At 36.0% G+C, this 72,089-nt stretch overlaps 1 non-coding gene across 1 annotated transcript; it reads right to left on the bottom strand.

Moving 5' to 3' along the window:
• Positions 1-49,784: 49,784 nt before the first annotated feature.
• Positions 49,785-49,891, bottom strand: LOC113599024 (U6 spliceosomal RNA). Its single transcript, XR_003419764.1, has one exon. It is a non-coding gene; the product is annotated as a U6 spliceosomal RNA (small nuclear RNA).
• Between the last annotated feature and the right edge of the window lie 22,198 nt (positions 49,892-72,089).

Here is a 72,089-nt window from a genome sequence, read left to right as displayed (position 1 = left end):
TTCTAGACATCACGTCATTAGATGACAACATTCAGAAAAAAAAATGAGATGGAGCCATTCAAACAGGGTTTCATTGTATGCCTATCTTTTTCTACTGGGAAATGAAATATTTCCCAGAAGAGTTTTTTTTCCATCTCATTGATCCAAAGTTTGCCATATGGCCAGCTCTTAGTTTCAAGGATACTGGAAAACTCTGTATCTAGCAAAGAGAAATGGGCTTAGGACAGTTTTCCCCAGAGTTGAACTGGTCAGTTCGAACAAAAAAATTTAATGTTTATTTATTTATTTTGAGAGAGAGAGAGAGAGCATGAGCAGAGGAGGGGGCAGAGAGAGAGGAAGAAAGAGAGAATCCCAAACAGCCTCCATGCTGTCAGTGCAGAGCCCCACACAGAGCTCGACCCCATGAACGAAGAGATCATGACTTGAGCCGAAATCCAGTTGTAACCTCATCGACTTAGCCACCCAGGTGCCCCTCAAACAAAGTTATTAAAGAAGAAAAGATGGACAGAAGACTTTGGAGAGGGCAATTATAACTTCTGCCATGTTGACTGTGGGGATGTGGGGAAATGAAGACACTCATGCACTAATAGTGAGGGGTATGGAAACTGGTACAGATATATTAGTACTCAGTGGAATTAAATCAGTGTATAACCTTGGAGCCAGCAATAGGCATAAAGCTGAGAAAAACTTTTAGAGGCTTCCATATGGTATCAGTCTTGACATAGGAAAGGAAAACAAAGTGAACTAGCAGGTGGAGATCGTGGTTCTAGGTAGCTTTTCTGATAACAGGGTGTCATTGAATGAAACTTCACCTCTCTAGGCTTTGTTCACTTCATTTGTAAAATGCAACAAATAGATTATATACAGTTTTCAAACTACACCCTTAAGGGACACCAGAGTTTTATGAACTGGTCTTGCTTTTCTTCTGGTAAAATCTAATATTTGTTGTTTTTTACCTGACACTTAAATATCTGAACTTTAAGTTTTCCTCCAATAAGTGTTTCTTTAATTTTGGCGAGTGCTACTATTTTCCAACTACTGTATGTTAGCAGATGGCAAATCAAACAAATTATACAAATAATGAAAAAATTATGATATAATTTAAAACAGCTTACCATATTAATGGAAACATGTGGCCTTGGTTGTGATATCATATTCTGGCATTCAATATGGACTTAATCTTTTGCTAGTGAAATTATCCTACATTTTAAACATCTAAGTCTTCTATGGTATTTCATAAATGACACTCCAAGCCTCAGGTGTCTCCCTCTGAACAAGTTGGAGGATGCACTATAGGACTCTTACAGTTATTTTTCCATTCATTAGTCTATCCTTTAAACACTATCCTAAGCAAATGATAATAACATATTTTTAGACCTTCCCTCAAGGTTGAACAAATAATGAGCACTTATTTTTTGGGTGGCAACATCCTAACTAAATTATTAGTATCGGATCTCACCTATACTCTTTGATAAAATTATAAAGGTTGGAAAATCCTTTTTGTAAATTATGACAAGTCTTTCTTACATTTTTAAAAAGCAAACTTTTTAGAACATGAGTGTACATAACTTTTATAGTGTGTAAATTTTACATAGCTTACCTGAACAATGTAGGAACTCCAACTAATAAGACAGTGAAGAAAAATAACATTTTTCTTGCAACCCCCGTCAAAAAAACAAAAAACAAAAAACAAACAAACAAAAAAAAAACAAACAAAAAACAGAGTGGCCCAATTCACACTCTAACACAATAGTGTTCAGATTTCAACATTGGGATCTCTTTTCTCTTCTCTCCAGGAACAATAATATGGGCAATATTGGCAACATTTGATTCTGAAAGTCAATGTAGGAGAGCTAATGTGTCTGCTTTATCAACTGGGGAACACTTTCTTGAAATGAAATGGTTTATAAAACACATGCAAACAAATGCATAGGGAGCTGCTGCTGGGGTCCCAAGGAGTGAATGCAGAGAAAGCAACCCTACCCACTTCCCCTTCCAGTGTTTTTCCCCTGGACCCTCCCATAGTAAGGAAAGAAAGAAATAAAATATAAATGATACAAGAATTGAGAAAATCGCTTTTCTTCCCAAAGGCGGGTTCTCCAAAATGGTTTTTTGGTGGAGATTATGAGGATGTCTCCCTCCTCTCAGGGCAAGGGCTGACATTATGGAGGCTGCTGAGTAAGAATGTGGGGACTTATTGGCCTTTACAGAAAGCCCAGAGCTTGGATTCAGAAAGATCCACATATATGGAGACAACTGCAGACTGGTTCTGCTTAATCCAATTAGTTGGAAACCTAAGAACTACCATTTTGAGGGTAAAGGAGAAACAAGGGAAGTTGAGGAAATATTGAAGGGACTCTGTTATTCATACATTAAAAAAGAAAGGTATGTCTTTTTCTATAAGAGCTAAGTAACTCTAAGACAAAGTATGTATTTTTTCACCTCCAAGATGGAATACTGTAAGGGAGCTTACAGAGTCTTTTTATTGGCTGAGAGTTTAGGTCCAAAAGTCCTCATAAGTTGTGGTAATAGTCTTTAAAATTCCCCTGGATCATTTGGACTTAAAATGTCACAACTATAAAACATTGATTACTTTTGAATATAGAAAAGACTCATTAAAGAATTCCAATAGATAGCCACATGTAGTCAGAGGAGGGAGAGAGGAGAAACTTTCGCAGAACCTCATGGTCAGGACCAGAAGTCTCAACGTGTCCATGACCAGGACAGAAGCTCATGGCAGTTATGGAAACCTGGGGCCAGATGGAGGCTTTCTTTCTGCTCCTCTGGCAGGTGGGGAGCCCGTTCTCCTCTGCCTTCCAGGGCACACTGTCCTGTGGAATTGCAGATGGAAAGGCGCTCTGTAGACAGTCACAGAATCGAGATGAATTTCTGCTAGAGTCTCAGCTTTGTTTTCTGATTCATTTTCCATCTCACAAAGGTAGCTATCTTAATTTGACAAGTGATAAAATCTCCCCTGCAAAACTCAATATTAAATTCTTCCCTCTTCACCATCTCGGGAGGATCGAGTTAGAAATAAATTGTTTACCTAATCTGAAGATACTATACCAGAGACAAAACTCCTCTTCTCTCAGATAGTATCCTGACAATGTGTTGTTATATGACAAATCATGCATCCACCTAGGTGACTTTAGCTAGCAAGTTGGATTTAAAAAGAAAATTTTTCATTTGTTGCTGTTGGCAAATTAGTGTAATGCATTTCTTCTGCTTATGTTATGATGAAGATTAGTACTTCTACCAAAGGCCATAAAAGGTGATTATTTGCTTTAAAATATTTTTGACAAACTTCAAATTAAACAATTACCTGTAATATATGAACCTAACTCATATATTGAGTAGAGATCACTTCATATGTGGTTGAACTTTCGCTCTTTTAATTATGAAAATGTGCTTCTTGGAGAGGTGGGAATGACCTTTTACTAACACTTCTAATTTATCCTCTGCCTGGAGGAGAGAAAAATACTTTAGATAAACCATCTGGAAAACTTCTAATTTGTTCTATGAAAAAATAAACATTCTGCTCAGCAGAAATAACCCAACTGGCAAGAGTCTTCTTTCCATTTGGGTTATTTCTTATCTAGCCTTTATTATTGCTGTAAATCGAAGGCTTACATCTGAACTCAGCACCACATAAAATAAAGAGGACAGCTTCCCTCTTCTCTTTCGTAATTTCTAGAGGTAGTATAAAACAACATAGATATCTATATGTATATGATCAAAACAAAGTGAAACTAATGAGAAATGTGTGAATTATGTGGCTGTTTGCTCTTTTGTGCTCGCAAGTTTTAATATGAAGGTCACCTTGTTTAAGTATCTATTAGCATAAGAAAGATTTTGGTGAGGAACACCTTGTGCTAAATGCAACTTAAATTCGAAAAATATTTAAAGAATGCCAAATTTGGCACACAATCAACTGATAACATTTATTGTATGTTTTCTTTGTTTCTGGTCATGCGGTAAGGGCCTTAAAGGGACTGATAGAGTGGATACTAGTGTCATCCCCATTTTACGGATAATAATACACAGGTACAGAGAGATAAACTAATTTGCTAAAGATCATGAGGCTAACAAGTTTTAGAGCTGCTAAATAGCAAAATTCAACCAAGTCAATTTGAAGATCTAATTGGCTTTATTAAATGATTCATGAATTGGTCAGCATCCCTTCTAGCAAATTGAGAGGTGCTCCAAGGAACTGTACAAAATGCAAGGTTTGTAGAGAGGGGGGCGGGCAGGAAAGTTATTAGCAAAAGAAGAGGATTGTTCCAGTGACAACAGTTTTCTAGGGGGAAAAGGTGTCCTATCATGCAGATGACTTCATCTTTCTTTGGGGAGTGGAGAAGACCCAGGTGGCAGATTCACTGGCTGAGACTAAAAAATCCCTGACTGACCAGTTAAGACTACATTTTTCAGGGAGGTTGAAACAGCAATTAGATTATGTATTAAGCACTAGTTTGGAAATTCAGTCCAAATGACATCACTTTGACCCCCCCCCCGCCTTTTTTTTTTTTTTTAACAGGGCTAGGTTTGTACCATGGAACTCTGTTCATTGAGACTATTTAACTCAAACGATATTCTGCTAGAAGCTTTTGTAGATACAACAGATTAGCTTTAGGGATAGAAGGGCACACTTTAGTCCACCTGTTCTGTTTTAAATTATACAATTTTAATTTGAAAATACTTTATTTCAGACTTTAGCTATGTTATATGGTCAATGGATATAATGTAAGTGTATGTAAAATGGCATGCGTATATGTGGGTGGTAACTTACCATTTTTAAGAGGTAGAAGTAAAATAAATTAAAATAAAATGTGATAGCAAATGAGCATAAATCCAGGGGCTGTTGGGACCAGTACAGGGGCATAGACTGGTTTAAATGGGGGGTAGTTTAGTGGTTGCATTATAGTCAGAATCTTGCCATAATGACCGAACTACTGAGGTTGAATGGACAGAGCTGGAGGGAAGACATCTGTCATTAAAAGACTCCCAGATGAATCCTCTCCATCTCCATTGTCAAGGCTGATTCTTGTGCTCTGTTATTTCTTTCTATGTTTAGGTCAAAAGTCTCCTGCTGGGCTCCCTTCCTCTGCTTTCTACATCTCCATCCCTTAATTCACCAATCCATTCTCCACACTACTGCTACAATGAGTTCTGTAAAATTCAGACCTGCTTCTCTCATTTTTCTATTTAAAATTCTTCAATTGCTTCCCATTGCCTTCAGGACAAAACCCAAACTCCTCAGTCTGACATAGAAGCCCTTTCATGTGTGATAGCCATAAATATCTAAGTTACAAACTCTGATGAGCAAAAATGTAACTTTCTCTATTTCAATAACTCAATTTTTTGACTCTTGGAACTCAGTCTGCATAATGACAGCTTAATCTAGACATTTTCCAGGTTGCTCTGTACAAATCATCCATTTTTCAGTCAATTCAGGTTTGAAATATAATCATAATCAGGTTGTCTCCTATATGTCTTCTTTCCTGACCACATCTCTCAATGGGATACTTGAGGGGTGCCAGGGTAAATGTTGCAGAAGGCACCCTATATATCAGTTCTGATCTGAACGGGCTCCAAACTGGCTTCCCTAGGGATACCAAAGCCATTTTCATCTTGGGTCCCTGCAACTGGTGGCCAAACCTCCCTCTGTCCCCGATGGAAATTAAGCACCCCATGATCTGCTGTGCCATGCCTTTATTTCAATGTCAGTGACCTTTGGTAAGTCCAGAGAATTTTATTTTCCATTAACCTTGTCATACTCGGGGGGTTTGGGGAAGTTCAATATCACTGCCCACGTATGTGGGAGGAGTTAGGGACTTTAGCAGGAATCCCTCTTGCCCTTTTTCCAGGACCCATCACCCCACTCTCTACCCTCCCTCAGCATGCCCTCCTGCCAAGGGGTGTATCAGTGTGGTAGAGTTGAGAAGTAAAGAAATACCACTCCCCACAATCAGCTCCTGACAAATTAACATGTAGGAGAAACTAGTAAATAACTCTATCATATGCCTCATGGCCCTAGGTTACCTTGGAGTGAGGCAAAAAGGATCCTGTAATACATCAGACTCCCCTCCTACTCTAGAAATATGCTCTCCTCCCAGGTGGTGGGACATTCCTGCTCTTGCTATGTGGATTAGAAAGTAATTTTTTTGATTTGATGGCAACTTCTTTCAAACCTGTTCCCTTTTTACATTCTTGTCACAATTCCTTGAGGTGGGAGGCTGAGAATTTGCTGCGTTTGTCCTCTGGGTTGAGCCGAACAATTCCTATCTGGGTGACCCCATCTTCATATTTTGAGTGGGAGATGCTGCTTGCACAGGGCTAGAAGAATCAGTGATAATCCAGGAGCAAATATCCTAACTTATTCTGTCACACACATTCACCTCCTGCTTACTTTTTACAGTTGGATCTATGTTTTATTATTCATCTTGCAACACACACACACACACACACACACACACACACACACGTTTCACCTAGCTAACTTTTAATGATATGTTAATATTCAGCAAAGGGATCATCATAAAACTTGTGAAATCTGAATGACTTCCCTGCCCACCTCACAACAGCCTGAGTTTGGTCTCCTTCCTACTGTTTCCTAGCAGCTTGTATTTATCTTCACCATGACACTAAAGTGTTAACATCATTTCGTGTTATTTCCTCACCAGACTGTGAACATTTTGATTTTAGGAACTCTCCTTTCATCTCTAGGTAACCCCACTCCCAAGCCCTAACATTTAACAATTACTGGCATTTACTAGTTCTTTGTATATGTTGATTGAATGAATGAACAAATGTCCAGTAAATTAAAATCTAAATAATTCAGAATACTGTAGGGAAGAGGTCCTTAAATAATTTTACTGTGTGTACTCACTCCCTGAAAGAATGTTGAAAGTTATTTACTCCTTGCAGATTTTTAAAGTTGATATTTAAAATTTTTTAAGCTTAGATAATTTTCAAGGGTGTAATTGTCAGATTGCACTAAATATTGAGGTTTTAAAATAAAACTGTTGCATTATTTTAAGTGCATTATATGGATAAAGATATCAGAATGATTTGATATCTTCCACTATTCATTTAACAATACATGAGCAAGTACTTCCTGAATAATTAGAGTTTTTATATCTTTTTTTCCCTTGAACTTATATTTCCATTCCAAATCCCTTTACAGACTTTTATCCTAAAGAAATACCATTTTTATGGTTACAAATTTTTATGGGTCATTTATTATTTGTCAATGCAGCCCCCCCCCCCAAAAAAAATGTGGATTGAAAATGTAATTGTTTTTATTAGCTTCCTGTGACCATTAACTCTAAGTGTTTTTTTTAAAGCTTTTGTTTGTATTATTATCACCATTTTTAGTGGTATATACTTGACCAAAGCATAACAATAAGAAGTTTGGATAATCAAATAAAAAGTAAATTTATTGGGAATGCATCTCTTAGTGAAAACTATTGGGGCATGCTTTTACGGTACTCCTATTAAAAGAGCTTCAGAATTATTCTTTTGTTTGGCGCTCTAGAAGTTTTTGCATGATAGTGTAGTGCCCGCTGAGGTGAGGGGTACACCTTTTGTTGAAAACAGGGAGAAATATGAAGTGGGGAAGAAGAAGTTGAGGACTGGCCATTTCTCAGGCAGATCAGTTTTTGGAAAGAGAGCATATGAATTTTGAGGATATGGAAATGGATCTTCTTAAATCAGTTTTGAGGCACCTAAGAGAAAATCTTTGTAGGTATATGTAAACCTGAGTTAAAGTCAGAACCCTGATCTCTAAGACACTGGTATTTTTCAGTAAATAGAAATCTATAGGAGAAGTTTTAATTGATGAAACATGTTTACTTTTAAATAATGTTAAATAAAAAATTAAGGTACACTTCCCTGTAAACATTTTGAATAATGGAGTTAATAATTCCAAAAGGATTATTTCATATCAGTATGTTGATGCATTCCACGCTAATATGTAACCATATACTGTACAATAATACTTTATTCTCTTGGATAAGGACATTTTCGGATAACCTATAGTTATTTCTTGTTGGCAATTTCCTTTGAAGAGATCATACTAAGATACACTTAAACCTAATTAAATAACAAAAACCTCAGGACTAGTGGAATTTAATAAATAAGATGCTTAAATTGTGGTTCAAATTATATATGTAAATATTGAATATTAAATAATTTTTTCATTAGAATCTTTTAAATAAGTTGAAAACAGTTTCTTCTATTTTCAACATCTTTTCCTACCTTGGGCAACATGATTTTATATGTATCTTTGTTATTTATTTCCACTAGCTACCACAAATAGGTGGACATGATGTCAATGCAACACTGGGTTGACTCTCAAGTATGTGAATGTGAAAATGTAATAAAATATACTCATGTGATATTATGCATATACTTTATTTATAAAACTTTTACATATTCCTATAACTGTAATTAAAAAAAATGTCCAGTTATAGTTGAGTGCTTTCTTTCATGTTACTGGGGCTTCTTCATTCTTATTCCCTTCCCTACCTTATCCCACTTAAGTCATCCCCAGTGCTTTTTGTTGTTGTTGTTTGTTTGTTTTATTGCCATTTTTTAATGCCAAGTCTTGTGGTGAAAAGTCTAGAATAATCTTAGCCCAATTATTTTTCCAATGCATGTAGACTTCTCTCAATCTATTATGTATCCCCATATCCCACCAGAGCAACACTGGACCTGGGCTTTAGCCTCAGAGGGTAAATGAGAAAGTGAAGGGTATGTGGTGTAGGAAAATTTCACCCCTCTTTGTTTCAGTAGTTTTGTACACTAAAGGGCTCTCTTATAAGTATTGTACCTTTGAATGCATTCATCTATAGGATAGAGCAGACAAATACTCTTGCTGCAAACAATATGTGGGTCAAATTTAAAGGGGATACCAATGAGCTAATAATCCCTAGGGATATCAGAAGGAAAGACGAAATGTGAATGAGAAGCCATTGAAAAATTTCCCCACAGGGGTGCCTGGGTGACTCAGTCAGTTAAGTGTCTGACTCTTGATTTTAGCTCAAGTTATGATCTCATGGTTCATGGGATCAAGGCCTACCTTGGGCTTGGTGCTGACAGTATGGAGACTGCTTGGGATTCTTTCTCTCCCTCTCTTTCTGCCTCTCCCCCTCTTGCGGGTTCCTACTCTCTCTCTCTCTCTCTCTCTCTCTCTCTCTCTCTCTCTCAAAATAAACAAGCATTAAAAAAAACAAACAAAAAAAAGAAACATTTCCCCACAATACTATCTTATCAGGAAATCCTGACCCACAGGGCCTAATCTATAATCTCCACCCTCAACCCTTCTACAGCTCACAGTCCAGATGGATCTCTAGCCAAAGCCAAGGAGACCCCAGCAGCTTACAATTGGTCCCTGTTCTCACAGTTAACAAGTAAGAACTTAGTAAGAGTAGTGAGCATTCCCAAATTCACATTTTGGGGAAGGGGGAGGAATGGAAGGAAAGGTATGGTTTTAAAATCTCTAGTGGAAGTTCATAAAAAATACATTTAGTTATAGTATTTCATATGATTGCCTTCACAAATACTAATGCCTTAGTCCTATATTAGTTTATTAAGCATTAAGAATGCTTTTTGGATGATAGTCTAGCAATTTTTCTTCCATTTTAAGTAATTTTGTTCCTAAAGAGAAATATTTTATATATTTTAAAGACTGGATTTTAAGATTAATCGTAGTGAGGAAAAACAATTTATATATTGGCTACTACATATATATATATATATATATATATGTATATATGTGTGTGTGTTTATGTATGTGAAAGTATACACAGGTACAAGTATACCCCCCCCACACACGCACATTTATAAATTTAAATTGAAGATGATTTATGAAGAAAATGAGGGACACTTGCATTCTCTTAGCATTGGTATTCTGCCTTCTAATTTTACATTTATTTTCTTCTATATTTTGTAGACAGACCTTTTGCGTCTATGTGTTGAGGGCTCTGTCCCTGCCATTAATCACATGATGATGACTTGGAATCACAAAAAGTAGATTCATAAATAATTAAGTCATCAAAAATTACAGATTAAGATATGGTCATGTCACAATTTGTCTGAGAAGAGAGGATACAATGTGAATGGGCGAGAGAGGAGACTTCTAGAAAGAACATCAGTGGGAAGGGGTGGCATTGGGTGCTGATTGTCCAGTCAAGTGTCTCTCTCTTCTTCCTGGGCACATAGCCAGTCAGCCTCCCCTAAGGCAAAGTTTGACCAATGAATGTGAAGGAAAGTGAGTTGCAACTTTTGGGTCACTTGCCTAAAAAGAAATCCCTTCCCTTGGACTTCTACATTTCTCTTGATTTAGAACAAGGAAGTGCCCACATCCAGTTTCCACTATGCAAGGTAAGGACAGGCCCAAGGGTGGGGCCACAGGATTGAAGAAATTTGAGTTATTATTATTTAAGGTAAGGCCACTGTATTTTTTGATCTCTTTGATGTCACTACATTATTAATATAAAGGGGTTCCAGATGAGTCTCTAGTAGAGAATAGAGTCTCAGGGTAATGTGATTCCATATGGTAGATATGCCAAAGAACTCAGATATTTCAGAAAAAATATAGAGAGAGGAAAAGACAGATAAGAATAGCCCATTAAAAAGGTAAAGTTTTTTAGAGAGATGTTGAGAGCTAAAAGAGCTTGTAAACAACTTTGTGCCAAAAGATGAGAGAAATTAATTGGAGGACCCAGAACAGTGCTTTTCTGTGAAGACACAGATGGATGGACCCCAATCCTGAGTCTCTGATTTCATAGGTCTAGGGTAGAACCTGAGAATTCATATTACTAACGAGATCTCTGGTGATTGATACTGTTAGTTGATTGGGACCACACTTTGAAAATCACTGCTATAGAGTCTAAGGAGACTTGGGACATTTTCCAGCATGGCTTGTGGGTAGTTTTTCAGAGAAGAATTGACCTACCACTCATCAAAGGAGTTGGCAGCCAGACTGGGAAGATAACTCGCATCATGCATTGGCAGCTGTATATGGGTTGAAAGGAAGCTCATGAGGCTGTGAAAGCCAAGTCTTCATGAACCTGTGCTAAAATGAGTTGAAATATGTGACAGACTATGTACCTGTTATCCATTAATACTGTTTAGAATTTGACCTTCAGTATCCTTTGCTTTTATAATAAAATAATCTTCTTTCCACATAATTACTAAGCATTCCGTCTTAGAGTAAAATCTGTAAAAGAAAAGGGAAATGGCTGTGGACATTTTTGGAGGAGAAATGACTACAAAATTAATTTAAGAATGAAAGGCATGGAGAAATTGAAGCAGGGGGAAGCCTTTTTATGGTGTGACTTTTATAAACTTTATTGTCTTTCTATCAAATAAAATTATTTAGGACCTGCCCACAACTAAAAACTTCCCACAACTAAAAATCATTGTTCATGCAGATTCTGAGCTGCTGACTTGTTTCATGGACTGTTTCTGCCAACAAGTCTGAAATTCATATTTTGGTATTCAGAAGATGACTTTCCCTGTGCGTTCTTGGTCTGACAGTCACATTGCGCATATTGGTCACCAGAGTGTGACATTGCTGCTCTTTGCTACTGTGATAATAACATTCTTTTAAAAGGTAATAATAAAAATAACCTTTTTAATGACCCCTGAACATATGTCCATGTGGAATATTGGAGGTACTTATTTATAAAATGCTTTCCAAATTCCATTAATTAATTGAAACTCATTTGTACTATAATTCAATATGGAGAGTAAAAGTAATAACACTGACAGGGAAATTTTGATGACACCAGCTAGTCACTGTTTTCTTTTATTTGCTTGTGTAGAACACACACTTGGACTCAGGCTCAGTATTGACTAAAGTTGCTATATCTGTCCTAGAGATTGCTTCCATAAATGCCTTTTTTTTTCAACCATGGAAACTCTTACTTATTTTTGGCACTTATCTTCCATTTTAATTATCTGAAAAAATTTATTGTCTCCTTCGCATTATGTAAATACTGTCCACCACCCCTAATAATAGACTGCTAGGAACTGTAACATCATGTATGTTACATTCATCATGGTATCCTCAGTGCCTTACAGAGTACATGGCTCGTAGGAGGTCAAACATTTGCTGAATTGAAGAAGAAATGAATAAAAGAGCTATAATTTGACTAATTTTATGCTATTTAATTAGCACATATATATTTTCGGGTGTGATTTATGTACATGTGTACACACACATATGCTACCTTGGACAGTACTGTTTCTTACTATAAAGTTTGCAGTGTTTCAATTAAAATTAGATATTTCCTTTCTGTATTAATGTATATGACTATTTGATAGTCTTCTAACAGTTCATACCTCCTCTGCCCAATTGCAGTTGCTAAGTGGTTCTATTTCTTTATATTCAGTCATATATTAAAAAGTTTATATAACCATTAGCTCTTTTAGACACACAAGCTTGGGGCACTTCTTTTATTTGCAGTGTTTTGCCCCAGCTGAAAGGTTTTTCTGTTTTCCTGTTGGTTTTTGTCCTTGGATGGAACTATTTGGAATATGTCCTTTTGCCTTTTAGTTTTTGGTTAAGCAAGAATCTATTCTTTTGTAGTTATTTTTCCTTTTTTTTGGGGGGGGGCTATAACAATGTTTCAGAAGCTTCTGTTCTTTTTCAAAAACCATTTGATCATGAGGGAATTGGAATGTTACATTTCAAAAATTGAACACCTCATCCTGAGAAATGAAAAGCTTTGAAATGGAGGTATCCGATGTCCTTGCATTTAGACCAGAGCTCAGAGTCTGGACTGACTTGAAAGCTGAGACATCAAAAGTATACAATTTAGCTGAGTTTCTCAACCTCATCTTTAAGACACCTAAAATGCAAGCTTTGCTCATCTGCCTCTTTTCAGTTCCAATATCTTGTTCAGTTTCTGAAACATAAGAATCAAGGCTCTATGGGAAATTATCAGTTAATTGAACCACAGTTATTGTAAGAATAAAGGGACAGAAAAATAATAACAAAAATCAATACAATTTGAACACTTTGCACCTAATTTCCATCATTTTTTAATTTAAATCTTCAATATACTTTTTCTCTGAATTATTACACAATGTTTTTACACAACACACACCAGACAGTCTGATGGCCTTCTCCTATAGTGTTAAGTAGCTATTTACACATCCAACTATTGTTATTACTTTAATTAACAGCAGAAAATTCATAAAGTTTTTGTTTAAAAAGTCTAATATACTATGTTTTTACATCTTAGCTATTTTTCTTTTGTTTTTGTTGTGAAGGTTTTCTAGTATCAACACATGGCTGCATGATCTTTTAAAAAAGAAAAAAATTTTTTTCATTATGTAAGTCATATGCATTCTTTGTAAAAATGTGCCTGAGAAACAATGTAAATATATTTCAACAAAAACATGTTCAAATCAATATCATGTTTTGCCTCTTTTCCAATCAGAATGGTCACCTTCATTTTTTTTAAATCAACTTTTACGATTTCACCTATAAACTTTTCTTTCTTCCTTTCTGAATATCAGAAATGTTTATTTTCTTTCCCATTACACTAAAGTTAAATCATGCCTGGAAATGACACTCAAGTCCCTGTTTTTATGGGAAACATCTTTAACCAACCACTTTCCTTTGATTTCAGATTGAATATATTGTTTATACCATACTTTGTCCACATTTTAAACAGCAGATATACTAAAGCAATTACTATCTTCTTCTGAAATTATATTCTCCTGTGATTCTTGTGACTTGCCAGCAAAATAGATATTCATAAAATTGCAAGAGCATGGAGTTTGTAAAATATAAAGCATTCAAATTGTATAAAAAATAAGGCATTAGAATCACACAAATGAACTACTTTCAGTGGCATAGAGGTAGAGAATAATGTAGATTAATATATTCAGTAATATTCATAGTATTTGGTGAGTGATTTTGGTGCAATGAGGTAGACTCCAAGCAGAGTGACCATTTTACTGAGATGTAAGTGGTACATATTGTAATGTAGGCTTGAAGGAGTGATAGGAATTTGCAGGGCAGGACACAAGGGGAATGAAAGCTTTGTGTAGGGGGTGGTGGTGGATATCTATGTGGATATTCACAAGTTCACTATAGCTTTCTGCCCAAGCACTGGGCTGAACGTGAACAGGAGGAGCTTCCTAGGCCTTAGCACAGAAAGTCTCCTGCAGGCATGAGGGCTGAACAGAACTACCACAGGCTGTTCAGGTTTGGGAGGTGCTGTCATGCTGGTGTAGCTGCAGTGGAGAAATTCACTAAAGACTCAGATGTCCGGTTGAGACTTCAAGATGGCCAAACCTTAGGGGTAAGGACCCTTGGTAGAGTAAGGGCTATAGTGTAAGAGGAAGAACCAAACTGAGCTACAACTGCCCTAACAAAAAAAATAAAACCAAATCATTCTTCCATCCTATGTCACTTTTGTCTTCAGCACTTGGCTCTCAGGGTCATCATGTTTGTTTGAATGAAGCATCTGGAAGAAGAAAAATATGAAGATTGAACAAGGGAGATTTCTGAGGAACAGGCATAAATGAAGTCCACATTATTTGTGTTTATATTCCATTACCTAGAACTCAGGCCCATGTTCCTACAAAACTCTGAGAAACTGGGAAGTGTGGTCCAACGAGGAGTCAATAAGAAATGAATTTGAGTTTGGTGTGGAATTAGACAATTTCTGAAACAATTACTTTGAATATTGAAGAGTGGAGGACGTGTTGGCAGCTGAGGGAGAGAGAGAGAGAGAGAGGCTGGAAGGCTTCCATGGCTGTGAAAACAGAATCTATTCCGGATCATTCATCTGCTTTCCTATCTAGGAGCAAGCACATCTCACTCAAGCATAGCTGCTCACCTCTTTCCTCTTTATCCTCAGAGAAAACATTTCCAAAATTGTATGTAATTTTTTGAGTGATCTCACTCTGGGCACCACTGTGCTGGCTCCAGAAAGTTCATTTTCCCTGAGCCAGTCTATCTGCTGCTTTGGCTTAAGTTTGCCGTAGGTCTATATAGATGGAACTAAAAGTACCTTTTGTAGGACTTCAGTCCCTGCTGTAAGCAAGAAGAGTCCCAGCATCTAAAACCTTTCCATGTCTGCGATTACAAGTATGTGCCTCAAGTCCTTGCCCATCCAAACACACAATAATTCATACACAGGTACTTTAGATACTTAGTGGTCAGATTCTTATGGTCACTTGAGAGTTTAGTCTGTGGACTAACATGAATGGTTCAGAATAAATGATATGCATATCTATGGCAGATGAATGTAAAGAAAATATTCCAGAAGGCATCTGTGCACAATGGATTCTTTTGACATTATCAGTTCAGTTTATTGCGAAGGAATCTGACATACCTTCTCTCTCGCTGGCGCGGGAGCAAGATGGGGGGATGGTAAGGAAGGGGAAGAAAGAATAAAAAAAGATCAATCAGATGGAAATTAAAACATAGAGCAAGCAGTATACAGGGCATAAATGGCCATTCCAGGTAAACTCAGGAAAATCTTCCTTTGTCTTTGTTGATGGCAATGATCCCATTTGTGTGGAACACTGGAGTTCATTTAGATTAAGTGTCCTCCAGCTTGGTTCCTAAGCTCTTGAGGATCCTAAGAACAGAGAACTGAATGATGCGGGGGAGCTTATCCTGAGCTTTGAAAAGATTATCCCCCAAGTTCGCCGGCAGGCCTGCAGAAGGTGACCTGCCTGTTATCTCAGAACACTCCACACAGCAGAGATCATCAACACCATTATGGCCCTTACTGCCCGTAAATGCCTTTAAGCAGCTTTAGATAGAAGATATATGGCATGGGCCTGGAGCAGAAAATTTCATCACCATGATTTCTCTGCTGGGCCCTTGTTTAGAAACATTGCTCACATCTTTTGGTTTGACAGGAAAACAGCAGCTGCTTTCTGATCATGCCGCCATCTGTTCTTTATTGCTTATATTATTAACATTTACAAGGGCTAATTGGTATTTTGAAGTGACTAAGATGATTGATCAAGAAATACCCAACTATGTTTATCATAATGCCTGCTCTAAAAATGCCAAAGGTGGCAGCAGTTACTTAATATTATCTCAATTTAAAGTATTACATGGTCCACCTGACTATATTCTCTCAGTTTTAATAATCAGGGAACAACATGAAAATATTTACTTTTTTTTTAAAGGTAAATCTAGTTAGCCAAATCTTACGAACACCCATCTCTCTGCACCATGTTGCAGGCTTACTAGTTTGCTGCCCTGTTATTCTTTAACCTGTGGAGCTTAAGAGCCATGCTCTCATTTTTCTGGAGTAACCACCAATTCTGACATGTAGTAGTTTTCAATAAATGTTTAGTGAAGACTTATAAAAAATTACAGAAACCACATTATTAATTGCTGATCATTTTCTGGCACTTGTAAGTATAAAGTGATTATCATATATACTGTCTCATTCAATCTTTACAATAAGACTTGTAGGTAGGAAGCACTATTTTGTTCTCCACTGTTTACTCCAGTTTATGCTTAGACCAAAGAAGGGTCTCAAAAAACATTTGTTGAATAAGCTTGCATAAGAATCTTCTAATATAAGGCACTATGAACATACTCAGTCCACTAGGACAACACTTAGGCCTAAGAAAAATAATTTGTTCAAGATGTGATGGTGCTAAATAGTAGACTGAAGATTTGGACCCAGGTTTGTCTGATTCCATAGCCCATGTGCTTTACTACTTTGATGTGCTGCATCTCTAGAGGAGGAAAATACTAGATTCTGAGTGAAATAAGGACACAAATATTAGGACCAAACAAGAATTATTCTAAAGCATCTATAATTTATATTATAAGACAGAATAATAGAATTCATACTCAAGTAAAAAGTAAACAAGTGGTGATCAGTCAGCAGTGAAATGCATCGTAAGTAAGGAAGTAATATAAGGAAGAACTAATGGAAAAGAAGGTATTAAATTGAACCTCAAAGAGGATCAAAAACATATAGATACAAGGGAAGCCATGCTCAGCTTTGGAATTACATAGGAAATGTCACAGATGCATACATTTTCCTCGTATGATCAGAATAGAGTGAGTGTGAGGAGAGTGGACTGGATGGGAAAATGAAGAACTTAGTATCAGGTGGATTCACAGAGCTGAGGAAATGCCTCAAATTCTAAGCTAAGGAGTTGGTCATTCTATCAATTATGAAGAGATTTTGAAAAGAAAGGACTAAAAGACATCTGGTCTCTGATTTACTAAGGATATGAGGGCTACATTGGAGGAAAAGAGATGAGAAGCAGACCAGTGCAAAATGTAGGTAACAAATTACAAAGACTCAACTAAATAAATAGCAGTCAGCATGAAAATAATGGAGTAGTTATAAGCCATATTGCAGATTACGAGTCCACAGGATTTTAGCAACAGAGGAGTATGGTGTTCAGGACAAGGAAGTGAGAGGAGAGGAAGGATAATGACTTCTGCAGTTTGTTGTGTCCGATAAAGCCTTGGGCTACCTCATTGGAATTTGTTTAGGACATAGCCTCTCATCAGAGAACCATACTGCAACCATAGTAATAATGTTCATTTATTATTGAAATGCATTTATATTACACCCGATTCCAAAGGTTATGTGATAATCCATACTAACAAGAATAGGCTTTGTGTTTTCAAAAAGTAAGACAATTATTCTTTTCCTATTAGAAAGGGCAGGCTCAATTTATGTATCTCTTTCTTCTTAAGGAAATTGGATTTCCTTTTTCCTTCTTTACTAATACCAGGTGCCTGATAGCTAACAAATAAAAACCTGGCATTCAGTAATCTCGAAACTACCAATATCCAACGGATAGACTGGGGAAACAAGAAGTTGGAAAGGAGGCTAAAGTCAGATGTTTCTGGTCAGATAATAGAGAGAGGAATCAAAGAAGAGATACAAGTGTGCTCTGGAATAATGTTTATCAAACTCGGGTTATGTGATTTTCATAAGTTTTAAATTGTCCACATTATCTCTCTAGGTAGCCCACAAACAGATGAAGTCTTAGCTTAAAAATAACTCTTCCTAAGGAGAAATAGGATGTGACTCTAAATTCCTTGATTTTTCTGTTTTCATTTTAATCTAAATTTATGTGTAATTGTTGCTAATTAATCATTTGAGTAAGATTTATGGTATAAGACAAATGATTTATTTTTCCTGAGATAGTTTGTTCTGATTTCAATAGGCCACCATATTCTAGGTATCTTATGCTGACTATAAACTCCTTACCGTCTGCTTCTTATTTTTACATCACAGTTTTTATTTTATTGTTATTATTATACTATGATATGTTATGCAATTTCATTATATGCACACATATGTGTATATATAACATATATAGTGTATAACATAACACTTACAATATGCATATATTACACATGCATATATGTATATAATATAGTTTGTATAGCATATATACAAATTCAATGAAATTCATTACTAGAATACTCCATGCCAGAAATTTGGCCTACTACTTAGTTGGTTCAACCACAATTTCTTCTCAGATCACTTAAGGCATTTAAGTGAATTTATGTGAAGAATGGTGCAAAGTATGTGCTTTTATTAATTTTATCTGGGTGTGGCTCAAAGTCAGATTCCTATTTTTGAATGTGTATAGCTTTAAAATAATATTTTTATATCAAGAGTTGAAAAACGCTTCCCCAAATTAAAAAAAAGTACCAAAGAAATCTCTACTTCAACCTTAGCATGGCTCATCTTGTGCATTTGTTAAAATTTTGTCAATCTAGTGTATTGACAGTTCTTCTGGTGGACTGACGGTTTAGTGGTTGTGGTGGTGTCAAAGAGTTATTATACTCACTGTAGCATCTGTAAACCTCGTACCCCAGAACTTAGACTAGTGTGAATATCGCACTAGAATTAGGGGACAAAGTCAACATCGGAGCTGCCAAAAGTCATATATGGAATACTATCTCACAACAAAGTATGAGGTTCTTTCTTGTTTCTGTGGAAACAGCTGTGACTAGCCTGTAAGCCAGTGTGCACATGTGCCTGCATGGAAACATGCATTTCTTCACCTTCCACCCTGATATGGAGGACCAGTTGATTGGGAGTTGAGTATTCATTGAAGAAGAGTATTCGTTGAAAGTCTTGAGGGTGTTACCTCTGAGAAGATTTATATACAGATATATTCACAGTTCTAAAGGTTTTTTTGAGTATCATGTTTACTCAACATTTTATTACTTTTGCAAAAATTTTTAAAAAAATATATGAAAATAGTTCAAAATTTGCGTGCATTTTCGCATACATATTATAATAGTAACCATTATGTTACTTTTGATCATCCCACATGGGATTGGGTTAGTGAGATAGGGGGAATGCAATGGTAATATTTTAGCCCTTGGACCTATTTGAAAAGCATTCTTAAGATCCCATATTTTTATTCTAATCATTTACACTGAATTATGAATTTTTTTATTTGTTGAAAATATATGTTTCAAGTGTAGCATTTAAATGGAGACAGTATGAAAACAGAAAATATAGCAGTAACTCTAAATTGAGGATGCTTTATGATGTGAAATGTAGAGATGAGATTGCTCATGTTCAGTTAAGCAAAGACAATGAGTGTAATCAGCAACATGTGCTGTGCTGAGCTACCTCTCAAAATAAACTAGAAGCATTTTTTCCATGTGTAATTACTGCTGATAATTAAGTTACATTCAGAGATTCTTCCTGAATTTTATATGGTTTTCAGTAAATAGTAACCATTCTAAAATTTAAATAAAATTATACATAATTGGGTTTTTCTTAGATATCAGAGCAAAAAATATGTTGAATTTTAATGTCTATAAAAGCTGAGCATTAGATGTGGAATTGATCTGGATAATCTACTCATTCCGTATTTATGACTAATTGTAATAGTTGAAATGAAAGATGAAATGGAATAGGAAACCATCTTTAAAATAAATAAACATATTACAAGAAACAGAAAAGAAACAAAAATCCCATGTAGTATGGGAGGAAAAGGTCAAGTGGTTGCCCAGTAAGGCTTGCTTCTTTGCTGTATTGTCCTTCCTTATTTTTACAGGAAAGTTTTTCTTAAGCACACACACACAAATAGAGATATTGAACTTATTTTTACATTTCTCATCTGCAGTGTATTTTGACCTTTTTTTTTTTGCTTGTCACCATGAGAAGAGAACATCCAGTGGAGTAGAAAGAGCAACAGATCTGAAAATAGGATTTCTGAGTTGGAATCATGGCTTTGCTCCTTGAAAGTTGTATATTTCTGGAAAAGACATTGATTATTGGCTCTCTTTCCTCAGATGTAGATAGACTAGACAATTTCTAATACTCCTACTAATTGAAAAATTCCTTGACATTATAGAGTAAGTTTTCTGGAGAATTTAAAGCAAAGAGAAAATACATGGCTTGTGGAAGATTTTTAATGTAGGACTGTAAGGGTAGAAAAAGCAATTCAAAATTGGCTATCTAACCACAGGCATGATCCAGAAGGTACCAGAGACTTTAAATTAGCCTTCCTGTATTCCCTACGATCCCTTACCACCATGGGGGAAGCCCAAATGGTACAAAAAAGACCTCTTCTATCCACAGCCAATTATTTGCAACTAAATTGTTCTTTTTTTTCTCAATAAAAATTACTTTACTTCTCTTTTTCTCCTGATTGTATAAATCAATATTTTCCACCTAGTCTCAGATGTAATATCTACTTTCTATGAAAATATTTTAATAACCTATTTATTATCCTTAATGAAAGATAACATAGCCTACCTACAAACATATATTTAAAAATACATGTAATATTCTAAATGTAATATAGAAGAAATGAGGAAAATGTTTTAAAATATTCATAAGGAAGAGTTTTTATTTTTTGTCTTTTTTGTAATCACAGTTTATAATAGGGGTAGCTTCAGAAATACACCGTTGTCTGAGAATAATTGAAATAACATTATCTCCTGTTTAAAGATTATCTAAAAGTTTGTATTTAACATATGTCTTAAAGATTAGAACTCAACTATGAAACTATAGAACCCAACTGTCTTTTTCAATGGTAGATTTTAATTACTTTGCTCACTTCTAGAGTAATTGACCTATTTAAATGGTCTACTTCTTTGATTAATTTTGGTCTTTTTGGTTAGTAAATAACTTCCTCTATTTTTCAAATTTTTGATATTAATGTTTTATAATTTTTTCAAATTTATTTATTTATTTTGAGAGAGAGAGAGCACAAGCAGAGGAGGGGCAGAGAGAGAAGAGAGAGAATCCCAAGTAGGCTCCTCACTGTCAGCACCAAGCCCAGTGCAGGGTTCGAACTCACCAACTGTGAAATCATGACCTGAGCCAAAACCAAGAGTTGGACGCTTAACTGAATGAGCCACCCAGGCACCCTTATAATATATTTTTTTAATCTGAGTCATATCTCTAACCATGTGTCTTTTCATTCTCAATCATGTCTGGTATATTTTGGCTTTATCTTCTTTTTTCTCCTTCATCAGGTCAATTTTTTTTGCATATTTAATTATTCATTTTAAAGAACGAGCATTTGTATCATTACTTATTAGTAGTGGGATTAGCATTTTTTATTTTTTATTTAGAGGAAGAGAGAGAGGGAGAGAGACAGGGAGAAAATACTAAGTAGGCTCCACCCTCAGCACAGAGCCCAACTTGGAGCTTGATCCCACAACCCTGGGATCATGATGTGAGCCAAAATCAAGAGTTGGATGCTCAACCTACTGAGCCACCCGGGCATCCCAGGATTAGCATTTTTAAAGTGAGTTTAATTATGCAGACTCTAGAGCTGGACTATCAGGTTTTGAATCCTGAATATTTCACCTATTCTGCACCTGTAGGCAAGATACTCAACCACTCTGTATCTGAGTCTCTCTGTCCTCACTTCAAAGTTTTCTTGTTAAAACTTCCATGTGTCACAAATTATATGAAGTGGTTTTAAACATACACCAATGCAATTTGCAATTGTACCTTTTTGTTCATTTCTTTACACTTGTTTCAAGATCCTGATAAATCCTGGAAATTTTCCATAAGTAATTCACCTGTAAAAATAATTGTACTATCAGGTCTCTGTCGTCTACAAAGTCAATAATAATAAAATAAAAATGCTAGCAAATGTGAGCTGATCCGAGAGATACTTTTTATCTCCTTCAGAGCTGCTGTGGATGTGCCTTTCCAAGTTGTGCGTGCCCTGATGAAAAGGAAGACATCTATGATTTTGTACTTGGTGCTGCAGCATCTGGTGAAGATGCTCCTGTGTAGTGCATGTCTAAAGGAATTTTGGAAAAAAAACAAATTATGCAGAATAGAACATTTTTATTATTCCCATCATTGCAGAAAGTTCTATTGATATTCCTGGCTTTAATGTTATGATATTTAGTGAAAAATTGGTCATAAATATTATATAAGCTATATATTATGCTGTATATACTATATACTTTACTTAAAATTGTACATATATACCCTTAGGATTACTTTATTGTCTTATAAGCAAACATAATAGCATGATGACATAATGTAAAAATTTCTAAGAATCAGACCAATTATTTAGCTTTCTTACAAACTATTTTGTGATAAGGGTAGACCTTCTAATCTAAATACATAAATGGTTAGTGAATTAGAATTCAGGTAATGTTTTAAAAATCATTATGTTAACTCTACTGTTGGCAGAAGTTGTTAGCAGCTTAGCAGATGCATGGAGTAGATCTTGTCTGGAACATAGTGCTTCTGTTTTTAGGTAACAGGTGCACACATGTGTTATGAAGGGTAAAGAAGGACTTGTATTCTCCATGGAGGTCTATAGATTGTCTCCCTGAATGGAAGATGTGAAAAAGCCCAAAGACAAAACTAGCAATGTTTATATAACACACTGCCAATTTTGTTCTCTATTTTGAAAAGTATTTTATAGAAGGGCCAACAGTTTGGAAAAGTTTGAGGAAGAAAACAAAGGTCAATTACTGCCTTAAATCCAACTTGACTCCTGAGAAATCTCTTATCTTTGAGGAGATTCTGGTTCGTCTTCTAGGTTAAATATTCTCCAAAATATACTTGTAGATAAATAAAGGAGCTCCTGATCTGAGTTTTTGTATTGAAAGGCAATGAGTTTGATGGTCTTGACAAAGGTGATGTAGACGTATTGTTTAGGACAATATTTGGTTGGAAGGTCAACAGAACAGAGGAGGATATTAATCTTCCTGTTTGTTAAGGCAGTGTACGGAGAAACTAAATAAGAATATAGTGATTAGGGCATGGCTTGATTTTATGTCTCTTCAAATGAAAATATTATTTGTCACAATCCACTGTCTATTCAGTGACTTTTAGTGGTAATGCTTAAAGGGTTTAACCGTGTTAAAGCTCTGGGATCTATGGAAAGGCCATACATCTTCTGTCAAGATCAGAGATGCTCAGCATCGGTTTCATATTAGAATTACCCGTGGAGCTTTTAAAACTGATGTTGCGCAGGTCTTACCCACACATATTAAATCAGAAGCTCAAGGGATGAAGCCCATAAAGTGGTAGTTTTACAAAGCTCCCCAGGTGATTCTAATGGGCAGCTATATTTGAGAACTTCTGATAGATTAAAGGGTTTAAAATTTTCTTTTTAGTGTTCAACTTTTTATTAGACACCACACCTCATTTATCAAAAAAGAGATTTTTAAAAAAATAATTTTAATGCTGCATCCGGTGGTAAACATACTTTCAAACAATATAATATTAATATACATTACTTAAAAATATATAAAATATAATCTAACATTTACAAGCAATGAGAAACATTTCTTTCCATATTCAATTATCTGATTTTTCTTAGCAATTAATAACAGCTTATGAGCTTCAGCACATCAGACATTTCAGAAAGTCACTGTATTCTGGATTTCATGCCATTACTTTTAGGAAAAGCTTCACCTTGCCCCTAAGCAAGGAATCATAGCTTAAATTTGTCATTTAACTAATTGCTACTTAAGCCATTTGAATTGAGTTGTCCTTACTCAATTATAATTCAGGTAATGAGATTGTCGACTTCACAATCCTCTTTTTCTTCACATTCCTCTTGTCCTTAGGATTGCATCTAACTTGGAAGACTATAAGAAATAACTGTCTTTGGCTTCCAGTTACTTCAAGGGCTACTGAATCACAAATTTGGGGTAAAAATAAAGTTGGATCTAGATACAGACATAATCCTCTGTGGTTCTCAAATCATATCTGGGTCTTAATTTCAGTCAGGTTTTTCTATATATCTATTTAATTAATACTTGGTTAAAATGGCCATCTTTAACTGAAGTTTACATGCTGCAATGCTTTATTGCTTTATACATGGATATTCATCTAATTGTCATGACAACCCTACAAATTAGGTACTGTCTTCCATTTTTCAGATAGAGTGGAGTTTACTGAGATCAAGTTTTTGGCTTAAATTCTCACAGTTAATAAATGCTAGTATTGGTCCTTGAATACGGTGTTCTGAACCCAAGCCTAATGATTTTTCTATTATGTCATTCAGTGACTTTTTTTTTTGACATCCACAGATATGCTCTACAACTTTCCTATGTTTCATGATCAGAAAATAGAAGTCATTCACTATATATTTAACTACATAATGGCACAGTTTTCCCCCATAGTAAAGTAACCTACTTTTTCTTCCTTATGTCTCAGTAAGTATTGTATTATATCTTACGCATTTATGACACAGGGAAGTAACCGCTACATGCAGAATACCCAAATATGTAAGGCACAATACAGAGAACAAATTAGAATTAGAATTTGGGATCTAAGTGCCCATGAAATTCACTTTGTAGATTAACAGAATTAAAGTAGGTTGAGAATGTCTAAGTTTAAAGCCTATTTGCTAGATCCATTATTGCTAACTTCAAAAGAATATCAACTGTCTGGGAGGATTTTCTATTTCATGGAGGGAGTTTTCCTTGCAGCTTTAGATGGGGGTGATTTCTTCAGGGAAGAATTCTCATCTTAGAACTACAAAACTCTATATGACAGTGCTTTCTGATTTATGTTTGGGAGATTTTGAGAGCGGTGAATAGGTGTCGAATTTATTCACATAAATCCTAACAGTCCCAAACATTTTTTGTGTGACTTTGTCTCCTTATTATTGCTGAGTTTGAAGTCTTCTTGAACTTCAGATTTGTATTTCTAATTATACACTAACAGTGGTTATCTTAAGCACAACAAAATCAACATGCCTGAAACTAAATTACTCTTCTGTCCCTGACTTACTCACCCTCCACCAAAACAAAATACCATTCCTGTACTTGAATTCCTTATCTTGGTGAATTATATCATCATTCACAGGGAATACCACAACCATGAACCTGTCATCCTAATTCCTTTCACATTTTTACCTTTGAAAATCTCAATATTCACTTGTTAAATCCTAACACACCTACCATTTAAATCTTTCTTGAGAGCTATCTTCTTATTAGTGTAAGTGCTCATCTGAGTTCAACCGGATGGACAACTGCATTGCCTTCCCTGTTGTTGCTCTGCCTTTGGGTCCTCCTCACCGACTTGCAGACTCTACACTACAGCTGCTGAGACTCTTTTGAGTCCCTTCCCTTGTTATGGTCATAAAAATATTTGCTATTCTTTTAGGGTTAAATTCGGCATAAAAGTCCCTAACTATCCATCTAATTGATCTGCTCTAATTTCTCCCATCACACAAATTCCATGTTATAGCTATGAAAGTTTCCCACTCATTTCTTTCCCTGAGGGCCTGATGCAACTCCTCATAAATGTCACTTCGCCACTGGGGCTGACCCTGACCATCCACATGAAAGTAGTCCCTTGGTCACTTTCTGTCATGCCCCCTTGTTTTAATTACAGGCACAACACACATAACTAAATTTTCCTTTGTTTGTTTGTTCAGTGTCTGCCCCATACTGGAATGAAAGCTCTAGATTTTCTACGGCTTGTCTACCACTCTGTTTCCAGAGTATAAATCACTGGTTAAAACATAAATGTCAGTAAGTATTTGTTGTGTGAATTTTGTTTTTCTGCTGGGGATGGTCTTTCTTCTTTTCCTTCTGAGGACATCTTCCTAATCCTTTAAGACATATTCCAAATGTTACTTTTTCCTTGATAACCTTGCCAGGAAGTGTTAATTGGCCTTTCTCTTCTGCTCTCTTAGCCCTTGGCACATTCCTCTATTATAATTCTTACCAGTCTCTATTGTATTGTGTGTCTATCTTCCCTAGTAAACTCTGAACTTTTCAAGAATCCAAGCTATGAGTTGTCCATTGTTGATGTCTGTTGGTATTTATTTTTATGAGTTTTCATAAGTGGTGCAATAGGTAGTTTCATATAACTCAGTGAGAAAGTATAGATCTTTTCATAATGATAATGTTAATAATACATTTCTTAATTTTGTTAGTCATGATGAGATCATTATGTAGCAAATGTAAAACACAGACATCGTGTATCAAAATAAAGTTGGCTACTCTTTCAGAGAAGAGGTTAAATAGAATACAGATAAACCACAGATAAGTACAAAATGATACTCATCCAAGTGAATGAAGAGACTTTTTAAAATAAATTAATAATGTATTGTTGACTCATGCTTCAAGCAAAATGATTGTCATGTGCATTGTTTATAGAATATATAAGTATTCATAAGTAAATATATTTCAGTCACAAAAGTTTTTGAATTTTATATGACTTGCATTTAGTAGGTATTTGTAATCCTGGGTTCCCTTAAACAAATAAACCTGAAACAAGGCTAAAGCGCTAATACTTTATTGGATGGTGCAAGACCAGAGGAGATAAAGTGGACAAAAAGACAAATGAAGCAGGGAATGATGAGAAATAAATACAATATAATATATCGCTATTGTTTTATGATGAGCTTTGGAGAAAAGATAACCAGCTGCTTGGCATGTAAATCCACTAGGCTACCTGTGGAATCTCCAGCAAGGTGGTTTTGAAAGCATTGCTTCAGAATAGTCTATCGGTACAAGGAAGGGAGAGGGGACTTATATATATAGGGGATATATCATGTATCTGGTGGTGTCTTCTATCTCTCATCTCCCATTGGTCTAATTTCCCATTTTCAGAGAGTTAACTCCCCCACTTCTCTAGCTGACATCAGTCTTGAAGCTTTGGCAGTTCCTGGGGAGGCTAGACTCCATGCCTGAAAATACGGTGTGTCATTCCTGCCTGGAAGTAGTAGGAGGAGTCATCCAATCCCAAGTGTAGGCTGAATGTCCTCAGGAGAAACTCACTACTCATATGAAGTTATTAGGGCCCCAAAGGTGAATGAAGCATAACAAGTAGCCCAGAGTGAAAGGGATAGGAGAGAGCAACAGAATCTGAGGAGATATACATGTCCTATATAATCCACACCTTGACTTATTCAGATCCATTAATTTTTCCCCATTATCTGTCTTCCACAATACAATATGGAGCCTTCATTCTTTATGAGAACAAAATGTCTTCATTTCTTCCTCCAAAGGAGAGTTACAAATCCAGTCAGCTCCAGAATCCCCTTGAGCTAGTGGACAGTCATGATCTCATAGACTAAAGACAGAAACACTAATAAAGTAAGTTACAGCCACCAGTCTTTAGGCTGTGACTATTTCATCTCACTTCTGGGACACCCATTTTATATTTCCTTCATCATAGTCCAGCACCTTTCTGTCCTGGATTACTTCCTAGTGAGTGATCCAGAATTTCATCACTTATGGTATGAACTTTTGTTTGTTTGCTTTTTTACGGTATGGTTGCTACAATTGTCTATTGACAGTTATCACTGGACAAGGAAAGACTCAGAGAAGTCCCTGGGTTCCAGACATATGCATCCTGTTTCCTTTTTGTAGTAGTAACCATAGGCCTTCATTAGAATTAGGATTAAATTACTCCAACAAAGTGTAGCAAGTAGCTACTTTTTTGACTATTAATCCACGAATGTGAGAAGCCAGTGAGAAGATTATAGTTATAGTCTCAAGATCTGTGAAACCCTTACTATGCCCCACACAGAATGTTCCATATCCCTAGGAACATCAATATAATCTGATTGAGTCTAATGTTATGGAGATTGGCATGGCACAAATTTTTTCAAGTAGATCTCTAGTTATGATAGAGACAGGGGTCACTGTTAAGTAACCAATGCTATTTCTCACAAGACTAAGGCTTGGTTATGGAAGTTAAAAAATTAACAATGGTAAGTTCATTCATTCATTCACTCATTTAACCTAATGCTTATTTAGTACATACCATGGGCAAGCAGTAATCTGGGGAATAGGAGAAGCTTAATCACAGATCTAGTTCATATCCTTATGGAGCTCACAGTTGAGAAGGAGGCACAGTCAAAAATTAAGCAATCTAACAACAAATAAATATACTTAGATTTGACATATATGCTAAGAAGGAAGCAGAGTACAGAGATAGCTGATAAGGCTGAGGTAAACCTACTTTTTTTTGGTCAGGGAAGGCCACTCTGAGTACAGGACAGTGACAATGACTTAATCTCCAAAAGTCAAGAGGTCCAAAGTCCCTGAGTTAGGAAAGAGTTGGTCTTTTAGAGGTACTAAAAAATAGTATGGTGACACTGAAACATTGTGATCAAGGGAGGCATGAAACAGAATTGGAGGGACAGGCAGGGACCATCAAAGGCCTGGTGTCAAAAAGAGGTTCTTGAGAAAACAAGCAGTAATGAGATCCAGGGCTTAACAGAAAGGAAAGTTTGGTATTTCACAAATGGCAAACATTCAATATTCTTGTTTAAAGACTATAGAAAGAAATGTAGATACGTTTTCATGAAGATGGTTTTGTGTTGATCACGTGTTGAAGAAGAGTAGGCACTTCCTCTGTTGTCACTTAGTTTTCCAGTGCAGTATGTCACCAAGAGTGAAAAAGTAAGAGAGAGATTGTGAAAGGTTTTGGAAAGAGGGTGTAGAATGATTCTATTGGAGAGTAGGAAGGCAGGTGTGGTTCACAAATATATTAGGATTGCTGAGGCCATGTTGAATATCTATTTGGAATTTCTGACTAAATTTCAAGCAAAACCAGTCAACATTACTAGATTGTTAGTGCTAAATTATTCAGGTCCATGGGTGCAGGCAGAAATGGTTGAATTTGTCCAGGGTAAGCAAAATCAAAGACAGCAATTTCAAGAGAGGTAAGGCTTTATGTAAAGTTGTGAATATAAATGATGAGTTGTGGAATCTAAACTGGACAGAGAGGAATGAGGCCAAGAGCTGATGTCGGTGAAAAATTAAGGAGATTCGTGTCTTAGGAATTTGGAAAAGGTGAAAATTTGTACCAGTGACTTAAAAATACTACTGATACTTAACACACAGGAAGAGTAGCTGTATGTCGGGGTTTCAGTGGAGGTCTCAATTCCAGGTGATGACAAAGTTGATTGTTTACAAAGGCAATGTATGCCTGTGGTGACACGGAAGAGAATCTCAGGGATTCTCATGTCAAGGAACTGAGAGACTTAGATATTAAATGGTTGATCACATGATTATTGAAGTCATTGACAAAAATGGCAAGAATTGCCTAGAAAACTGGGAGAAGCAAGGAGGAACTAAATGAACAGATGATAGTGATGAGGGGCCTATGTGAAGGAGGAGGAAAAGAGTGGCAGAGTTGCATGGCATGAGCATTAAATACTAGAATTTTCTTCATTCTGGAAGTTTACTGTAAAGAAGACCCATCCTATCCTTTGGTCCTAAGGTACCTGGAATCTGAGAGAAAATTCAATTTACTTTAGAAAACTACAGATTGCCGGAGACCAGCTCCAGCAACCAGGGGTTCTCGAAGGAAGAACGGCATCGGTGAAAATAAACTAAAACTAAAATAAAAAACTGGAAAATAAAAAACTAAAATAAAAAACTAAAACTACAATAAAAATGGACACAGACAACAGCAGTGTGTTGAACTGGCCGATTTATTGCAGTAAACGTGGCATTATATATGCTAGTGATTTCCTTGTAGCATACGTCATCTATGTTTTCCTAACATTACCTAATTTTGAAAATGTTCCTATGTATAAACGACCTTTAAGAAATAACATGGTGATTTTCCCCTAACTTTCCCGCATACCCTTTGATTATAGATCAATTTCTTACATTATTCTATTATGCATCTGCGTTTATGTATAATCTACAAAGCATTTGCTTTGCTGTTCTCGTGAAAGGCCCTCCATTTCTCAACACCTCAAGTGGAACAGTTACAGGGACATGACCTCCTAACCACATGAGGCCAGAAGAACAATGTGTTTGCCTCAGTCCGAGGTGCCAGAAAGGGGCTGAAAAGGCCTTAGAAACCCACACCTCATACATTCTCAGAGAGACAACGCACCTAGGAACCAATGAACCATTCCGTAGCTTAACCGACTAGGTTCAGTCATCATCTGGAATGCCTCCGGGCGGCCAGGTAGGCCTAGGGGTTGAAGTCACCTGTGCCCAGAGATACACTCCTTAGTTGCCAGAGTGGGGCTTTCAAATCCATATGTCTCTCCTTTACAGGCCCTCTTTGCTGGCAAATGCATGAGGCTATCCTTCCTGTAAGTAGAGGAGTCTCCATAGAGGATGGCAAGGGCTAAACGTAAGGCCGCACAATTTCTTGCGGAACCTTATTTTCTTCCCTAATGGTTCTTTTCCCAGGGGGCCTGCCGAGGGCAATTCCCCAACAGACAATACCCCAGGTACTTTAATAAAGCCAAATTACCTAAACGCAGGAGTACAAGAAGCTTCACTGTCGGCAGGCCACCCTGCAGTCACCAATCCGTCCACAGCCTGGGCCCTGCCACTCAGGCTGGGTAGCTCGGCTTCCAGCAACAGATGAAATGTCTCCTCAGGGGACAGTTCTTTAGTTGCAATATTCTTCCTGATGAAAAATACCTGACATTTCTAAGGTGATTTTGAAACAATGAAGTCATTCATTACTTAATATCTGTTATTAAATCTATTAGACTTAATTCTCTCATTTTATCAATATATTTTTTCAAATGTCATTTTAATGGAAAATTAATGTGTTGTGCCAACTTTACTAATAAATTGTCTATAAATCTTATGTTAGTGTCATAGATAAAACACTCCAAAATACATAGAATACTTTATTGGTTTCATTTTTATGCTACAAACATAAATGTTTTTTCTATTTCTGTGACATTTTGTAAATCAAAGGAATACTTGATTGAAGTCAAAGGACTTAGATCTAATCTTCACTCTCCTGATTACTGTTTAACCTTGGGTGGGTAACCTCCAAGCCATGATTTCCACCCCTGCAAAATAGAGTAATACTTATTCTATCTAACCTTATGGGTTGATGTTGAGTTAGAAATATAGTGATCTGGGTGAAGTCTGCTTTCAGTATGTTGACCATGAAATAGGGTATTTTGTAAATGAGTTACTCTGTTTTTTCATGGTATCCAAAATACAAACAATAACATAGCACATATGCTTCAATAGGACTCACATGCTGTGGTGAGAAACACATATTGAGGATAATGTCTGGGAATGCTATAGTCCATGAAATGGTGCTTTATCTGCATTCCTATGTGAAAAGGCCAATGGCTATATCATTAGCTTAGTAATGAAGCCATATTCCTGCCCTTAGTAGAATTTCTTTATGGGATTTTAACACCTCCTATTCAGGAGACACAGCTTCCTCAGGGAATGATGCTGACATCACAATGGGGTTTATTTCGGTGATGCTGATATGTTTGGATTGTTGCCATGTTTGGATCTTATCTTGTCATTTCACATGCTTATGTTGTGCTAGCTGTGCATAGGAAAATGACCATGTGTCCTAACAGGATAGCCGTATGTGGCTATTACTTCAAAATTATGAAACAAAATGTTGAATACCAAGGCACAGCTATTGCTGCCTTGGCACTGACCTGCCCTTGACATTCTGTGAATGTTTTGTTAACCACTGAAGGATGGCGTGCTAACTTTCACTAATTCATACTTTCTACTCTTAATGTTATAAGAGTTAACAAAGATACCTATGACTTTTCACAGCAACTGTCATTCCAACAGAGTTACATCTCCTCCAAAGACAATTATTTTTTGGCACTAAAAATCTGACTGAAATGAAGTAAAATATAAGTGAAATGGCCCATGATCATGCGCATTTTGAGGATTAGAACTACACAGGTAATTTATATCTTTAGCTATTATCCCCTTGTACTCTTCCTTGAGTCATCCAGATCAAACAGTGGCTTACATTCATCCTAAATGAGACCTTTTATATCTCATCCGTTAAATGCCCTGGTTGAAACACCCCTATTGCCAACATCTGTTCCAGATCTAGGCAGGTGCTCAAGGCTTCTGGTTTACTCTCCTGCTGCAACTTCCTTGATCTGTAGAAAAAAAAACACCACTATTTCTATTTCCTATAATTTAGAAACTTCGGGGTCCAAACTTTCCCTTTTAATCTTTTAGTTTTCTTGGGTTTGCTTTTTTTCTTTCTCCTATTCTGCCCTTTACCCTGGTGTGTCTTAAGGTTCTCAGATCTTTCCACATCAACTCTGGTCTTATGGAAACTTCCTGCTGCCTATAAGTGAGTAGAAGCAGAATTTGGATATTTGCCTAGAATCTTCAATTAACCTGGTTTTCCTGCACACTCCTTAGGTAGTGAATAATGTTTTATACTCATGCTCATGCTGTATCATGATTCAACTAGAGGACATAAAAATTTCTAACTCAGCATTTGTTTAAGAAAATGTATGGAATTGGGGCGCCTGGGTGGCTCAGTCTGTTAAGCGTCTGGGTTCAGCTCAGGTCATGATCTCACGGTTTGTGAGTTCGAGCCCCTCATCGGGCTCTGTGCTGACAGCTCAGAACCTGGAGCCTGCTTCGGATTCTGTGTGTGTGTCTCTCTCTGCCCCTCCCCCGCTCACGCTCTGTCTCTCTCTCTCTCTCAAAAATAAATAAACATTAAAAAAAATTTAAAAACAAGAAAAGAAAATGCATTGAATTTATTGAATTTTTATTGAGGTATAATTGACATATAACATTATATTAGTTTCAGGTGTACAACATGATTATTTGATATTTGTATAAACTGAGACATGATCACCATAATTAGTCCAGTTACCATCTGTTACCATACATAGTTACAGATTTTCTTCTTTTTATCTTTTTGTGGTGGTGAGAACTTCTAAGATTTGCTCTCTTAGCACCTTTCCAATATGCAATACAATGTTATTGACGATAGTGACCATGCTGTGCACCACATCTCCATGACTTATTTAGGTAGATGTTTATACCTTCTGACCCACTTTACCCATTTTGCCCATTCTCCACCCCTCTTTCTCTCTGGCCACCACTAATCTGCTCTGTGTATCCATGAACTTGGTTTCTGTTTTTCTTTTGTTTTTTTTGTTTTGTTTTGTTTTGTTTTGTTTTGTTTCAGATTCCACATAGAAGTGAGACCATATAGTATTTGCCCTTCTCTGACTTATGTCATTTAACATAATGCTCTCAAGGTCTAACTTTGTTGTTGCAAATGGCAAAATTTCATTATTTTCTATGGATGAATAATATTCCATTGTATATGTATTCCACACCTTCCTTATCTATTCATCCATTGATGGATACTTAGATTGTTTCTATATCTTGCCTAGTGTAAATAATGCTGCAATTAACACAGGGGGCAGGGATGCATATATCTTTTCAAATTAGTGTTTTTATTGTCTTGAGATAAATACCCAGAGTGGAATTGCCGGGTCCTATGGTAGTTCTATTTTTCTTTTTCTTTGAGGAAACTCCTTACTGTTTTCTATAGTGACTGTACTTATTTATATTCCCACCAGCAGTGCACTATTGTTCTCTTTTCACCACATTCTCACCAACACCTATTACTTCTTATCTTTTTGATAATGGCCATTCTAACAGGTGGGAGGTGATATTGTGGTTTTAATTTGTATTTCCCTGATGGTGACTGATGTTGAGCGTCTTTTCATGTGATTGTTGACCATGCATATGTCTTCTTAGGAAAAAATGTCTATTCAGATTCTCTGCCAATTTTCATTTGAGTTATTTGTTATTTTGCTGTTGAATTGTATGAGTTTCTTATATATTTTGGATATTAGACAATTATCAGATATTTGCAAATATTTTCTCCCATTCAGTTGGTTGCCTTTCACTTTGTTGATCATTTCTTTTGCTTTGCAGAAGCTTTTTAGTTTGACATAATTCTACATGTTTATTTTTGCTTTTGCTGCTTCTGCTTCTGAAGTCAGATCCAAAAAAATCATTGCTAAGACCAATGTCAATGAGCTTAACATCTATTTTTCTTCTAGGACTCTTTGATTTCAGGTCTTACATTCAAGTCCTTAATTCCTTTTGACTTAATTATTGTGTATGGTATAAGAGTGGATTAGTTTTACTCTTTGCATGTGGGCTGTTTTTCAATTTTCTCAACACGATTTATTGAAGAAATTGTTTCTGCCCATTGTATATTCTTGCCTCAAATTAAATGACCACATATATGTGGGTTTAGTTCTGGGTTCTCTGTTCTCTGTTCTGTTTGATCTATGTGTCTTTTTTATGCCAATACCATACTGTTTAGATTACTATCATTTTGTAATAGAGTTTGAAATCATTGATGTCTGCAGCTTTGTTCTTTCTTAAGACTGCTGTGGCTATTCAGAGTCTTTTATAATTCCATAAAAATTTTAGGATTATTTCTTGACTTCTGTGAAAAACACCACTGGAATTTTGATAGACGTTGCACTGAATCTGTAGATTGTTCTGGGTAATATATACACTTTAATGCTGTTAATTCTTTCAATCCATGAACACAAAGTGTCTTACTATTCATTTATGTCATCCTTAATTTCTTTCATCAATGTCTATAGTTTTCTGTGTCCAGGTCTTTCACCTCCTTAAGTTAAATTTATTTCTTGGTATTTTATTCTTTTTGGAGCAGCCAAACCAGACTGTAGTTTTGTTAGTGTGTAGAAAGCAACATATTTTTGCATGTTGATTTTGTACACTTCAACTTAATTTATTTATTGGTTCTAAGAGATTTGGGGTGGAGTCTTTTAGGATAGTCTATATATAAAATCATAGCTGTATAATGATCTACAAATAGTGGTAGTTTTACTTTTTTCTTTCCAATTTGAATGACTTTTATATATTTTTTCTTGCCTAATTGGTGTGTCTAGGACTTCCAATGCTATGTTAAATGGAAGTGGTGAGAGTGGGCATCCTTGTCTTGTTTGTAATCTTAGAGGGACATTTTTCAGCTTTTCACAGTTGAGTATATTAGTCTGACACCTATGGCTCTTATCATGTTGAGATATGTTCCCTCTACACCCAATTTATTGAGATCTCTTACCAAAAATGGATGCTGGATTCTGTTTAATGCTTTTTATGCATCTAGTGAGATGATCATACGATTTTTATTCTTTATTTTGTTAATGTGGTGTATCACAGTGATTGATTTGCAGATATTGAAACTTCTTTGCATTCCTGGAATAAATTCCACTTGATCAGGTGTGTGATTCTTTTAATGTATTGCTGAATTGAGTTTGCTAATATTTAATTAATATATATGCATTTTTGCATTTATGTTCATCACAGATATGGGCCTGTAATTTTCCTTTCTTGTGGTGTCCTTGCCTGGTTTTGGTGTCAGGGTAATGCTGGCCTTGTAAAATGAGTTTGAAAGTGTTTCCTTCCCTTCAGATTTTGGGGACAGTTTGACAAGGATTGGTATTAGTTCTCTGGAAAGGGAGTGTAATTAAAAGTACAGTGTTGATTTAAAGTGTCCCTGTGTTTTCTGTTTACTTTGTGTTGGGGTGGGAGTTTAAGAGGAAGCCTAGTTTCACTATTCAAAATATTTTTATTCCAATTGTCTGTTTTCTTCTTATTTTAGTCTTGTATAAATGTTGCTTATGGTTTACTTGTTTTGTTTTCTATTTAAAAAAAAAAACTTTCCTAAGAAGCAGTAAGAGGGGATTCTATGCTGGCAAGGGATTGGGTTTTGATTGGCTTACTCAGTTCTTAAAGAAATTCTGTTCACTTGGTTCATTGATTTCAGTGTCTTCTATAAATGGTGGTTTTGTTTTGTTTTGTTTTGTTTTGTTTTGTTTCAAGGAAAGGGTTGGTGTATTTTCTGGCTTTGTAACCGTTTTTTTAGAACACTTAATGTAACTACTTGTTCACCTCCTTTTTGTTTACCAAACCTCCAAAGTATCCTTCCTTTTTCTATTACCTCCTTGTGTCTCAGAAGTTGTGTCCTGCTCAAAATGTTGACCTCTGATCCCATAATTTTTAAGCCCCTTCCTTTTGATTTCCCTGTAGTTAATGCTATGTCTACCAGGTCTGGCTTCTTTTTCTTTTTTAAGTTAAGAGTCTCTCTTTCAAGTATTATTTAGACTTCAGGGATTACACTATCTTCATGTATTTTCTGCACAATTAAGCTGATTCTCTTCTCTGACTTTGGTGCCAAACTTGATGCTGCTTATCTTGTGTATTTATTTCCTTAAATACATAGAATTCAAAATTTGTAATGTTCTTTCAGTTATTCAGTACAGTGGTTTATAGGTGGTTTAATTTGTTCTCTTTAATAATATGTATCATTTTGGAAGATGTATTGGGAAATTGGATTCAGAATACTCCTATTATTTTATAAGAACTCTTTCTTGGAGCTCCTGGGTAGCTCAGTCGGGTAAGCTTCTGACTCTTGATTTTGGCTCAGGTCATGATCTCATGGTGATGAGATCAAGCCCCGCACGAAGCTTTGTGCTGGGCATGGAGCCTATTTAAGATTCTCTCAGTCTCTCTGTCTCTCTCTGTCTCTGTCTCTCTCTCTCTCCCTCTCTCTCTCTCTGTCTCTCTTTCTCTGTCTCTCCTGCGTCTCCCCTCCTTGTGGATATGCACTCTCTCTCTTAAAACAAAACAAAACAAACAAAAAAACCCAAAAACCCAAAAAACTCTTTCTCATGTAATTTAAAATTTCATGTCTGATGAATATGCTTTCTAGATACTGTGAGAGTCTATCTTTATCCTTGGTTTTCAGTAAAATTTTATCTTCTTGAATATTTGACTATTTCTGATTTTATCAGAAAAATAATATATGTAATTGGAGAATCTGAATGATATATTTCTCCAGAGAGAGCTACTTTTGTCTTTGGTTAATAGCTAGGATAAGGATAATAGTAGTTCTTGACCAGAAATGAGTTTTAGACACTGCCAGAAACTATTTTACGTTCTTTTTATTCATACATACAGTGCTTTGAGGTCCCCACCAAAAGTCTTGGTGTTTACCAGAAGCTGTCTTCCTTGTATATTCCCAAATTTCCTTGTTTTTTTTTAATTCCCTGTTCTAGGTATCTGCAAAAAAAAAAAAAAAAAAAAAAAAAGAAAAGAAAAAAAAAAAGAAAAGAAAAAAAAGCCTTATGTTCAGTTTCTTAGCTTTCTGTTTATCACTTTTGCAATCTGCAATTACCTTGAGTGGACAATGCCTCTAACCTCTCTATATCTACATAATCGTTGTCCTACCTAGATTATGTACAAATAATTTCTTCCTTGAAAACTATATTATGAATTTAAACAGATTTTTTAAAATGTGTTTTTCTGGGGCGCCTGGGTGGCTCAGTTGGTTAAGTGCCCGACTTCAGTTCAGGTCATGATCTCGCAGTTCCTGAGTTTGGGCCCATGTCAGGATCTGTGCTTTCAGCTCAGAACCCAAAGCCTTCTTCAGATTCTGTTTCTCCCTCTCTCTCTGCCCCTCCACCACTTGCACTCTGTCTCTCTCAAAAATAAACATTCAAAAGAATTTAAAAAATGTGTTTTTCTATTGTATGTACTATGCTATATTTCTATTATATGTATATATGTATTGAAAGGTTGGCCTGAGGGGCACCTGGGTGGTTCAGTCAGTTAAGCATTCGAATTTGGCTCAGGTCATGATCTCACAGTCTGTGAGTTCGAGCCCCGCGTCGGGCTCTGTGCTGACAGCTCAGGGCCTGGAGCCTCTTTCAGATTCTGTGTCTCCCTCTCTCTCTGCCCCTCTCCTGCTTGTGCACTCTCCTTCTCTCTCTCTCTCAAAAATAAATAAACATTAAAGAATTAAAAAAAAAAAAAGGTTGGTCTGAAAACCATAGTCCACCTTTATCAGAACATCGTAAATGCTTTCTCTCATTTCTATTTGTTGTCAAGGGTTATTGATTAGTATTTCAGCTTTGTTTTGATTTGCTTAATATCACAAATTAGATATTATTATTACTGATTCATACAACCAATACTTGTATAGATTACCTGACATATTTTCCATTTTCTTTCCTTGGCTTACCTACTTGTTTCTCAGAGTTATTTCTAGGATCATTTTTCATCTCCCAGAATAATAAGCTCTGTACTTTCCTTTGCTGAGTTTCTGCTGTTTCCAAGCCCTTTAAGTTCCTTTTTGTCTGAACATGTCTTTATTTCACCTTCATTCTTGAATGATCATTTTCAGTGGTGCTCCGCATTTTTACTACTATGTGTCTCTGTGTGGATTTCTTTTATTTGTCCCATTTGGAATTGATCATGACTCCTGAATGAATGGAATCATGTCTTTCATCCATTTGAGGAACTTCTCAAAAAATTGTCTATTTGAATATGACTTTTCCTGCGTTTTCTCTAGTCTTTCATTATGGAAATCTAATTAGATATATATTAAACTGTCTTAGTTTAATATATTTTCTGTTTCTCATCTCTCTTTCATATTTTTCTTCTCTTTGTTCTAAATTCTGGTTAATTTATTCTGGATTGTCTCCGAGTTCTCGAACTCTATCTTCAGCTATGCCTGATCAAGTTGGCAGAATATTTAACTGGAGAGTGGCCTTTGCAGACAGACTGCTGAGGTTTTATACTTAGTTGCACTAAGCATAATTTAAGCAAATGTCTTAATCTCTTGTCCTTATTTTCTTTATAAAATAACGATAATCATAATACATACTTCATGGGTTGTTATAAGGATTAAATCAGTCAGTCACTGTAAAGTGATCAGAGAGTAAAGCCTCATTAAGTGTTAGCTATTGTTATTGCCTATTAATCTACTATTTAATCTATCCATTTACTTTTAAATTTCAAGGATTATATATTTATTTCTAAAATTTCTATGACTATTTTTCAAATTATTTATCCTTTATTATAGTTGCTTTTTTCTCATGACTTTGTTTCCCATTTTTATTTCTTTAGGCACGTTTATTTTACTCTGGTCTAGAAACTCTAATTGAATGAAACCTCATCATGAAACTATAAGCAGTGCTAAAAAATTCTACAGTGAAAGGTGTGGGTGTGTGTTATTATAAAATTAGGAAAATTATTGGATTTGGCTATTGTGACTAGCCTACTGAGTTTTGAGGTTCTGGGATTCAATCACCAATATTCAAGTCTGAATTATGGAAAAAGTTTTGAGGACTTTTATTGAAGTCTTTGTAGATCTAATTTTGATGTTTGTTTTATACATACATTTTATTTTATTTATATTTATTTATTTATTTATTTATTTATTCAATATATGAAATTTATTGTCAAATTGGTTTCCATACAACACCCAGTGTTCATCCCAAAAGGTGCCCTCCTCAATACCCATCACCCATCCTCCCCTCCCTCCCACCCCCCATCAACCCTCAGTTTTTTCTCAGTTTTTAAGAGTCTCTTATGCTTTGGCTCTCTCCCACTCTAACCTCTTTTTTTTTTGCCTTCCCCTCCCCCATGGGTTTCTGTTAAGTTTCTCAGGATCCACATAAGAGTGAACACATATGGTATCTGTCTTTATCTGTATGGCTTATTTCACTTAGCATAACACTCTCCAGTTCCATCCACGTTGCGACAAAGGGCCATATTTCATTCTTTCTCATTGCCCTGTAGTACTCCATTGTGTATATAAACCACAATTTCTTTATCCATTCATCAGTTGATGGACATTTAGGCTCTTTCCATAATTTGGCTATTGTTGAGAGTGCTGCTATAAACATTGGGGTACAAGTGCCCCTATGCATCAGTACTCCTGTATCCCTTGGATAAATTCCTAGCAGTGCTACTGCTGGGTCATAGGGTAGGTCTATTTTTAATTTTTTGAGGAACCTCCACACTGTTTTCCAGAGTGGCTGCACCAGTTTGCATTCCCACCAACAGTGCAAGAGGGTTCCTGTTTCTCCACATCCTCTCCAGCATCTATAGTCTCCTGATTTGTTCATTTTGGCCACTCTGACTGGCATGAGGTGATATCTGAGTGTGGTTTTGATTTGTATTTCCCTGATAAGGAGCGACGTTGAGCATCTTTTCATGTGCCTGTTGACCATCCAGATGTCTTCTTTAGAGAAGTGTTTATTCATGTTTTCTGCCCATTTCTTCACTGGGTTATTTGTTTTTCGGGTGTGGAGTTTGGTGAGCTCTTTATAGATTTTGGATACTAGCCCTTTGTCCGATATGTCATTTGCAAATATCTTTTCCCATTCCGTTGGTTGCCTTTTAGTTTTGTTGGTTGTTTCCTTTGCTGTGCAGAAGCTTTTTATCTTCATAAGGTCCCAGTAATTCACTTTTGCTTTTAATTCCCTTGCCTTTGGGGATGTGTCGAGTAAGAGATTGCTACGGCTGAGGTCGGAGAGGTCTTTTCCTGCTTTCTCCTCTAGGGTTTTGATGGTTTCCTGTCTCACATTCAGGTCCTTTATCCATTTTGAGTTTATTTTTGTGAATGGTGTGAGAAAGTGGTCTAGTTTCAACCTTCTGCATGTTGCTGTCCAGTTCTCCCAGCACCATTTGTTAAAGAGACTGTCTTTTTTCCATTGGATGTTCTTTCCTGCTTTGTCAAAGATGAGTTGGCCATACGTTTGTGGGTCTAGTTCTGGGGTTTCTATTCTATTCCATTGGTCTATGTGTCTGTTTTTGTGCCAATACCATGCTGTCTTGATGATTACAGCTTTGTAGTAGAGGCTAAAGTCTGGCATTGTGATGCCTCCTGCTTTGGTCTTCTTCTTCAAAATCACTTTGGCTATTCGGGGCCTTTTGTGGTCCCATATGAATTTTAGGATTGCTTGTTCTAGTTTCGAGAAGAATGCTGGTACAATTTTGACTGGGATTGCATTGAATGTGTAGATAGCTTTGGGTAGTATTGACATTTTGACAATATTTATTCTTCCAATCCATGAGCAGGGAATGTCTTTCCATTTCTTTATATCTTCTTCAATTACCTTCATAAGCTTTCTATAGTTTTCAGCATACAGATCTTTTACATCTTTGGTTAGATTTATTCCTAGGTATTTTATGCTTCTTGGTGCAATTGTGAATGGGATCAGTTTTTTTATTTGTCTTTCTGTTGCTTCATTGTTAGTGTATAAGAATGCAACTGATTTCTGTACATTGATTTTGTATCCTGCAATATATATATTTTTTAAAAATAATTTTGTTTTCTTGTGCATTTTTCTTTTTCTTTATTGACAAGTTATTTTCCTTCAGGTCCTTTTTTCTCTGAGGTCCAGACATAAGGATGTATTCTCTGAGAGAGATTTTGCAATTACTTATATCAGGTATGTAAAGCTGCTACCTGATGATGATTCAAAATTAAGTCTTGTATTGAGTATCTTAAAGATCCTTAAATCAGATGAGGATCAGTTCATAACGATGAATTTTTGGAGATATATTTTATTTCTCTGTTGTATGTTGAAAGGGGCCCCTAAAAGACATTCATATTTTAATCCCTAGAATTTGTGAATGTTACCATATTAGAGAAAAGGGTTTTTATAGATGCAATTAAGTTATGCCCTTTGAGATGGGGAGATTATCATGAGTTATGTGGGCTGGCCCTGAATGTGATTACATGTATCCTTATAAAACAGAGAGAGAGGGGGATTTAATTATAGATCCCAGAGAAGGCACTGTGACTCAAAGACAGAGGTTGGTGTTATGGAGCCACAAGCTGAGGAATAAGCAGCCACCAAAGCTGAAGGAAGCACAGGATGGATTCTCCCCTAGAGCCTCTGGAAGAAGCACAGTCTTGCTGACACCTTGATTTTGGCCTCCAGAAATAAGTGAAAACTTATTTCAGACTTAAGGCCTCCAGAACTGTGAACGAACAAGTTTCTGTGTTTTTCAGGTACCTCGTTTGTGGTACTTTTTATAGCCACCAAAGGAAACTAAGATCCCCTTCATTCAAAACCAAAGCTAAAACAAATTTCTCTGCTGTTTTTCTTTGTGGAATAGTAACACATAATCAACATTTGTTGATTTAATTCACATTGATCACTCCATTTGTAAAACATAGTTCGTAGAAGTAGGAGAGGGTCACGTAGCTCCTACACCTTCAGTTAGAGTTTCCTTCCTTACTTTATTCCAGCAACTTGGCTGACTTACTGTCACAGTTGGTCCTTAGTTGCCCAGAGGAATTACAGCTTTCCAAAAGTATGTCTCCAAAATGTCATATGTGATGTGATCATCCTAATGTTGATCTTTAAACAGATCATGATACCCTATTGCAATACATCACTGGGTTTTGAAAGCTAGCTGAAAAGTTGTCTTATTTATATGCCTAGACTTTGCTTTTATTCAATACAAGTTTAGCTCCAAGCAACATTCGATTATTTGACTAGAGAAAAGTTTCAACAACTATGCCAGTAGTGGGCTCTGCTGCCTTTGATTTGGAAAAGGATCTTCGCAAAACCATTGCAACAGAAAGGTTTATTTCGACTTTATACATTAGTCTTCTAAAGGCCTTTGATCTCTTTAAAGGTGTTCATGGTCTAAATAACCACCACATTCTTATAGAAATCAGTGAAATCTGGATTTAAAATAATTGACACCTAAGGGAAAACTTATTAAATGTAGTAATCTTTATCCACCATGTAAAAGATATTTAGATCAAACATTAGAGATGAAGACTTTCTTTTTCCCTCCCCTTTTAAAAAATTAACTATATAAATATGAGTAACGATGTCTATTATTAAATAGGAAGGCACCTTAAAAGACAAGAATAAGTGGAGTTATTCTGTCAAAGTTAGCCACATTCAAAATATATTCCCCCCAACTTAATTCAAAACAGAAAAAAAAAACAGATGGTGCATACAAAGCAGTGACATATGATGACAAATTTAACTAACAAGCATTTGCATCTTTTAACATAACATGATTTTTCACTTAGGTGCAGATAGATGGTAAATTTTTCAAAAATCGGTAATTCCCACTTTGAGTTTAGGGATTCCTATGGGAATTTGTTTTATAGGGAATTTCTCACTACTTAATTTTTTTTTTCTCACAATTGCATTTACTTTCATCAGTCAAAGTTCAAATCTTATTATACCTTAAGTTTGAGAAGGAAACTGATCTTGAATATAAGGAATTTCACTCCTGGGATCTCATTTCAGTTACTAAAAGCCATATGGCTAAAGAATTGCTATGTTCCATAGTTTAGAAGTGCAATAGATTGTGCTGTGGAGGGACACCTAAGGGAAGGATAGGTTTTTTTTTTTTTTTTTTGAGGAGTTTGAATTAAAAGAACATATATAGCAATGAAATTGAGATAAGAGGACTATGAAAAAAAATATGGGGGAAAATCACTTCTGTGGCTCTTGAAAGAAATAGCAATATCCATTTACATTTAACATCATGGCTTTTGAGTATGGAGCAGATTTTACTTGACTCTAAATTGAAATAACTTTGTATCTCTCTTGTTGGTCCTAAATAAAATTGTTTCCCTTTCTGGTTTATACTGCATGTGTTCTCATTGTGAATGGTCAAGACAAAGATGGGTGAGATATTGTTTCATGGGCTTGGCATTCTTCCAAATTGTGACCATGAACTTCATACTTTATAAGTACAAATGCTTTGCATGACAGATCGCATTGATTCCATGTGTACTCCTTTACTAAGGTAAGCATGGCATCACTATACGTCAATTCAAACCACTGGCACATGCAGCTTTTTCCAGAAACCTGATCCCTGAGAGTCTGTGTATTAATGATTGCAGCTTTCTGAGTGACACCAAATAAAGGTGCAATTGAGTTGACTTACGATGGAGAGCGTTATTTTAGCTAAGAGTACTTAAAATGGAAGAAGAATATAATTTAGGCTTTTTAGGCTAAACTTCTTTGACCATGTTGGTTGTGGGCAATTTTTCAAATAAAAGAAAATATTTTCTTAGTGTATTTCCAAGAATAAGACCACACGTTTTAATATTTACAGGGATCATAGGAAAGAGAAAAGGATCCTTGCATAAAGGTTTAAAAAGTTGGGGGAAATGTTTTTCATGTGTGTGAGGGAGATGTTTTTTGAGAGAAAATAACTCAGTGGTACTCTCCAAGCATATGGAGCTTCATTATGAGTAACTGGCGGCTTTTTATCTCAAAAGAAGGATTACGTGGAATAAATAAGAAGAAAGTTATATAAGACATATAAATAAACTTCTGAAAGTCAGGTTGGACGACTCATAGACCTGATTTTCAAAAGCTGATTTGAAGAAGTTGCTGGACAGCATGAGAGAGACCTGACTTTTTGACATCCATATGTGTTTTGTTGTCTTAAGACTTCTTTACTATTGTCTGCAAAATGAAATGGTATGGTTTTATTGCAAACGGCTGCCTGCCTTTGTCTGGAACCTTAAGTATCTTTGGAAATTAGACATTTAAAATAAAGATTATTTGCCGTAACATAAGCCATATTTTGATCATCAGAATTTGTAGCAGTTGTTTCAGGATATCATGGGATTTTTCTTTGTTTCCATATTTTCCCCTTAAATTATACACATTTCCTGACCCTTTGCCAAGCCCGTGGTAGTGAAACATTATTTAGGAGATCAAACACAGATCATATGAAAGAAACATCTGTTGTAGCTATTGTTTTTCAGAAGTTCAGGTTGCCCAAGAGGTCCACCAGGCAATATTTTCCAATCATTTTTATACAACTGGGGGATCTTGGTGGCAGCGAAGGATAAAAGGCTGTTAATTTAATGTTTGAGATGCGTGTGTGTCCTGAAGTTATTTGTACTGAAAATGTTGTGGAAGAAAAAAAATTCCATGGTGACTGTTTTAGGTTGTTTGTTTTTTTTTTTTTTTTCCTGCTCTGCAGCCTACTAAGGGCAAACATGCTTTGAGAGTGGATAAGAAAAAGCCAAAGAGCGGAAGGGATGCGAGGCAGCTGTTGCTTTAATTGTTTCTTGCTTTTCTAGTCCCATCCCCACCTATCACTTTAATCCCCAACATTTTCCTAACTCAATCCTCAAAGCACAGCTCATTTTCAGGGAAGAAAAAGCTTCCTTCCAGGCCAACATTCTTCTCTACTCCCATTTCTTCTACCCGCTGCCTGGTAGTCAGCTGTGGAGCCTGCAATTCTCTTTTAAAACAGATCAAAAAGGGAAAGGTAATTTATATTTTAATGACAAGGCTTGGTTATGTGTTGGACACAGAGGGTTTATAGCCCTGGGAGGTAATTACTTGGGTTGAAAGGTGCTTCATCTGTTCAGATTGCAGCTTCCAACAGGGTGATGTTCTCAGTGAAACTGGTGATGGCAAAACCATCTGAGAAATCATGCAAGGAAATTTCATTAAAGGAACATTTCCCTTGTTCTCCAATTACTAAATTTAAAATTAATTACAAATTTTATTACTTTTATTAAAACAATCCAACTGAAACCCTTAATATGCTGTATAAAATTTACTATGTGGGATGCAACAAAGGATGGTCCACAAAGCCCCGGACTGGGCTGCTCAGGAAACAACAGCATTGAAACTCACTCGTTCTGTGACCCTGGGCCTGACCTTTCAATTCCATTTTAGCTTGTGCCACATATGATCCTACAGAATATAGCAAAAAATCAGATTTTTTTTTCCCGCAATTGGCATGGTCTTTTACATAGAATCCATTCTATCTGAAAGATGGGAGAATCAGAGTTAGGAAGGAACATTATTTTGTTACCTATATGTCAGAAGATGTTTACTTCAGTCTCATTTTGAGCTTAAAGGAGAATTGAACTAGTTAATATTCTCACATAGCTTCATTGTCATCATCATACTACTACCCATGACAACCCCTTTCAAAATACTATATTATCCCAAGGGCTAGAAAAATATTGTACTATCCAAAAGATCAAGAATGGAGTCAATAACTAGTGTTATATGGAATAACAATATGATGCAATATTATAAGAGACATTAAATTTATTTTAATGTTTATTCATTTTGAAGGAGAGAGACAGAGCATGAGTGGGGGAGGGGCAGAGAGAGAGAGGGAGACACAGAATCCAAAGCAGGCTCCAGGCTCTGAGCTGTCAGCAAAGAGCCTGCCACGGGGCTCGAACTCACTCAGATCATGACCTGAGCCGGCTGGACGCTTATCTGACTGAGCCACCCAGGTGCCCCATAAGAGACATTTAATATGTAATTTTGAAACTTTTATTTTAAAATAATTTTAGGCTTACGTTAAAATTACATTAGACAAAATTAATTCAGAAAGTTCCCATGTATACATCACCCAGCTTCCCAACATCTTGTATAACCTTAGCATAATTCTCAAAATTAAGAAATTGAGTTTGGTACAACACTCTTAACTGGCAATTTTATTTGGATTTCACCAGTTTACCACTAATAATACTTCTTCTCTTCTGGGATCCAATCCAGGATACCACAATTCATTTAGTTTCATGTCTTCTTGGTCTTTCCCAATCTGTGAAAGTTCCCTAGCCTTTCCTGTCTTTTACGATTGTGATAGTTTTGAATAGTGGTGGCTAGTTATTTTGTAGAATGCCCTATAGTTTGTATTTGTCTCATCTTTTTTTTTTCATAATTAGATGAAGGATATGCATTTTTGGCAAGAATACCATAGAAATGATGTGTCCTTGTAAATGTATCATATCAAAGGGTACGTGATATTGGTATGTCTTGTTTAAACTTGATCACTTAATTAAAGTGGTGTCCGCTATTCCCATAATGCTACTATTTTCTCCTTTAGAATTAATTAATATCTTGGGGGGAAATAGATAATTTGAAATGGAAAAATATCCCCTTCTTTTCCAACTTTTGCCTACTGCTTTTGGCCTCCATCTTTGGATCTTGTTTGCAACAATTATTACTGTAACTTTCTAATGTTCATTTTCCATCTCCTTTGTCTTTCTACATTTATTAATTGAAAGCACTTTGTAAGGAAGAGCTGCTACTTCTTCCTCATTTATTCAGTATGGGATGCTCGGTATTTACCTTATTCTGTAGGCTATAACCTAACACTATCTTTGTTAATTTTCTTTCTCAAAAATTTCCAGCTTCGGCCAACAGGAACTCTTACAGGTTGGCTTTATGATCTTTCAGTTTGAGTACTTCCTTATTGTATGCCGCCACAATATACTCCAGGCTTATTTTGCATTTGCTTGCCCCAGCCCTGGAATCAACTATTTTGTCAAAGAGCACTTGATTCCTTTAATTAGAGAATGCTATCGAGACATCAAGATCTGGGTGCTAAGTGTGTTCACTGCTACTAGCATGATATTTAGTAACATCCATCCAAGCCGTCTCAGTAGATGTAGGATATATAGTACTCAGCCAAACATACACACATGTCTTAAGTTACATATCTGAAGTTGCCTTCGTGGCATAAAACCATGAATTCATACTGAGACTTCTCATTGTAATCCATCACCACATCCCCTACTCCAGTCTTCTCATATTTTTAAATTGCAATTTTTTTCTGCAATTTTTCAAGTAAGAAACTTGACTCTCATTATCTACAATATACTTACTGATTCTTTCAAACCTAATATACACAAAAGTTATTTTCAGAATTGCTTACCCATACCCCTGCAAGAAACAAAGCTGCTAAATGTAGTAAATGTACTTTCTTATAGTTCTTTTTGCCTTTGACTTACAGTATCCAAAATATTGATTCCCAAAGTAACTTCAGGTTAGTTCTTTTCTTTAAAAAAAATTTATTTATTTTGAGAGAGACAGTGAGAGCATGCATGTGCATGGGTGGAGGAAGGGCAGAGAGAGAGAAGAGAGAATCCCAAGCAGGTTCTACACTGTCAGTGTGGATTCAATCCCGGGAACCTTGAGATTAGGACCTGAGCCAAAATCAAGAGTTGAATGCTTAACCGAAGTCCCAGGATAGTTTGTTTCTTACCTACCCACCGTATCGTGGGTTTTTATTCATTTGCAATATACTAAAGTTTATTTGTTGAATTTTTTTGTTCCATTTTGTTTTCTCCTCTCATTCTAGTTGAATATTTTCTATCTAAAGACTCTACAAACTATATAAAAGCTCTCTGTCTAGCCTGAGATCACAAAAATTTTCTCCTATATTTTCTGTCAGAAGTTCTATGGTTTTGTATTTTACATTTTGGTCTATGAACATTATGAGTTAATAAAATATGGGTTGAGATTCATTATTTATACCGGAAACATGGATGTGCATTTTTTCGATCACTATTTTCAAAAATAGACTATGCTCCCTTCACTGTAATTCCTTCATACTTTAAAAAAAAATCACTTGAGGGGCACCTGGGTGGCTCAGTCGGTTAAGCGGCAGACTTTGGCTCAGGTCATGATCTTGCGGTCTGTAAGTTCGAGCCCTGCGTCGGGCTCTATGCTGACAGCTCAGAGCCTAGAGCCTGTTTCAGATTCTGGGTTTCCCTCTCTCTGACCCTCCCCCGTTCATGCTCTGTCTCTCTCTGTCTCAAAAATAAATAAACATTAAAAAAAAAATCACTTGAAATGATGCTGTGGGTATTTTTCTGGACTTTTCCCCATTCATTTGCTTATCACTTCACCACTACCACACTATTTTGATGACTGGAGCTTCATATTAAATCTTGAATTAGGTAGTGCTAGGCTTCAATTTTGTACTTAATTTTCAAAATTAATTGAACTCTTCTAGTTTCCTTGCTTTTCCATATGCAGTTTAGACTCAGGTTATTAATTATCCACAAAGAAAAAGAAAAAGGCCACCTGGGAATTTGATTTGGGTTGGGTTGAATATATATGAATATATATATATATATATATATATATAATATAAATTTAGAAATTATTTATTTCTTAATAGTATTCAGGCTTCCAATCCATGAACACTGTATATCTCTTCATTTATTAAATTTTCTTTGATTTATTTCATCAGTGTTTTATAGTTTTCAGCATGCTTATTGTATGCATATTTTGTTAGATTTATACCTACGTATATCATTTATCTCTGTTGTAAATTTTACTGTACTTTTATGTTTCAATTCCCAGTTATTGCTTGAAAGTATATAAAAATACAAGTGATCTTTGTATATTGATTTGATATCTTCTGAGCTTTCCAAACTGACTTATGAGATTTAGAAGCTTTTTAAAGATGCTTTAGGATTTTCTACATAGATGTGTTGTTTGTGAATACAGATATACTTCTTTCCATCTTCCCAATCTATGTGCCTTTTATTCTTTTCCATGTCTTATTCAACTCTCTAGAACTTACAGTACAGTTGAATAAAATTGTGAGAAAGGACATTTTTGCCTGGTTCTCAGTCTTGTGGAAAAGCATTCAGTCTTCCATCATTAACTATAAGGACAATGCTCAGTTTTAAGTAAAATCCCTTTATCAGGTTAAGGAAGCCTTCCTTTACTGTTAGTTTCCTGAGAGTTTTAAATAATGAATAAATGTTGAACTTTGCTAAAAGCTCCCCCCCCCAAATATATTGACAGGATTAGATAATTTTCTTCATTATTCTGCTAATATAATGAATTATTTTAGTTGATTTTCTTTTCTTTTTTTTTTTTTTTGGAGATCTTGCTTCTTTTTTAAATTATTTTTTTAATATGAAATTTATTGTCAAATTGGTTTCCATACAACAGCCAGTGCTCATCCCAACAGATGCCCTCCTCAAAAAAATATGGAACACTTCACAAATTTGCGTGTCATACTTGTGCAGGGGCCATGCTAATCTTTTCTGTGTCGTTCCAATTTTAGTATATGTGCTGCTGAAGCGAGCACTATTTTAGTTGATTTTCTAATGCTGAACCAGGTTTGCATTTCCTCAAATGAACCCCACTTGGATGAAGTCTATTTTTCTTTTTATATATTCCCGGATTTTGTTTGCTAATAGTTTGTTGAGAATTTTTGCATCTAAGATCTTATGGGATATTGGTATTTAACTTTCTTTTCTAATCTTTATTTGGTTTTGTTATTAGAGTAATGCTGACCTACTAAAAGGAGTTAGGAAGTATTTCCTCTTCTTCAATTTTCTAGAAGAGTTTGTATTGATTTGGTGGTATTTCTTCCCCAAATATTTCTCAGAAATGACCTGTGATGGCATTTAGGGACTGGACTTTTCTTAAGTGAAGTATTTTAAATTATTAATTTAAATTCTCTTATAGGTATAGGGACATTCTGTTTCTTCCTTCTGAGTGAGTTTTGGCAGTTTGTATCTTCCAAGGAGTTAGTTGGTTCATTGAAATTGTAGAATCTATAGGCATAGATGTCACTGACATCTATATTTTTATAGAATCAGTTTTGTTTTCATTGTTTTTCTCTATTTTCATTTTTTAAAATTTTATTCATGTTTGCTCTTAATTTTATTATTTCTGTTCTTCTGCTGTCTTCACATTTAATTTTGGCTTCATTGTTTAGTTTCTCAAGCTAGAAGCTAAGGTTATTGATACTTTACTTATTTTTTCAAAACAAGTGTTTAGCTCTATTAATTTTCCTCTACACATTGCTTTAGATATATCCTATAAATTTTGGTGGGCTATATTTTAATTTTATGTCAACTCAAATTTTTTTTTTAATTCCCCTTGAGGCTTTCCCTTTGCAATATAAGTTATCTCAATGTATGTTATTTAGTTTCTAAATATTTGCAGATTTTCCAAATATATTTTTGTTTTGATCCTACTTTAATGCCCTTATGAACTTCTATTTGTGTTATTTTTAGTCTTTTTAATTTGCTAAGATTTTGTTTATGGCCAGAATGTAGCCTATGTTGACGAAGATTTCATGTGTACTTGAAAAAAATGTGCATTCTGCTATATTCTTTCAATAAGATCAAATGTATTAAAAGTATTTGTTATGTCCATCATATACTTACTGACTTATTTGTTCTGTTAATTCCAGGGAGAGAGAGAGAGAGAGAGAAAGAGAGAGAGAGGGAGAGAGAGAGAAGCTGAAATCTCCAACTATAATTATAGATTTGTCTATTTTTCCCTTCAGTTATTTTGCATTTTGATTAATATATTTTGAAGCTCTGCTTTTAGATATGTAATAGTTGATAAGATTTTAATTAAATATAGACTGACACACATGGATTTATCTCAAAATGATTCGGTATAAGAAATAAAAAAATTCCCATTTATAATTCTTTGAACATATGTTGAAAATTAGAGGCCTGTATCTTGTACTTCATATTAAGTCAGAAAACTTTTCATGGACATAACAGAAATTAAATAGTCCTTGAAGGGAAGCTAATTCATTCTGCTGTTTCTTTAATACGTCTGGTATCGCCAAACACTGAAAGCGTTTACCTTTTAATAAACGGGGTCAATTTTTTTTTTTTTTAGTAAAACTCAAGACGCTTAGTTATTTTGTGCTTGGTTCTTAAAATGACATATTTTGCTTATTTTTGAATATCTTTATTTATATACAATTACCTTTAGAGATTATACTTGAAGGGTTTGGGAGATAGGATTTTAGGAGTCCTCAACATTCACACCCTCTCGTGTATATGCACAATCCCTTCACAATCCCTTTCCCTTTAGTGTGGGCAGAAGATGTAAGTTTGATGGAATATCATTTCAATGATTACTTTACATTAAATCTAAGGGACTTTCTAGATATAAAGATGTTAAGTGTTTTGTAATCAGTAGACATTAAGTTAATTAAAGGAAGATTACCCAGGTGAGCCTGACTTTATCAGGTGAATTCTTTAAAGGAGTTTCTAGAGTCAGAGGAAGAAAAATTCAGAGAGATGTGAAACAGCAGATATGCTCTTCTATTGACCTTGAATGAGTACTTTAAATATTTGAGTTACCATAAATTCCTTGGTATAGTAGAGAAAGAATCTAAACCTTAGGGAGGAAAAAAATACTGGATTGGATTTGTCACACACACACACACACACACACACACACACACAAACCCTAATTATATTTCCTGACAGGACTTGGAATATATTCACCAAAACACTGAAAGAATTTTACAGATTATGGAGCATTAGCATCTTGTAAAGTATTGTAGTGACTGTAATTGTGGCTGTATTGTAGTGACAGTGCTGCTGTCATTGACAAGATTTCTCCTATTTCATCGATTATAGCAAGCCCCTAAATGGCAGGACAAAGTAGTAGCATTTATGGAATATGTTATGGCATATGTTTTCCATAATATTGAAGAGAGCTAGTGTGGTAATCAGAATGGTCTGACTTACAGGGATATTAGTGGTGATAATTAATCATGGGAATCATAGAATCTCCTCTTTATAACCCCAAAAATTCTAAGACTAGAGATTCTAGGACCATGATGATCATTGCCACTTTCCCAGTACCCAGGCCTGAGTCAGTTCCTAGTTTTCAAGGGAGGCCTGACAACAAAGTTTGGTTTGAGTTCGAGAGCTGGCAAGAATGGCAATAAATGTGGATAAGGTTACTTTTCTTTTCAAAAACTTGATGGATTTTATTTAGCCCAATATACACAGAATATCACAATTTTCACCTTTCAGTGAGGCCCATCAGGAGCTGATTTTACACCTCCATTTAGAGACAGTGAGGCATTGTGAGTCCCAGCCATACTTTTGTTAGCGTGGTGTGGGTGGGGACCAATGAACTGCTGAACATAAATACCTGGCCAGTTCTCTGGCTATACTTCAAGAGTGGAATACCTGCTAAAAATAAAAAACAAACACAAAATTGAATCCACAATATTAGAATATCCAAATTGTCCAGGATACAATAAAAAAAAATCACTCATTATACCAAGAACAAGGAAATCACAACATGAATGAGAAAAGACAATGAACAGATAGATGCCAACACAAATATTAGAATACTTAAAAAGGATTTCAAAGCATCTATAATAAAAATACTTCCACAAAGAATAGCCATTCTCTTGAAAAGAAAAAACGTAGAACACCTCAGCAAAGAAATGGATGTTATAAAAAAGGAACCAAATGGAAACTGCAGTACTGAAAATATAATAACCAAAATTAAAAACTTGCTAAATGGACTCACTAGGAAAAGACAGAGAGTAGAATTAGTGAACTTGAAGATTGATCAATAGAACTGAAACAAAATGGACTAAAAAAAATGAACAGTGTTCAGGGACTTGTAGGAAAATAATGAAAAGCTATCATTTCTCCCACAGAGTGGTACTCATGGTGGCAGCGTCCACCTGCACAGTGGGAGAAGCCAAGGTCCCCCGGGCCGGGGCACGGGGGGCGGGGAGGAGGGGGGAGGTGGGTGCTTCACCTTTTAGACCTTTTTCTCTTGAAATGGTGCTGCTTTGCTCTCTTTCACCGGTTGTCATGAGCGAGAGCCTCTGCCCCAGGAAAAGGAGAAGGAATGGCAATGAAGATCATCATCTTCCCCCACCCCTCCACCACCCTAGACCAAAAGGAGTGCTGGAAACCCTGTCTTTCATGATTCCTGGGACACAGTCTTCAAGCAGTGGTGGAAGCAGCAGCAGCAGCAGCAGTCTGCACTGCACTACCGCCCTTACTTCCACATCAACCAGACCCTGAGGAGGTCCACGTTCATAGCCTACGGCACCAAGGACACGATGACCTCCAACATGATGTGCGGGCCGTTTCTTGCCTTCTGTGAAGGGATAGCGCCATTCAGATTTGGTATTTCAGCTTAAGATGTTTTTAAAAATTGCACAAAAATATGCCTGTTGGCTTTTCAGGCTAAATTTGAAATAATAGGTTAACAGGCAGTCGTTTACCTGTGGTTTTGCTGCACTATTGCAATTTCAAAGGGGCTTTGAAACAATTTTTTAGAGGATTCTTTTCAGGGTGGATATCAAATCTATGTCAGGGTAATGGTATGAGGAAATCTCATGTGCATATTGAATCCATAGTTTGTCTCATTCAGACTGATTTCCAAATCTGTCAATTAGATATCCTACTTTATGTAAAAAAGCCTTGTAAAAATACAGGATCTTGAATTTTTTTAATTCAGTAAAGTAGTAAAGAGTATCTAGTTTCCATGAAAAAAAAAGTTATCATTCTTATCATTAGAGTCCCAGAAGGGGAGGAGAAAGGCAATCATACCGCAAAAGCTGTACTGAAAAAGCATCTGATGAAGTAAAGGCTGAAAGTTTCCCAAATTTGATGAAATACATAACTTTATACATTTAAGAAGCTTGTGAATGTCAAATTAGATAATCCCAAAAGTCAAACAAAGATGCATCATAATTAAACTTCTGAAAACTAATACAGATGCTGCATTAACTTTAGGAGAACAGCAAATAAGAGCAGATATCTCTTCTGAAACTATGGATGCCAAAAGCAAGTGACACAATATGTTTCAAATAGTTGAAAGAGAAGTGTCAACTTCTATATCTATTCTTCAAATTCTATATCCGGTGAGACATCTTTCAGAGATGAGAAAGAAATCAAGACATTTGCAAATGAAGGAAAGCTAAGGGAATTTCTTACTAACAAACTTACCTTTAAACAATGGCTAATCAAAGTTCTCTAAAAGGGCAAAAAATTGTAACAGAAGGCTTTGACTTCAGAAAGGAAAAAAAAACACATTGGAATGTGTAAAATGAGGGGTGAAATAATAGATGCCTTATTACTCATGAGTTTCCTACATCATATTTGGTGGTTTGAACAAAATATTTTAACACTGACTACTGTGCTGCTCAATCTGTATAAAGGAAATACTTAAGACAATTATATTTTTTAAAAGGGAGGTTAATGGAACTTAAATGAAAGTAAGTACACTCCACTGAATTTGGTAAAATATCAATTGTAGTCCACTATGATATTATGTAGGTATGTTGCAATATCTAAAGTAGCCACTAAGAAAGTTTAAAACTCAATGATACTATAAATAAACTGTGACGGAATCCTAAAAGAATGTTAAAATAACTCATGAAAAAGTAATAAAAGAGAGCAGAGGACTAAGAAACAGGCAATATACATAAAGCAAATAACAAAACAGACTTGAGCTGTAACATATCAATAATTACCTTAAATATAAATGGTCTAAATATATAAATTAAATTAAGTTGGTTGAGTATAAAAATAATTCAGGTATATGTTATCTACAACTGGCTCACTTCAAATACAATGGTATAGGTAAGCTGAAAGTAAAATGATGGAAAATCTTTGGAATTAGGACTAAAGAATTCTTAGAGTTGATACCGAGAGCATTATATACTCTGAAAAAAATGACAAATTGGATGCCATGAAATTAAAAAATTTTTTGCTCAATGAAATAACCTATGAAAAGATATAAAGATAAGCTAAAGACTGGAAGCAAATATTTGTAAACTACATGTTGGACAAAGGACCAGTATCTAGAATATATAAAGAATTTTCAAAACTCAATAGTTAAGGAACAATCTAATTAAAAATGGGCAAAAATTATGAGTATACATTTCACCAAAAAGGATATGTAGATCACAAATAACACATGAACAGAGGTTTAAGATCATTAATTATTAGATAAAGCAAGATAAAACCATAATAAAATACCACTATACATTTATCAGAATGGCTAAAGTAAAAAATACTGATAAGCATACAGAAAAATTGGATCAGTCATGTATTGCAGGTGGGAATATAAAATGGTGTAGCCATTCTGGAAAATAGTTTGGCAGTTTCTTATAAAACCTAATGAGCAATTGTCATAGTCCTTAGCATTTTAGCTCTTGGGTATTTATTCCAGAGAAAGAAAAATGTATGTTCACACCAAAACCTATATACAGATGTTCATAGAAGCATTATTAGTAATAGCCCAAAATGGAAAGAATCCAGATGTCTTTCAATGGTTGAATGGTTACAATTAAACCAATAGAAGTATTTCCATACCATGGAATACTACTCAGAAATAAAAAGGAACAAATATTGATCCATGCAACAACCTGGATGAATTTCCAGAGAACTATGCTGAATGAAAAAAAGCCAATCCCCAGAAGTTACATGCTGTCTAATTCTATCCATATAACATTCTTGAAAGGATAAAATTATAGAAATGCGGAACAGCCAGGGCCCAGAGACAAGAGGTGGATGTGGTTATGAAGAGATAAGGGATCCTTTTGGTGATGGAAATGTTCTATATTTTGACTATATCCATGTCAGTATCTGGGTTTTGATACTTTAATACAGTTTTGCAAGATGTTACCATCCAGGGAAATTGGGTACATGGAACACAAGTCTCTACATTATTTCTTTCAGCCGCATGTGACTCAAAAACTATCTTAAAATCAAAGTTTAATATTAAAAATGATAAAGAATTTAAAATACTATGAACACAAAACAGTGACATTAATTACCATGCAACTCTATACCAGTACCTTTAAAAAACTGAAAGAAATCCAGGTTTAGTGGAAAGAAAAAAATGCCGAGAAATCAACCTTCTTGGTACATTCTGTGCTTTGAGAGCATCCAGTGTTTTACTTCCAGACCTAGCATGGTTTATCTTTCAGCTCTTAAGCCTGTTGAAGTGTACGTGCTAATGCATTTTACACTCCTCAGCGTACAACATTGTCGCTATTTACCCTCTTCCCATCAAAGCAGTTGCTCAAGTGTTTGTTCTCAGCCTTCCTTTAGTGGACACATTCTAAGAGAGGGCCAGTCAGCTATGGTCATCATAGGTCTCCTGTTGATGACTGTGCAACCAAGATCACTGTCTAGGGATCACCGCAGACAGGATCAGGATGACCAATACAAACTTCTTTCTCATCACTACAGCATCTAGTCTCCTGGGGTGAAGTTTGCTAAGGTATTATACTCCCTTTGTAGCAAGTTGATACATATATGACTCACATCTCTTTGCTTTCTTTCCCACTTATTCTGTATTTGCCAAATCCTCTGTTAATTGTCTCTACCTACTCTTCCATTCTAGTCTCAGACCAGTTCTGATAGGGTAGACTGTGCTACATAAACACATTTTTCTCTGGGTTGGAGGCTCTGGATCTTCCCATTATTTCAAATTTATTCAGGGACTAAGGTGCAGATGGAATATTCTATTCTCCTTCTCTAACTTAGGGAGAACATCTTCATTTGTATGTAAAACTATAATGAACTCCCTCTGGTAATCCAGGTAGATCACCCTACTCCTCTTACACTGATGCCACCTTTCACCTAATGAGGTTGATTATGAAAGGATTTGCCTAACCCATCTTGGAGGAGATAGGATTGTGGAATTAATTTCTTCTAGAAATTAATTTTCTTTTCATGCTCTGATATGAGAACTCTAATAGGACTTCCAGATATGTACATGCCTATATCCAGATATCTTAATAATTTTTGCGCCTCCTTTCTGCGGGTGGAGTGCCTCATTTGACCAGCTGTTTTTTTTTTAAGCCTTATCTGAATATTTTTATTCTGTTTAGTGAATCACTAGATTTTAACAGTTGGTGGTGGTGCTTTGATTTTGTTGCAAATGGTTCACAACCATAGATAGGCCTTCATCACCTCACTGTTACTCCAGTAATTAGAAGTATGATGCTCCAGTGAAGGACCTGCTTGTCAGGCATTAAGTTTGCTTCACTAAATCTCAGTGAATGACTTTATGAATACAGGCAGGTCATACTCTTTTGGCAATATCCAAAGGTGTTATGAAGGTGTGCTTTACAACCCTCCCAGTGAACACTAACTACTTGCTATCTATAACTGGGGAAGGAGAAAAAAGTATTTATGAGGTTGTTTATCACAGACATTCATCTAGAGTCTGGACAGTGCGCTAATTCTATGGTCATATAATCATTGCTGTTTTAATTTATAGCAAACCATTCCAAAGCCCTATCCTATTATATAAAAAATAAAAAAATATATTAAATGGGAAATTGGGATTTACCAAATACCTCTCTTTCATGATGTCAGTGGGTCTGTGATTTCCTACTTGGTAATAAGAAATATTGATAAGGTTTAATCAACTAACAACAGTGGGGGCAAATCTGGCATTTCCAGGGACATGGTATGGATCTTTGTACTCATGTTGTGAACTGTCATTGCCTCTTAGTTTCCTCGATGTAACTACCCATAATACAGATGGCTCACCTACTAGTGATATTCACAACTGGCCCTGCTTTGTACCCTGTTGTTTGTGGATTCAAGATGAGTGATAGTAGAAACTCATTTTTTTTGAAGGAACTAATTTCGGAGGGACCAGAATCACACTAGAATGACATCCCCTGGACTTGCTTCCCCCAAATGCCACAGAACATCTCTTCTAAACCCTGACCCACTTTCATCGTATCCTAGCTTGCTATTCCCTGGTGGCCCTGGGACACTGCCCAAGCCTTAGTGGCATTTATTCCAGTTATTCCATGAGATATTCCTTTTACTTCTTGTGTTTTGCTAGTGCATTATAAGTTGATTTATGTATATGCTTGTGGCTTTCTTTCTGCTCTCTCTCTTTTTAGAATTCTTTCAGTATTTTTCCACTCTTTCTCATTAGTTTATAAGTGCTTTTGTAATCCCCCACAGTTCTATGTATAGTCAACTTTTGATTATCTGAGCTAATGGAGGGGAGCATTAGCACGGATGATATCAGAGGACAAATAAATTTCCCAGGGGTTTGCATCAATTCTGTGAAAGTATCTGAGTCCCAGAGGCAGAGCAACTAAAATCTAAGAGAAGCAGAGAGCAGAGAAGCATTCTGAATGAAAGAGTGAGATGTCACATTCTCACAGGGCTGTCACCTACTACCGCAGCTGCTGGTGAAATTTTGTTCTACCCTGGCCAGACTGTTGGGAGATTCTCAAGAGAGGGGCTTCAAGGATCTTTGGACATGAATCCCACTCCACTGGCCCTCTCCCTTTTGGCATCAGTGTTTGGCTTAACACAGTATTGGGCCAGGGCAGTAGAAATGCCATAAATGGATGAAAGAAGAGTAACAGGGAATTCTTGGATGAGAAATCAACAAAATAGAGCCTTTAGGAAGCAGGGAAGTGAAACACTGTTTGTGAAAGCACCTTAAGGGGAGCACATGTTAATTGGATAAAGGTTTTTCCCTTCAACATCAGCTTCCAGCTCTCACCTTCAACATAGCAGGTGCTTTATTCATGTTGGAGGAAGGTGAACAAGCAAGCAGAAAGAGAAAAGAATGAAAAAAGTGATAAAAATGTTCTGAGTAGTCTGGAAGCTACTATTCACTAAATCTACTTTCTGTGTAATTGAACATTCTGTTTGCATACTATGGGTATTTTAAGAATAACTATAGGAAGGCCGTCTGGGTATCTGGTTAGAAATGCTTTTCGTTTTTTATTGTTGAAGACCAAACCTATGCAAAAGTAGTTCTTGTGGTTTCATGGCAGGGGACCAAGGGAATTAACATTCTTTGAGCAGCTACTATATTCCAGGTAAGCACTTTCATTATTTCATCTTGTTTATTACTTACAAAAATCCTATGAAATATTATTATTATGGCTACTTTACATGTAAAGCAACAGAGGGTCATGGTTGTTAAGTATGTTCCCCAGTGTCATCCAGCTAATAAATATCAAACTGGACTTCAAATCAGTCCCTTTCTTTTGAAACCATCTACTCTTTATTCTACACTGTGCTGCTTCGTGGTAATAATAGTGGCTAAAATTTAACAAATTCCTGCTGCGTGAAGGCCTTATGTTTATGTAATTTTTAATCTTCCCATTATCCTAGACAGGTGGTATTGATATCTACATTTCCAAAATAAAGATAGAGCTACAAAGCTAAGAATGATAACCAAGGTCACTGGTAGAGTTAAGATTTCAACTAAGTCTCTTTTTGAGTTATGCCGAGAATTTTCCCACTATATTCTGGTTTCTTTTTGTAAATATCATGTTCTTTCACTTGGGCCACATATTATTCACTGTAATCAACCCCAAAATTTTATTGTCGATAGTTCACTGCAATATCATCATTTCATGATTCTCGAGTAACTTTATGTTTCAATTGTAGAAAGACAACTTCTGTGCCTGTATTCAACCCCAAGTCCACACCTAAACACATGCACACACAGGCAGATATACATTTATTATTTCACAAGTTTCCACATTCCTATTGCAAAAAGAAATCCAGTTTCAGATAATGCTCATAGAACTAGAACACATTTATAAGGAAAGTATAAGATCTCACTACCACTAACAATCATTACTTTGTATCAGATAGTGCTAGATAGAAACCTGATTTAGAAATTTGCTGTGGTTCTCCCTCAATGTGAAAATCAGTCTCAGACTTCAGGTGAAACAGCATAATCCTTACTATTAATGTCTACAAAAGTAACGTGGCACTTTTGATCCGTTGATCTTTTAGTTTGGAGGAGAATGAGAGAAGCTGAAGTCATGAAGGTTCTGAAAGTCTATTTTGTATTTACTTGTAGACACTATTGCATTTGTGTCTCACTGGTGTCTTTGGCAACAGGGACATATGGCCTGTCTCTGGGGAAAGCTGTTTCACCTGGCAAAAAGGCCTCTCCAGAGTCTCTTTGGGCACAGGAAGGGAGGTGGCCAGCTCTTCCAGGAAGAAGGTGGTCGCAGAGAAGCACGTGAGACAAGATGTCTCTCCTTGCCCATGGTAGGCTGTTGCTTTGGAGTTCTCACCCAGCATCCTCTAATTGCTTTTCCTCCACACTTGTCCTCTGGACAACAATATCGCAAGAACAACCTACCAGTGTCTCTGGGTGATGGAGAGTGAATTGGATGGACATTTTCGAATAGCAGGAGGAGAGAGAACTTGCAATCAAACTCCTTCCCTTTCTAGATTCTCTTGGCATGGCTGATACTCCATCCTCCTTCAAGGTCTAGGTTGCGACCCACACAGCTGGCCAGGGGGGGATCTTTTCATTACACAATAGAGAATGAGATACAGGCTGGGTGAGCCATATCCTGTAGGGCCCAGTGGAGGGGTAACTAAGAGACACCCAGGAAAAACTCCAGCAGAAGCCTGGATTTTGCATGATGGGCCACTCCATAGTGATCCTTCCAGAGGCTCATCCTTCAGTGAAAGAGAAGGGAAGGGAAGGGAAGGGAAGGGAAGGGAAGGGAAGGGAAGGGAAGGGAAGGAGAGGGGAGGGGAGGGGAGGGGAGGGAAGGGAAGGGAAGGGAAGGGAAGGGAAGGGAAGGGAAGGGAAGGAAGGAAGGAAGGAAGGAAGGAAGGAAGGAAGGAAGGAAAAGAAAGAAAGAAAGAAGAAAGAAAGAAAGAAAGAAAGAAAGAAAGAAAGAAAGAAAGAAAGAAAGAAAGAAAAAGAAATAAAACAAAACTAGACTTCAGGGTGACTGTTGCTGAAATCAACTTGCTCATTCCATGATTTGATAAGTGCTTAACCCTTGCCAACTGTGCAGTGTTAGCACTACACTGTTTTGGAAATGTATGGATCTCATATTTTAGTACTGATCATACCTGCCAGGAGCCCCCTACGTTTCCAGGTTTGAATCCTCTTGACTGTCTCTGAATATAGAGGCTGGTTCTCTGACCTTCTTTCAAGGTCATCGGGTTTTCTTTGTACTTTTATGTCCTTTCAAAATTTTCTGCTTTCTTTTTGATTTTACTCTTTTTCAATTTATTTATGTGTGACAGCCTCAATCATCCAGTTATCAATTCAGTAAAATCTGTCTTGCAGAATGTCCATTTTATCATTCAAGCCTGAAATCTGTTCTGCAATCCTTTTATTTCCCTCCTGAATTGCTTTCAAAGCCCTCTAGGGAGCTGGCCTGCAAAAATAGAGAATTCTCACATTGTTTCGATGAAAGGTGCTATATAACCACACAGCAGGATTATTGTTCCCTTTTCTCTTTCATTGTGGTCGCCCTGACTGATCTGCTCTGCATTGCAAGCGCAGTGGCCTTTTTTCATCTTAATTTTATTCACTGCTGTGGTTACTTTCTTTCTGGGAACATCAGATAGGTGTTAAGTAAAAGATGGGCATGGGTGTCACAAGGAGAGTCTAGGCACCTCCCTTCCCCTGTCACTGATTGCTAACACTTTGTCTGACCATTCAGCTGAGCCCAGCTGCCACTGCCATGATCTCTTCCCTGACTAGGCCCAAGGTCCCTGGGAGGTTTTGCTTTGTGCATGGAACTAGCCTAACCCAATCAAGGCAAACTGCAAAATTAGATTAATTTAACTCGTTCATCTAGGTGTTTAATGTAATATTTTGACAGATCTGCATAAACTGAACTTCCTAAATTTGGCATAAGGGAATAAAATTGATGGATTCAAATTCATTTCTGTTGGTGAAATGCAGAGATTTGTAATCCATCAGCTGTTCTCCCTAATGCACCATCTAGACAGCTCATGCTGCCTTCGGTTGGCATGAAGTGCAAACACCTCGGCTTAAATAATAGTAGCTGCATAACAAAAATTAGCAAAGCCAGTTTTAAGTGAAGATTTGACATTAAATCAATATGTTTCAAAACAAGCTGAAGCCAGGAATAGAGGGGGAGATTAAAAATTGTGCTATTTTTAACTCCAGAAGAGGAATTCAATATGGCTCATAGGAGAACATTAACTATTAAAGACAAAGCAATAAAAAACTCAATGAAGAAAGTCTTTGTGGTTGTGGGAGGTGGCACATATAGATGTGTCTACATGTTGGCTCTGTGTATAAAATCATGGGTCTGGGTGAATATACACTTCCACTTCTTTTGTTTTTTTTTTCTAGAGAGTTTCCTAGGGTAATTAACTGAAATGACGATGTGCAGAATATTGAAACACAAAATAATTTAAAAAGAAATGATACAGCTGTGTAAGGTCCTACAAATGCTTTCAGGGGTGGGGGCAGGGCCCAATATGTATAATGTTTATTTATCAAGATATATTATGGTGGTTTGAGTGAATACACGACACCAGGTTCATAAAAAATAAAAATCTACCATGGTGTGAAAAGATATGAAAAGTGGCAAACCATTTATTTCTAGGTTTTCACAGTGTGTGTTCTGTTCATGCTGTGTAAGGAAACGAAGCTTCTTTTTTGAGAATTCTAGGTTGGGGACTGTTTCTTCAACCAGAAGAGAATGTCTTCAGGTGAATATGTATGTTTGAGTGACATTTCAGTTAGTCATGTATGAAAACGTACTGTAAAGATTTCTATGTCGGTTATGAGTCTAAACACCCTGACCTAGAAAATGATTAATGGGGATCAAGTCAGTGACCCACAGAAGAAACACTATCCTATAAGTGTTTATTTATTTATTTTTTTAATTTAAAGTGTTGGGAAATGGGTGGTAAAATAATTTAGAATTACAGAAATTTATGGCTCTAAATTCCCCTATTTCAGTGAAACTAAATTGCTTTGATACTATTGCTTTGATATTAGTGCTTCTAGATCCTCCCAGAGGTATCAACAGAAGAGTTTACAATTTGTTTATGTCACTCACAACCGTACTTGACAGGAAGGTAAAATGTCATTGATTGTAAGATGCATCTTGATTTCAGAGAGGTAAAATATGGGGGAAAAGCACATTTTAAAATTGACAAAATTGGGTCTTATACAGATCAGACCCAGTTAAGTCATTTTACAGAGAATGAACTTAAAGTCTAGAGGGCCTGAAGGTTACACAATTGCTTAATAATGAGGCATGGCCAGATACCCTGGCCATCTGCTCAGCTTTTCTCATGATGCCCTGCACCCTGCCCTATGGCATTTCCCCCACTTATACTATACTTACTCAAAAGTTAGTAAACTTTTCAAGTACAAATAAGCAACCAAATAAGTTAAACACATTCACCTGTGTGTATATGTGTGTGCACACGCATGCATACAAACACACACTATTCGCGCATTCATCCGATCACTCATTCATTTATTTGTTTACAGAGTTTTCCAGTGTCATCATTAGGATTGTTATGGTTAAGTGAAGAATTTGGAATTAGGTGACTTTAACAATATTTTCTAGCTCTAAATTTTTCTATTCCATGTATTTAACAACCACATTTACTCATGTATAACATTCATTACTCGGTGTTTCGGGGCATCTGCTTTGTGTCAGTAACTATGCTATCTACCAGGGATGTGTTGTGATTCTGTGCTTCGAGTTTAATTACTCAAATGTTTATGTGTTTACAATCGTGGTGAGTGCTATGAGGAAGGTGAGTGCTGTGAGCACAGGTAACAGGGAGGATGGTCTAATTTAGACCTCTCTGAGGAGGTGTTATTTAATCTGACATCTGAAGGATGAAGCTAGATACAGAGAGGGAAGGCCATCTTTCCAGGCAAAATGAACTGCAAGTGTAATTGCCAGGAGTCAGGAAAAACTTGAGCTCCTCAGTGTTGGTGTCAAATAGAGATCCATGACAGAGTTTTGGGCTACAAGAATCCCACACTAGAAAGGAGAAGGGGAAGAAGATCAGGTATTGATTTTTTTTTTAAACATCTGGCCGAAAGAACTCACTGGAATGCTGAGAAAAAATATTACCTTTGTGAACAGAGAAATAAGGATGAGAATTGACTTGAGGTATTTTGTGTTGGTGTTGTTGTTGTTGTTTTTTTCCTTGTTTATCTGCTGTCTTTATCTCAGTGGTCATGAATGTTTTACTCTTCACTTAAAAGAGTTAAGAGCAATGAGATCAAGAAAAGCAGTGAGATAGTAAAGCATTCAAGAACATTAAGATAAAGTTGTGGAAACATGCTTTAAAACCTTCAGGGACAATGTGATAAAGGAGTGAAGAAAGTAGTAAGACCTGCCCTAAACTGATAAAACTATAGACCTGGTAGTTTCAGTTTTGCCACAGGGCTTTCCTTCAATTTAATTCAGCTTACCTGTGCTTATACTGTTTGAGTTAAAATAATGACTAACATTTATGGAGCACTAACAATGAGTTGGATTCCACTGTCCAAAATGGTAGTCATTAACTACATGTGGCTATTGAGCACTTATCTGATTTGAGATGTATATAATGGTAAAATATATAACAAATTTAAACGACAGTTTGTTTTTAATAATATGAAGTAAAATAGCTTCATACTTGTGACTTCTTATTAAAATAAGAATATTTTGGGCATATTGGGTTAAGTAAAAAATATATTATTTAAATCAATTTCACCACCCCTTTTTACCTTTCTTCTCATGGTTACTAGATAAAATGACACATGTACCTTGCATTTTATTGGACAGTGCTGGTCTAGTTATTGGGAATGAGGTATACATAAAACATACAAAGTCCCTGCTTTCATGATGCTGACATCCCTCTAGTGAAGACAAACAGGAAGCTAAAGCCAAGTAAATAATAAATGTTATCAAGAATGATAAAGCACATTTAGAGGATAGAGAGATTGTGGGTGACATTTTGAATACTTGAATCAGAATACATCTCTCTAGTTAGAGAAGAGAGAGAGGGAGAGAGCCAAGCAGATGTGGGAGAAGAACATTCCAGGCTGAGAGGAAGACCACAAACAAAAAGATTCTAAGATAGGAGGATGTAGGTGGAATACAATGAGGAAAGAAGAAAAAGATAATAGATAAGGTTGGAAAAGCAGGGATTAGCCAGGATAGGCCTTTGTTGATGAGAGTTAGGATTTTTCTATTTTATTCTGAATGAAATGAAAAATGTAAGAATCATTCCCCTCCAAGTATCCACTTGCCTTTATAGTATGACTTTGTAGCTCTTCCTTACAATGAATGTAGATGGACTTTATGACTTATTTTAACAAATAGAATGTAGCAAACTTATATTGTATGATTTCAGATTCCCATGCCTGAACCTTAATAGGCCTTGCATAGTTCTGTTCCCTTGGAACCTTGCCAACTTCCAACACAAGCCCAGGCTAGCTTGCTACAAGATGAGGAATCACCAGAGATTAGTCCACTGGGTTGTCCCAGTTGAGACTCCAGACATGTTGGTAAATCTAGCTAAGATCAGCTGAACTGTGCTCAGATCAGCAGAACTTCTTCCCAGTTGACTTTAGATTTTAAGTAATAATAAGTGATTATTATTTCAAACCACTGAGTTTTAATGTGTTTTCTTATGCAGGTAAAGAGAACTAATGCAGATGCAGAGATTTTAAGTTTTATGAAATAAATGACATGTTTAGTGGTGTTAAAAGGTGATTCAATGTGAATAGATATTTGAGATTTAGAGCCAAAAACATTTTCTGATGATATGGATGTGAGGTGTGGAAGACATAGAAAAGGCAAGAATGACTCTAACATCTTGGCCATTGCAACTGGAAGAATGGCATTATCATTATTAAGATGGGGCAAACTGGCAGGGAAAGTTAAAAGTCCAGTTTTGCACACGTTAAGTGAGAGATGTTTATTAGTCATCCAAATTGAGATGTCAAATAGAAAATTGGTCAGAGAGTTCAGGAGTGAAATCTCAAGAGGATTCCTAAATGGGGGAATAAATAGCATTGTCAGTGGTATTTAAAGATATGAGACTAGATGAGATTGCTTAGGGAGTAAAAGGGAGGAAGGCTCAGGATTGAAACTAGGGTATTCAATATTTGGAGCTTGGGAAGATGAGGAACATCTTGTATAGAAAGCCAAAAATGAGGGTTACAGATGAAGGTAACCCAGAAGGAAGCAAAGTGAAAACAGAGTTTCAAGAGAGACAATTCAACTATATCAACAGCTGATAGATCAAGAAAGCTGGGAAATGAGAAGCTAGCATTTATACAGAGGTGGTGTTTTTTTGTTTGTTTTTTGTTTTTTGCGTTTGATAAGAGCAGTTTCTGTAGTGGGTTGACAAAAGCCTGGTTGAAATGGTTTCGAGGGATAAAAGAAAGGACTATGGGGGAAGAGAAGACAGAAACTGTTAAAAAAAAAAAGATTCAGAATGGCTGCTAGAGAATTACTAGTTCCATAGCTTCATTTATTCAAGGCAAGTCTTATTGTTAATAAGCGGAACCAAAGCCTGTGTATTTGGCACTATACCTGACTGAGTTAATAATGAGGTTATTTAAAATATATCCTAGAAAGAGAAAATACACTGTAGGGTATATCTTCAAAAATCTAAAACTAAAAGTAACTTGGTTAAAAAAAAAAAATACCGTAAGGGTGTGTGGGTGGCTCAGTCGGTTAAGCGTCTGACTCTTGATTTCAGCTCAGGTCATGACCCCAGGTTGTGAAATCGAGCCCCAAGTTAGACTTCACTCTGGGTGTGGAGCCTGCTTAAGATTCTTTCTCTGTCTCCCTTTGCCCCTTTCCCTTCCTCCCACCTACCCACTGGCACGCTCTCTCTCTCTCTGAAAGAGAGAAAGAAAGAAAGAAAGAAAGAAAGAAAGAAAGAAAGAAAGAAAGAAAGAAAGAAAGAAAGAAAGAAAGAAAGAAAGAAAGAAAAGAAGAAAAATAAAGAAGAAAGGGTAAAGATGAAAAGAGTCAGAGGATTTGAGATTCCAATCTGAAGATTTTTTTTTTTTTTCTCCACCAAATTTATAATAGCAGAGGAGTAGCCTGGACATATACAAGGTAGTATCTGGAGAGTGGTGTCCTTAAAAACACAATGCCTGTAGAAAGTATCATCTTTGATAAACAAGGTCTAGGGCATTGATTTTCAACAAAAATCATATGACACCCTAAAGTTTTTTTTGAAAACTTATGGGGGAATATTTATTGTTACAGTGACTGAGGAGTAATGCACAAATTTAAGGGCAGTACCAGGAAGCCAGGTACTTCAATGGTTGGAACGATATATTGCATCTATATCCACTAGCATGTAGTTGTTGCATTCACAATAATTCTACATATGTTAGTATATTTATATACTTTATTTTAAAATATGAAATATCAGTTTGCAATTGGGTATTGTAGATTGGCCTGCAAGTGAACACTTACCAGTGTGCACCAGTGTGCACTCTAGCCACACGTTGTTTTCCAATGAAGCAATCAGCTTGCCAAAATTAAGTAAACATTTTATAAAGAAGGATGTTGACAAAGTTAGCAGGCATATATCATACTTCCAATGTTTAAAGGAAAACTTTAAAAAATCTTATACTGTCTCTGGAACAATCTAAAAATTGCTTCCATTAAAAGTATAGTTTCCACATGCTTCATACATGTGCATACATGGTCACAAATGGTAACCTTCACAGTGCTGAGGAAAAATGAATTTTACCAAGTATGCGAGATGTTTTTGGTATGCTGACCAAAGAAATCCAAGTGAAATAATTTTTCTCTTCCATTGAGCAAAGATACTGTTGAAGAATAATCGATGAGATGGCAAAAGATGTCAAAAATTAGCTGTGAAATGAGCTGTAGTCAAAATGAATTTTCATTACAAGTGGATGGAACTTCCCTTTGGATAATGAGGCTTTACTGCCTGCATTTGAAAGGTTCATACAGAATAAAAAAGTCATAGAGGAAATGTTATTTTAAAAAATTACTGATTATAAATATGAAGGGCTTGTCCGTATTTGAAACTCCTAAAATTATTTTATGGAAAAATATATTCCCTTTTTGGGGATCATTGCTTCTGCTACATATGGGAATGCCAGCTATGGGTTGTTGGCTCTGTAGGTTTATAGCTAACTTAAAAAAATGTAGCAGGTGTTTTAGCAATTCATTGCATTATTCATGAACTACCTGTAGTCCTCAAGAATTTTTATGAAAAACTCCCCAAATCAATGGCTGTTTTTAACAGCATTAATCACAAAATTAATAATAAATCTTCGAGTGATTGATTTCACACAGAATATACTCCAATAAGAGATTGAATATCTTATCCTAGACACAAAAAGTAAGATCGTTCTCAAAGAACATACTTGAAAACAGATTCTGGTTAGTATTTAATATTGATTCACTTTAAAAACTCTATTGGAAACACAAACATCAAGATTGAGATACTGTGAATGGATGTGACTTATTTTTTCACGTGTGCTTGGTCACCTTAAGCTGCAACAGGACTAGATCAATTTTATCAAAATGAAGTAGATAATCAGGGGATTTATCAACAAATTTATACTATTTAAAAACGACCCTGCCACTGAGAATTTTCAAAGTGTCTATCTTTGCAACACTTTAGATATTAAAGATATTAATTGGGAATATATTGCTCTCATTTTTATTAATGAATAAGATATGATGGTTAGATTTAAAGTTCTGACTGTATTCTATAATACCAGATTGGGTGATTAATCCATTTGAAATGATTGTGGAACATTTCAGCCAAAATATGCAAAAAGAGGTAATTGAGCTAAAACACAACTTTTAGACCAAAGCACAATTTAATTAGTCTAATTATGAAAGGATTTGGACCCACTTAAGACTTTCATACCCATGTCTTTGAAAATTAGTTAAGTTACCAATAGCTTTTTCTTCTTTTTGACAACACAAGAATTTGAGGAGATTCTAGATTAATGGTATAGTTTCAGCAAAAGCAGCAAAACTATTTGCTAAAATATAACAGATAAGGTATAAGGATTCTTTTAAAACTGCAGAACCCCAAATATTGTGAAACCAATGGAGCCACACTGCTGAAAGTTACTTCAAAACTACTTATATTTTAAAATGTTTTTTGGGGCACCTGGGTGGCTCACTCGGTTAAGCATTGACTCTTGATTTTGTCTCAGGTCATGATATCATGGTTCGTGGGTTCGAGCCCTGCATCAGGCTCTGCACTGTACGGGGCCTGCCTAGGATTCTATCTCTCCCTCTCTCTCTGCCCCTCCCCTGTTCGTGCTTTGTCTCTCTCAAAATAAATAAATAAACTTAAAAAATGTTTTTTTAACACAAGGTTAATAAGTCTACATCATGAAAATTATAGATTGAATTTATTTAGATTATTTATAAAAGATTTTTTTTCAGTCTTACTCTGAAATTGTTTCTTAGACTTACCTCACAATTTCTGTGTAGCCTCTTTTATTGCTGTTTATATTTCTAGTCCATCTTCAATTTCCTTTTGCCTAAGGAAGGATACTGTCTTTAAGAATTTTTGAGTAGCAGAGACTGACTGCATCCTTAGATGTGTGGTTGCCTCCATGATAACAAGTATGTTTTCAGTGGCATTTCATTGGCACTCTATCTTATGGTATAACATAGTGAATTGTTTTGAAAGTGCCCTTATAAATAACCCAGCTTATTCACAAGAAGATTGCATTTCCTTATTTTTTTCAACATTAATAGACTATAATTTACCTTGGCATATTATCTATACTTCAATTAAGTTTTTTCCCCATTTATCTGTTATCTTATATAGATAAGACAGATCTGTTATTAGTTTAGATTCCTTTGCCTTTGTTCTCTCTTTGCTTTTCCATTTCTCCTGAACTTCTTCTAAGGGATGACCTCTAGTTCTCTTCTCCGTGATCCCAACTTAGTCATTATAATTAAGTAGAGTGTGTAAGGAATATGGTGGAGCTGTGAATGTACATAAATATATTTATTCCATTGACTTAAATCTATTTTATTACTTATTTGAAAATTATAATTGAATATAGATTGCATTGCTTGGAAAATAAGGTGACTTACAGAATATGTGTTTTTAAAGAAGGTTATGTTGGTTCTGAAATGGTGGGTATGGCCATAATTTAGCAACAATTGCTAGGAATTGGATTATTGTTTACTTGCTAGTTCTGATCGATGTCGTCCTTGTAGATCTATAACCCATTGTCGACTTTCTGTGTTAGTGCAGCATTGACCACATTTCATGTACCACATTATATATATATAATGTTACACAGTCTACCCTTTTAAATGAAAAGATAAAAGCACTCTAGATGAGCAAATTCTTAGTGGTTTTCTCCACCCCCTCCCCTTTCACTAATCTGGTTAGTGATAGCCTATACAGGAAATTCTTTAAGCATGTGGCTGAGGATTGAAACTCAATTCTTAACCAATACACATTTTTTAAGACTCACTTTAAATTAAATTTCAGGCTATCATTAGCAATGTATAGTTGTTGTCAGATTTCTTTTATAGTCTCTTGTTTTGATGACCTTTTCGTACTTCAGTCCTTTGCTTAATTTTATTCAGAGTTAGAAAATATGGTAATTTTGAACAACTTCTTGGTAATTCTGCAAATGAAAAGGAAGTTTTAAAAAGGCAGATTTAAAAAAAAATGAATCAATTTGATTCCAAAGCTGGTATTAACATATTTTAATGCAGAGAAAGAGCAAGACCCATCTTAAGGTTATAAAGGGTCCATCAAATTGACCTACACGAGCTCACAGAAGTTACATGTTTCCTAAGGCCAAGGAACTGTTCCATGACCTTGAAGGGTATATTAGTATTTCTATTTAAGTCATTACATTTTCAAACATTGGAACTGCTCAGATTTGGTTCACTGCACAAACCAATCACTTAGAATGTTAAAGAGCATGACTTTGGTCTCCTGGAGACAGCTCTTCTGTAATTGAGCTCTCGTTTGCATGGCCTGTCTACCTTCCCTGTTAATTTTTTTTGCTTAGTGTTTTTTTCCCCCCTTGTCAGCCTACATTATGAATGCAACTGATAGAACAAACACCAACACCCAACATTGGAAATTCTCTCCCCAGAACTCATTTGAAACACATGCTGAGGTTCTCAAACAGCAAGTTTTATAAAATGTCAGAGCATTTTAGAGTTGGAAGTGATTGTTGGAGGCATATTCTAATCCCATGAGGAGCTTAGGAAAATACTAATGCCTCAGTTCCACCTTTAGAAATTCTGATTTAACTTGTCTGGGGAAGATTTGGGGCATCTGTATTTTTAAAGAACTTTCCAACTAATTTTAATGTCCAGCCAAGTTTGAGAACCACTGAGCTACTTGAGCTACTTGAGAACCCACTTGACCAGGAGAAAAAAGCAATTCAGAATGGATGTGACATATCAAAGGTTACATAACTAGACGCTAGTAAAGCTGAGGGGCTAAAAGTCAGATTTCCTGACCCTTAGTACAGAATTTATACTGTTCTCAAACTACTCTTTGAGAGCTGTCCTCCCACAAACCTTCAGACATAAATGTTGCATGTACTTTAATTATGGAGCTGTGTCCAGCTAGATGCCCCTCTGTAAGGGACCAATTTCATCTGGTCCCTGATATAATATATTGAAAGACAGACACACTTAGAACATGCTAATATTATATTTCCCATAAAAAGGGGAGGGGATTGTGTCTTGTGCTGATTTGTAAAGCTTAAGT

This window comes from Acinonyx jubatus, chromosome B2 (genome assembly GCF_027475565.1).
Source record: "Acinonyx jubatus isolate Ajub_Pintada_27869175 chromosome B2, VMU_Ajub_asm_v1.0, whole genome shotgun sequence".
Taxonomy (NCBI): Eukaryota; Metazoa; Chordata; class Mammalia; order Carnivora; family Felidae; genus Acinonyx; species Acinonyx jubatus.
Note: the sequence above shows the minus strand (reverse complement) of the source record. Positions and strands in the feature narration are given on the sequence as shown.